Below are 58,013 nucleotides of genomic sequence, written 5' to 3'. Positions count from 1 at the left end.
AGGACAATACATATGAATTAAAACAACTGTAGACAGTGGAGAATTTTAACCTTTTAGAAGGACGGAGATGGAAATTCTGTGCAATGAACATTGACTCTGAATCCTGTGAGAGAAATAAATAAATGACAAATTTGAGTGACGTTTTACATCAAGACTCCTGACAGTTACTCTTATAAGAAAAAAGGTCAACATTTAAAATAGGCAGAATACATTTGTGTCATGCTTATGTTCATAGCTTTGTTTATTGGACATAATCAATCGTTTTAGCAACACTAGAGGGCAGCAGAGAGTACAAGTTGCTTTGCGTGCAGGTGGAGAGACAGGACGAGCTAATGAGATCACCTGTGCAGGTGAAGCTTCTGTCTACAGAGCATGACTACAGCCAAGGTAATGTTAAACTCTTCTGTTAAATTGTTCTCATTTGGAGAGAATATCTAAGGATTATGGACATAAACTTGTAGTGTGACTGCAGTTCACACTTTTAATGATGTCGTCATGAAGTAGAAAAATGATTAATGACATACATGACCTTAATAATTAAGTCAGATCTACTGTATGTTCATGTGTTGTAAATCTAAAACGTACCGAGAAAGTAGAATTCTAGTGTTTCTGATCCCATCATGCAGGGAATAGCAGGTTTGATATAAATGTACATGAATTGATTCATTAAAGATATTATTACATTTGTCTCTTTTAACATTAAGACTTCATCACAAAGTATCATTTCTGGAGATGATTTGACTTCAATGTTGACAACAGTTTATACTGAGTGGATCTAGTATAACACTGACAGACCCGGCTGCAGAAAAACATTTAAGGGGGGGCATTACATTTTTTCAGGGGGGCAAACTTTTCAACCTAAAAACGTATTGGCTTCAGGCTGAACAATGGCTCTGGGACGACTCGCACAGTGCAGAGAAATAATTCTCCCATTACTAAAAAGTGATGCTTGATCCCAAAATCTAAACAAAAACAACCAACAAGAAAGTTTAGTGCTGTGTCCATGTATTAAACTAAAGCACCACAGCTTCACTTCTACTAAAACATAAGCACTGAAGTCAACCTGAACACTGGATTGAACATCAAATAAGTTTTCATCTCATTGAACAAAATCATGGTAGGTGTGATGTGTGATCTGTTTGATACTTGATGAAGCCCAGTTGCTGAAAAGGATGTTTTTTAAAGGTCACCAAATGACCAACATGACAATACAGGATCATGCAGGACCAGATGACCGGCGCTGCCATGGCAATGCCCCCCGACCCCAACAAAGCTTTCAAGGTGAGATCGTGGGCAGTTTGATGATTGGATGGTGTCACGTGACCTCTGCTCTCCCGTGTTGCGTCAGAGCGAGTGGGAGGCTCTGGAGATCGTGGAACACAAGTGGGCGCTGGAGAACGTGGAGGACGAGCTGATGTCCAAAGACCTGCAGTTCGGAGCCTTTTTCAGCCAAGACATGAAAGCCACCGTCTTCTGAGATCAACTCAAGAACCTCCAGAGAACGACCTTCGACGCCGCCGTCGTGCCTTATGAACGTCTAGATGTGAAAGTGTGTGTATTTTAAAAAAAAAGTGTCAAATCAGTTTTAAACCCTCGAAACATCCGTGATTGTGTGGAAATGATGTCGATGTGACACTGGTTTGATCAAGAATGTGTTTTCAATCATCACTTCATATTTTTCCCTTACTTTTAGTCATCAAAACGTGCAAATAAAAGTGGTTATAATAAAAGAATGCAGTGATTTTCTCAGTTACAATGAGAGAAAAATAAATGAATGAATTTGTCTAATTCAAAATTGAATTTGATTGGATGAATGTTGGTAGTTCAGTGGGCGGAGCCTACGAGTCTAAATATATATAATAAAGACATTTCTAACTGCAATAAAAAAGAACGTAAAATAATTGTATTAAAACTTTTTTTTATATATTTAGGTATAGTTCGACATACATTATGAATTTGACATATTTCTATATATAATAAAATATATATTATATACATTTCGTACTCAAAGTACTGTTAGCAGTGTGAGATATAATGAACATGTAGAATCATTCATGTCATGATTTTTTATCTCAATGTTTTTGTTGTATTTAATTGAACAGGTTTGTTTGAAATAAAAGGAGGAATATCACAGTGCAAATGTATCCATGACTGAACTATTTTCAATAAACGTACTTGGGGGAAAAAAAAAGAAAGTTTCTTGTTCCTTCATCAGCGACGACTGCATCAGCTGGTTCAGCGTCTGCAGTAACTTCTGCAGCACGTTATACATTATTCATGTTTGCATTTATTTGTGGAATTAAGAAGATAAATGTTTAGTAAATATTTCAGGATTTAATAACTGACCACTTTTATATTCACCTTTGTTTCAATGAACACTAGAGGACATGAGAGCGTCTTCTTTTCGATGCGTCAATTCAATGCTGAAAATTTGACTTCACTTCAACTTCAGTGTCACATGAGTCTTATAACTTAGTTTCTGTGGCAACAGCTCAGCCTTCGTGGTCCAGTGGTTACAGTGATTGATCTTTTTTAAGATCCGTGACCTCTTATGACCTGGGTTCAAGTCCACTTATTTCCTTCACCTTCATAGTTGACTTGTTATCTAGGACCTGAGTGAGTGTTCTCTTGTGATCCTGCAGGGGGCGGCACAAGCTGATCAAGTTGTATTATTTCAAGAATTCATCTTCATGTTAATGAAACTTTTGTTGACTTCTCTGTCTTCTATTATTATCACCATCATCTTCTTCCACAATTTATAGCTCAGTGACTAAGTTGCCGGCATTTTTGGATTTTGCAGGTTGCTGGTTCAATTCCCAGATATGTCCTCAACACTTTGAATCACTTTAGTCTACTCTTTGTAATGAGTTCAAGTACCAATTTGGCATCTTTGACTTCCTGTTCACTTCACTTTAACTTCCCATTTATTTCACTTTTTCACTTCAACTTCAGTGTCACCTGGTCTTATAAGTTAGCTTCTGTGGCAACAACTCAGCCTTCGTGGTCGAGTGGTAACACTTCTTGTCCTTTTTTTAAGATCCACGACCTCTTATGACTTGGGTTCAAATCCACTTATTTCCTTCACCTTCATGGTCGACCTGTTATCGAAGACCTGACAGGCTGTTCTCTTGTGATCCTGCAGGGGGCGACACAACCTGAACAAGTTTAATTATTTAATATTTCAATGATTGGTCTTCATTTTGATGACATTTCGTTGACTTCTCTGTCTTCTATTATTATTACCAATGGTTCTATCAAGAACTTCTAGCTCAGTGAGTTAATTTGCTGCAATTTTCAGTTCTGCAGGTTGTTGGTTCAAACCCCACTGACAATTTTAACTACACAAGTCTACATTTAAAGTGTAAAAGTGTTAATTCAGCAGTCATCATAGTATCTGCTCTGGTTGAGTGGTAAGAGCAGTTGTCATTGCTTCATTGTGAAGACCATGTGGTTGTGAGTTCAAATCCCACCAACCCTCCTTCTCATTTTTATCACTTCTGTCCAAACATTCAATATAAATATGTCCTAATCAAATGATTATTTGTGGACAGCCGTGGTTCGGTGGTCAGAGCAAAAGTCCCTGCTCAAGTGTGAAGTTGAAGGTTGTGAGTTCAAATCCCACCAACCCTCCTTCTCATTTTTATCACTTCTGTCCAAACATTCAATATAAATATGTCCTAATCAAATGATTATTTGTGGACAGCCGTGGTTCGGTGGTCAGAGCAAAAGTCCCTGCTCAAGTGTGAAGTCGAAGGTTGCGGGTTCAAAGCCCACTGTTCCACAAATCAGAGCGGAAACCCAAACATATGAACACTGATGTGTTTAAAGTGAGCTAAGCTGCGGCGTGACATTTGAGACATAAACGAAAGATGGTGGTCAAAAGAAAGATGGTGGACAAGGATGAAAAATGGTGGACAAGGACAAAAGAAAGATGGTGGACAAGGATAAAAGAAAGATGGTGGACAAGGATCAAAATTGAGAAGTGATTGACAGTCATGTGCAAGAAGCAAAATAAAAGATTTTTATTTTATGAAAAATTGATATTTTTCTTTTTTTCTCCAATTTTCATCCACCTTACTCAGCCCCACTCACCCTTGTACCAAGTCACTCCATCTTTTGTCCACTCTAGGACTTCATGCAAATGTCTGAACACATCATATGTTTGGGTTTCCGCTCTGATTTGTGGAACAGTGGGATTTGAACTCACAACCTTGGGGACTTCACACATGAGCAGGGACTTTTGCTCTATCCACTCAACCACCACTGTCCACAATTGATCATTTGATTAGGATATATTTATGTGGATAATTTCAACAGAAGTGATAAAACCAAATGAGAGATTGGTGGGATTTGATCCCACAACCTGAGGGAGTTGACACATGTGCAAGGACTTTTGGTTTAACCACTCAACCACCACTGTCCACAAATAATCATTTGATTAGGATATATTTATGTGGATAATTTCAACAGAAGTGATAAAACCAAATGACAGATTGGTGGGATTTGATCCCACAACCTCAGGGAGTTGACACATGTGAAGTGACTTTTGGTTTAACCACTCAACCACCACTGTCCACAAACAATGAATTGATTAGGATATATTTATGTTTAGCATTTGGACAGAAGTGATAAAATCAAATAACACATTGATGGGATTTGATCCCACAACCTGAGGGAGTTGACACATGTGAAGTGACTTTTGGTTTAACCACTCAACCACCACTGTCCACAAACAATGAATTGATTAGGATATATTTATGTTTAGCATTTGGACAGAAGTGATAAAATGAAATAACACATTGATGGGATTTGATCCCACAACCTGAGGGAGTTGACACATGTGAAGTGACTTTTGGTTTAACCACACAACCACCACTGTCCACAAATGATCATTTGATTAGGATATATTTATGTCCAACATTTGGACAGAAGTGATAAAATCAGAGATGTAGTCAGTGGGACTTGAACCCACAACCTACCAGATGGACTACCAGATTCTATCCCAGTGAGCTAATTCACTACACTTACAAATGTCTTAAAGCCCATTTATCTTTCTTAACGTCTCAATTGTCAATGACAATTTCAGTAAAATGTGGGAGTTGAACCTACAGGTGTTCTTCATCTCAACTCTGCAATACAGGTATTGATCCCAATGAGCTATTCAGCCACATATGAGAGTTTTCCATTCTAATATTTATCCAACTAACATAAACAGTGATGAGTATTAAAATGCAAGAGCTGGGATTTGAACCAATGACTCTGCAAGTGTTGAGCTGAGACTCCACCATTAGACCACAGGAGGACATGAGTTTGACAAGAGTTTTGCTCTTAATGAAGAGTAAAGACAAGGATTACTCTGAAAAAGAATCCCAACCATTAGTCGACATGAGGGTGAGTAGAAAAGGTGGGAAGAGTTCACACAGTTGGCTGTTACCTCAATTCAAATAGGAACGATACAGGGATGCTTATTGACAATAAGGTCATATCAAATGACTTTTAAACACATTTTAAAAAGACTTTATAGATAAAGGACAATACATATGAATTAAAACAACTGTAGACAGTGGAGAATTTTAACCTTTTAAAAGGACGGAGATGGAAATTCTGTGCAATGAACATTGACTCTGAATCCTGTGAGAGAAATAAATAAATGACAAATTTGAGTGACGTTTTACATCAAGACTCCTGACAGTTACTCTTATAAGAAAAAAGGTCAACATTTAAAATAGGCAGAATACATTTGATAGAATCAACATACAAGTGTCATGCTTATGTTCTTTTGTTTTATTTTGAAGGTGGTTTTCCGTTTTCATGTGTCCTGTGTTTTGAGTGACAGACGCTGGCAGGTGCGCGGCTGGGGATGATGGAGTGGCGGGTTCTTCCCATTGATAAGGAGCGTCTCTACCCGGAAGAACTCGCCAGAGTATTGCGTTTCCAGACCAGGTTGGCTGTCCTTTCGATCTCGCTCCTCGCCTTTGAATCACAACTGGATAATCCTTTGGATACTCCTGACGTTGTCAGCACTTTTATTTACTCAAGTGAGTCCTTTTGTCTTTTTGTTTTAGTTGCTGTTGGGACCCCGATCTCCAGAAGTGCCCTGCCTTCGCCCCGAGTGCCTGTTTTGTTTTTTTGTTCCTATTACGGACCGCTCTGGATCTATATAAGACTTTTTTTTCTGAATTTTTCCTCCGTGGATTATTTAGAAGATAGCTGGGAAGGGCGACAGGTCTTGATACCTTCACTTAAACTTAGCGTTACATTTACCGATGTCAATAAAATGAAAAGAGACTTTAATAAACCACAACATGTACCTCTGCTCCTTCCAGCTGGACACTCAACATCCTTATCCTTCAACAGTGGACACTGTGACGTCACTCCTTCAACATCCTTATCCTTGAGAGAAAAGATCATTTAATATCAGATGATTTTTGAGAATCTATCAGTGATAGTTTGGTAGATTCTTCCGCGTCTGACCGTTATAAACCTCCTTGTAGGTGGACAACGCATGCGCAAATGCGTCGTTGATTTCCAACCTCGTGTACTGTACTGACACTAATAGAATGTTTTTCCATCATATTTGTCCATCATGATGAGTGCCATGGATCATACATGAACACACATGTTTAATGATAAATATTTGTTACCAGAGAACAATTGTTTCAACTGTAATGAAGCATACATGTTTGATATTTACCAATTAGTGTTAAATATTAGCTATATTGATGTTTGAGATAAAATGGGGACCCTTGAAATAAAAAGAAAGACCCACACTGTTAAGTCTTTCTGTAGGTTTGTTTATTGGACATAATAAATCGTTTTAGCAACACTAGAGGGCAGCAGAGAGTACAAGTTGCTTTGCGTGCAGGTGGAGAGACAGGACGAGCTAATGAGATCACCTGTGCAGGTGAAGCTTCTGTCTACAGAGCATGACTACAGCCAAGGTAATGTTAAACTCTTCTGTTAAATTGTTCTCATTTGGAGAGAATATCTAAGGATTATGGACATAAACTTGCAGTGTGACTGCAGTTCACACTTTTAATGATGTCGTCATTAAGTAGAAAAATGATTAATGACATACATGACCTTAATAATTAAGTCAGATCTACTGTATGTCCATGTGTTGTAAATCTAAAACGTACCGAGAAAGTAGAATTCTAGTGTTTCTGATCCCATCATGCAGGGAATAGCAGGTTTGATATAAATGTACATGAATTGATTCATTAAAGATATTATTACATTTGTCTCTTTTAACATTAAGACTTCATCACAAAGTATCATTTCTGGAGATGATTTGACTTCAATGTTGACAACAGTTTATACTGAGTGGATCTAGTATAACACTGACAGACCCGGCTGCAGAAAAACATTTAAGGGGGGGCATTACATTTTTTCAGGGGGGCAAACTTTTCAACCTAAAAACGTATTGGCTTCAGGCTGAACAATGGCTCTGGGACGACTCGCACAGTGCAGAGAAATAATTCTCCCATTACTAAAAAGTGACGGTTGATTCCCAAAATGTAAAAAAACAACTAACAACCAACAAGAAAGTTTAGTGCTGTGTCCATGTATTAAACTAAAGCACCACAGCTTCACTTCTACTAAAACATAAGCACTGAAGTCAACCTGAACACTGGATTGAACATCAAATAAGTTTTCATCTCATTGAACAAAATCATGGTAGGTGTGATGTGTGATCTGTTTGATACTTGATGAAGCCCAGTTGCTGCACATTGGCGCACGCATTGACGCACATTCTTCTTCTGAGAGTTGTAACACAGCGTCTCTTAACTGTTGAGCATGGTCCCGTCGTCTCGCACCAACGTCCATCTCCTCACTTTCGCTCTTCACTTTCCCGTACATACCGGCGACGTTCGTTAGCAAAGTTCGTTGCTAATAACCGTTAGCTTCGCCTCAGGAGCAGGTCCGAAAAAGTCGCTTCTGACACCAATGTAACGTTTGGTCCTCCACACATGACCAGACGGTTGTCTTGCACAGATATTGTTTCTTTGTTCGCTGTACTCACAGAGAGGTTATTGTTTCGGCCACAACCAACGCCGCTCGTTCTTCACACCACTAGTTGAACGCGAACTCTCTCTAACAACAACTGCGCGTGCGCACAGACTCACCTTCTTAAAGTGCCCGCAACATTAATGAACAGAACAAACAGGATCGTTACAATATATATACAGTATATACACACACACACACACACACACACGTCTATACACATACACACACACACACACACACGTCTATACACATACACACATATACACACACACGTCTATACACATACACACATATATATATACACACACGTCTATACACATACACACATATACACACATATATATACACACACGTCTATACACATACACACATATACACACACACACGTCTATACACATACACACATATACACACATATATATACACACACGTCTATACACATACACACATATATAAACACACACACGTATATATATATACACACACACACACACACACACGTCTATACACATACACACATATACACACACACGTCTATACACATACACACATATATATACACACACGTCTATACACACACATATATACACACACACGTCTATACACATACACACATATATATACACACACGTCTATACACATACACACACATATATACACACACACGTCTATGCACATACACACATATATGTACACACATATAAACACACGTCTATACGCATTGACACACACACACGTATTGACGCACATTGACGCACATTGACACACACGTATTGACGCACATTGACACGCGCGCACGCATTGACGCACATTGACACGCACGGGCGCATTGACGCACATTGACACGCGCGCACGCATTGACACGCACGGGTCACCCAGTATTATACAGAGCACCCCCCGACGTCGGATTCAAACGACCCGGGTTACATTTGACGCGTCGCCCATCTCTTCGTTGCCTTGGTAACGTGACGTGTCGCTGTTTCATTTGGCTACCGTAATTCTACAACTATGAAGCTCATTTGAAATGTTTAATGTCAACAGTGTGATTCTAATCCTGATTGTGCTTAACGACCTCAAACCACTTTAAGGAGGTACAGAGTGAATATAAATCGGTAAAAATGCTTAATTTTAATTTTTTGGAGCTTGGATTGTTTACGCATCGCGGAAGTCAAGAAGCTCTCGCGGATTAAAACATGCTTAAAAGGTCCTGTAAAAGTGACTATATTGTATATTTTTAGGTGTTTCAACTCCATAATGTTGACATTGATTTATGAATGAGTAAAATAAAGTCTGTGCTATTTCGCTTGATCCTCTTTATAATCCGGTGCGCTTTTCTATGAAAATAGAAGCTTTCATTGAGATTGCGTTTATGGACATATGTTTTCTTTTTATTTAGCTGCGATTATGAGCGTCTACGTGACGTTTGTCAACATTAATCGCGATTCTGCAGGGGTGACGTCACACATGCTAATCAACTGATCCTGCAGCGGTGACGTCACACCACAGGAATACAATGAGATATTGTGCTTGTTTGTTTAAAAGCGCCATGAATACAATAGTAGATGCGTGCTTGTATAAAGACCGAGTTAAGTTTAGTTTAAATTTAGCGTCAGCTAAAAAGTTTTCAAATTGCCGCATACGCAACTTCCGGATGATGACGTCACACTTGTTGACAAAGATCGATCGCATTTTATCCTCACGTTTGTGCATAACTTGACGGAATCAGGTGCGCGTCACTCGTCTATTGAGGTAAGATATCATTATTGCTTTAAGACTCAGAAATAATGTTTCATTGCGTGTAATGTGACTTTCTGTGGTGCGTTAACACGAGAGCTAGTTCGCTAAAACTTCGCTTTTTTAATTATAATGTAACTCACACACGTATTTTGTTTGTTATTTTGAAGGACGAAAATATATTTATATTCCAATAAAAAGTTTGCTATATTGGTGGGTCATGGTAGGCGATTTATTTTATTAATATTCAAGATTCTTAGCTACGGCACCTTCAACACATTCAACGCTTGTTAACCATACAACAGCACGAACGTTTAATCGGCGTGTTAAATAACAGATGCGGTGAACTCTGAGCCGCTGAAGCATCTGAACACCACGCGATAACAAAATATAAAGTGCAACTTACTTTCAAAACAAAGTGAAACAGTACAATATAAAATACTATCGAAAATATACACTTGAATAAAGTTATAAAACAATGCTTCAAGTTTCACACAAAAACTTAAATAGCTGCTTCGACACAACATTCATTTACACACAGCAATATAAACAATAATATAAACGTATTGTTTAGGCTCACCTAGGAGTGATAAGCGAGTGTATTCAGTAAAATTGCAGGAGCGTTGGCACACTTTACAGCTTAATGTGGACAAAACTGAAACTCTGGTGATTGCTCCTGATGATAAGATTCCATGGTTGAGTCAGTACTTGGGTGACTTAGGTCAGTCTGTCAAACTGAGCCTGAGAAACCTGGGTGTTGTATTTGATAAAGACATGTCTCTTGTTCAACACTGCAGAAAACTGACCAGAAACTGTTTCCTTCAACTGAGAAAAATCTCTAAACTTAGGAAAATGTTGTCACAACATGATCTGGAGCTTGTAATCCATGCGTTTGTTTCTTCTCGTCTGGACTATTGTAACGGTTTGTTTTCATGTCTTAACAAGAAGGAGCTGTCTCGTCTGCAGTTGATTGAGAACTCTGCAGCGAGAATTCTGACCCGCTCAAGTAGAAGAACTCACATTTCTCCGATCCTTAAAACTCTTCACTGGCTTCCAGTTTCTTTCAGGATCAACTTTAAAATTCTGGTTCTTACTTTCAGAGCTATTCATGGTCAGGCTCATCCTTACATCACTGATCTGATCCAGCCTTACACCCCAGCTCGGTCTCTGAGGTCTGTGGATCAGAATCTACTGATGGTTCCACGCACACGGCTCAGGACCAGAGGAGAGAAATCTTTTCAGGCTGTTGCTCCTAAGCTTTGGAACAATCTTCCTCTCTCTTTGCGCTTGATGGAGTCTACTGACTCCTTTAAGAAACATCTTAAGACGTTTCTATTTGTTCAGGCTTTTCCTTGAATTTCTCGAACTTGTTGTTCTCGGTGTTGTCTTGATCTTTGAAGTATGTACTGTTTTGAGTATTGTTTTTGATTGTTAAAGCGCTTTGTGACCCTGGTCTCGAAAAGCGCTATATAAATAAATATTACTTACTTACTTATTTACTTACACGTGTCTCAGTCTCTGAGCCGCTGAAGCATCTGAACACCACGCGTCTCATCCGTGGAACGCAGGTAAAAAACAATGGCTGTCTTAAAGCGACAGTGTCTTAATGCGATACATGCATTGAAAAGTAATAAAACATAAAACACGAAAATAACAACTGGGTTTAATTATATACTTCCAGTGAAAATAATTGAAACATAAAACGACAAATAAACGGCTGGGTTACATTACTAAAAACTAAAGCCTGACAGAGGGGGAGTGGCGCGGGAATGAACTACCGTACTTACTGGCGCGCGCATGTACAGACAGCATATACATCTGTTGTTTTGAGCGAGCACCATAAACCGAATATACACAATAATCCATAGTGGTATTGGTTACAAGTGTCTACACGTGGTGTTCACTGCGCAGGTTAACTGTACCGCATTACAAGTAATAGAATGTAACTTAATGTTGGTGAACCACATAGCAATTCATCTACATTAGAAGTCTAAAAAGCGAATGGTAGTACAGTCACGGTGAATACAATTGTATAAATCGTTTAATTCATTTAAATATAAGTCAGCAGATGGAGAGACTTACCACAGTCTTTACCAATGGAAACATGGCGGTGGTCCATGAGGTCCAATTACTCTAGAAACTTCTGGATCATTTGAAATGGGCGGAGCATATTAAGATATTAACACTGAATATTGTTAAATTGACCCTTGACAGTGTTCATTCACTTTTTACACTGAATAAATAACACCTGGGTTTTAACTCTGGATATTGACAACAGCACTGCAGGGGGAGGAGCCACGTTTTACACCTGTTGTTGTTGTGTTACATCTGGAAGAGTTAAACCAGTCTATGAAATAGTTAAAATACATTAACACTTCCTTTTTGACACTTGGAAATTTACTGTGCACGAACGCACACATTAAACAAATGCGCACACCCACATAAAACAAACGCGCACGCACACATAAAACACACGCATGCGTACACGGACATGCACTGACAAACGCACACACACACGGTGACATGCACACATAAAACACACGCACGCACGCACACATAAAACAAACGCGGACGCACACATAAAAGAAACGCGCACGCACACCTAAAACACACGCATGCACACACAGACATGCACTGACACACGCCCACACACACGGTGACATGCACACATAAACACACGCACGCACGCACACATAAAACAAACGCGGACGCACACAAAACAAACGCGCACGCACACATTAAACACACGCATGCACACACAGACATGCACTGACACACGCACACACACACGGTGACATGCACACACAAAACACACACACGCACGCACACGCAGACACACACTGACACATGCGCACACACACCAGTGACATGCACACAAACGCATAACTACACATCACAAACAAACCTATATATTTTTTTTTTAATCTGCGCTGTTGTGAAAGTGTGTTTCCCCTCTGGGGATGAATAAAGCTTTTCTATTCTAAAAAAAATCCGCGTTTGTTTTATGTGTTCGTGCGTGCGTGTGTTTTATGTTTGCATGTCACCGTGTGTGTGTGCGTTTGTCAGTGCATGTCTATGTATGCATGCGTGTGTTTTATGTGTGCGTGCGCGTTTGTTTTGTGTGCGTCCGCGTTTGTTTTATGTGTGCATGTCACCGTGTGTGTGTGCGTGTGTCAGTGCATGTCTGTGTGTGCATGCGTGTGTTTTAGGTGTGCGTGCGCGTTTCTTTGATGTGTGCGTCCGCGTTTGTTTTATGTGTGCGTGCATGTGTTTTATGTGTGCATGTCACATGAAACAAATGCGCGCACGCACACATAAAACAAACGCGCACGCACACATAAAAAAAATGCGCGCGCGCACACATAAAACAAATGCGCGCGCGCGCACAAAACACACGGATGCATACACAGACATGCACTGACACACGCACACACACATGGTGACATGCACACATAAAACACACACACGCACGCACACGCAGACACACACTGACACATGCGCACACACACCAGTGACATGCACACAAACGCATAACTACACATCACAAACAAACCTATAAAATAAATAAAACAAACAAACCTATTTTGTTTTGTCAGTGCATGTCTGTGTATGCATGCGTGTGTTTTATGTGTGCCTGCGCGTTTGTTTATGTGGGTGTGCGCATTTGTTTTATGTGTGCGTGCGTGTGTTGTGTGCGTGTGCGTTTGTTTTACGTGTGCATTTGTTTTATGTGTGCAAGCGCATTTGTTGTATGTGTGCTCGTGCGCATTTGTGGGACCGCCCATGAAATACTGCTGGCCCCCCAACTTCCCTCATGACATGGGGGAGTGTGCGTGTGTCAGTGCATGTCTGTGTATGCATCCGTGTGTTTTGTGTGCGCGCGCGCGCATTTGTTTTATGTGTGCGTGCGCGCATTTGTTTTATGTGTGCATGCGCGCATTTGTTTTATGTGTGCATGCGCGCATTTGTTTTATGTGTGCGTGCGCGCATTTGTTTCATGTGACATGCACACATAAAACACACGCACGCACGCACACATAAAACAAACACGGACGCACACAAAACACACGCATGCACACACAGACATGCACTGACACACGCACACACACGGTGACATGCACACATAAAACACACACACGCACGCACACGCAGACACACACTGACACATGCGCACACACACCAATGACATGCACACAAACGCATAACTACAGATCACAAACAAACCTATAAAATCCGCGTTTGTTTTATGTGTGCGTGCGTGCGTGTGTTTTATGTTTGCATGTCACCGTGTGTGTGTGCGTTTGTCAGTGCATGTCTGTGTATGCATGCGTGTGTTTTATGTGTGCGTGCGCGTTTGTTTAATGTGGGTGTGCGCATTTGTTTAATGTGTGCGTGCGTGTGTTGTGTGCGTGTGCATTTGTTTTATCTGTGCGCGCGCATTTGTTTTGTGTGCTCTTGCGCATTTGTTTTGTGTGCGCGTGCGCATTTCTTTAATATGTGCGTGCGCGCATTTGTTTTATGTGTGCGTGCGCGCATTTGTTTTATGTGACGTGCGCGCATTTGTTTTATGTGTGCATGCGCGCATTTGCTTTATGTGTGCATGCGCGCATTTGTTTTATGTGTGCGTGCGCGCATTTGTTTTATGTGTGCGTGCGCGCATTTGTTTAATGTGTGCGTGCGCGCATTTGTTTTATGTGTGCATGCGCGCATTTGTTTTATTCATTTTATAGGTTTGTTTGTGATGTGTAGTTATGCGTTTGTGTGCATGTCACCGTGTGTGTGTGCGCGTTTCACTGACACACGCACACACACGGTGACATGCACACATAAAACACACACACGCACGCACACACACACTGACACATGTGCACACACACAAACGCATAACTACACATCACAAACAAACCTATAAAATAAATACGCACGCACACATAAAACAAATGCGCGCGCGCACTCATAAAACAAACGCGCGCACGCACACACAAAACAAATGGGCACGCGCACAAATAAAACAAACGCGCACGCACACACGGTGACATGCACACATAAAACACACACGCACGCACACGCACGCACACACTGACACATGCGCACTCACATCGTGTGTGACATGCACACAAACGCATAACCACACACGCCTTGACGCACATTGACACGCGCGCACGCATTGACGCACATTGACACGCACGCGCGCATTGACGCACATAGACACACACGCGCGCATTGACGCACATTGACATGCACGCGCGCATTGACGCACATTGACACGCGCGCAAGCATTGACGCACATTGACACACGCGCGCGCATTGACGCACATTGACACTCGCAAGCATTGACGCACGCACACGCATTGACACGCACGGGCGCATTGATGCACATTGACACGCACGCGCGCATTGACGCACATTGACACGCGCGCAAGCATTGACGCACATTGACACGCGCGCGCATATTGACACACGCACACGCATTGACACGCACGGGCGCATTGACGCACATTGACACGCACGCGCGCATTGACGCACATTGACACGCGCTCAAGCATTGACGCACATTGACACACGCGCGCATTGACACACATTGACACGCACGCGCGCATTGACGCACATTGACACGCGCAAGCATTGACGCACATTGACACACGCGCGCGCATTGACGCACATTGACACACGCGCACGCATTGACGCAAATTGACACACACACGCACTAACTCTTGCCTTAAGAAGTGACACTTGTCAGGGTGCAGCTTCAAACCCGCAGCAGCCACTCTGCTCAGCACTAGTCGTAGGGAGTGTGTGTGCGTGCGCGTTTGTTTTATGTGTGCGTGCGTGTGTTGTGTGCGTGTGCATTTGTTTTATCGGTGCGCGCGCATTTGTTTTGTGTGCATGCGCGCATTTGTTTTATGTGTGCATGCGCGCATTTGTTTTATGTGTGCGTGCGCGCATTTGTTTCATGTGACATGCACACATAAAACACACGCACGCACGCACACATAAAACAAACGCGGACGCACACAAAACACACGCATGCACACACAGACATGCACTGACACACGCACACACACGGTGACATGCACACATAAAACACACACACGCACGCACACGCAGACACACACTGACACATGCGCACACACACCAATGACATGCACACAAACGCATAACTACACATCACAAACAAACCTATAAAATCCGCGTTTGTTTTATGTGTGCGTGCGTGCGTGTGTTTTATGTTTGCATGTCACCGTGTGTGTGTGCGTTTGTCAGTGCATGTCTGTGTATGCATGCGTGTGTTTTATGTGTGCGTGCGCGTTTGTTTAATGTGGGTGTGCGCATTTGTTTAATGTGTGCATGCGTGTGTGTGTTGTGTGCGTGTGCATTTGTTTTATCTGTGCGCGCGCATTTGTTTTGTGTGCTCTTGCGCATTTGTTTTGTGTGCGCGTGCGCATTTCTTTAATGTGTGCGTGCGCGCATTTGTTTTATGGGTGCGTGCGCGCATTTGTTTTGTGTGCGTGCGCGCATTTTTTTTATGTGACATGCGCGCATTTGTTTTATGTGTGAGCGCGCGCATTTGTTTTATTAATTTTATAGGTTTGTTTGTGATGTGTAGTTATGCGTTTGTGTGCATGTCATTGGTGTGTGTGCGCATGTGTCAGTGTGTGTCTGCGTGTGCGTGCGTGTGTGTGTTTTATGTGTGCATGTCACCGTGTGTGTGCGTGTGTCAGTGAAACACGCACACACACGGTGACATGCACACATAAAACACACACACGCACGCACACACACACTGACACATGCGCACACACACCAGTGGCATGCACACAAACGCATAACTACACATCACAAACAAACCTATAAAATAAATACGCACGCGCACACATAAAACAAATGCGCGCGCACACATAAAACAAACGCGCGCACGCACACACAAAACAAATAGGCACGCGCACAAATAAAACAAACGCGCACGCACACACGGTGACATGCACACATAAAACACACACGCACGCACACGCACGCACACACTGACACATGCGCACACACACCGTGTGTGACATGCACACAAACGCATAACCACACACGCATGGACGCACATTGACACGCGCGCACGCATTGACGCACATTGACACGCACGCGCGCATTGACGCACATAGACACACACGCACGCATTGACGCACATTGACATGCACGCGCGCATTGACGCACATTGACACGCGCGCAAGCATTGACACACGCGCGCGCATTGACGCACATTGACACTCGCAAGCATTGACGCACGCACACGCATTGACACGCACGGGCGCATTGACGCACATTGACACGCGCGCAAGCATTGACGCACATTGACACGGGCGCGCATATTGACAAACGCACACGCATTGACACGCACGGGCGCATTGACGCACATTGACACGCGCGCAAGCATTGACGCACATTGACACACGCGCGCGCATTGACACACATTGACACGCGCGCAAGCATTGACGCACATTGACACGCGCGCAAGCATTGACGCACATTGACACACGCGCGCGCATTGACGCACATTGACACACGCGCACGCATTGACGCACATTGACACACACACGCACTAACTCTCGCCTTAAGAAGTGACACTTGTCAGGGTGCAGCTTCAAACCCGCAGCAGCCACTCTGCTCAGCACTAGTCGTAGGGAGTGTGTGTGCGTGCGCGTTTGTTTTATGTGTGCGTGCGTGTGTTGTGTGCGTGTGCATTAAAACACACATAAACACACGCACGCACGCACACATAAAACAAACGCGGACGCACACAAAACACACGCATGCACACACAGACATGCACTGACACACGCACACACACGGTGACATGCACACATAAAACACACACACGCACGCACACGCAGACACACACTGACACATGCGCACACACACCAATGACATGCACACAAACGCATAACTACACATCACAAACAAACCTATAAAATCCGTGTTTGTTTTATGTGTGCGTGCGTGCGTGTGTTTTATGTTTGCATGTCACCGTGTGTGTGTGCGTTTGTCAGTGCATGTCTGTGTATGCATGCGTGTGTTTTATGTGTGCGTGCGCGTTTGTTTTATGTGGGTGTGCGCATTTGTTTAATGTGTGCGTGCGTGTGTTGTGTGTTGACACGCGCAAGCATTGACGCACATTGACACACAACCGCGCGCATTGACGCACATTGACACGCGCGCAAGCATTGACGCACATTGACACTCGCAAGCATTGACGCACGCACACGCATTGACACGCACGGGCGCATTGACGCACATTGACACGCACGCGCGCATTGACGCACATTGACACGCGCAAGCATATTGACACACGCACACGCATTGACACGCACGCGCGCATTGACGCACATTGACACGCGCGCAAGCATTGACGCACATTGACACACGCGCAAGCATTGACACACATTGACACGCACATGACAATGGACGTGAGGTTCTGGTCTGCAGCCCACATCTCTGTATCGGATAGTCTGTCAAACATAAAAATGTAAACGGTTAGACTTTTATGATGCAATATACGAGGAACTAACTAAACATATACTGTACACACCTCCATGATGATTGCCTTTCTCAAGTGGCTTTGTATGTGCTGTTGGGTTTTGTCCATCTGTGCTGGTCTGAATTTGGTGACCTCACAAAAAGGGCAGTGAAAGAACAAGCAACACTGACGGCTGTGGAGTGAAGTACATCCTCAAACCTGGCTGATGTTTAACTGATCAGCCATTTATGAGATTAATGAAAGCTTTGACAGAAACTGTTTTCTATATCACAGACTAAGCTACACACACAGGCAAATGAAAACAGCCAGAAATATGTTATGTTCACTGAACACATCATTTATGAACACATTTTTCATGTTGTATAAAACTCAAACATTCTATTGAATGACTGAACAATCTACTTTAATATCCTCGTGTCCAATTAGTTCATATTCAACGTCTGCTATCTCTGGTCTGTTTATCTGGATTCTTGTCACGGGGGCAGCAGCTTCAGCAGAGAGGTCCATACTTTCTTCTCCCCAGTTACATCGTCCAGCTCTTTCTGGAGGACCCCCCTGTGTTTCCAGCCCAGTGGAGGAACATGCTTCTTCAGTGTGTTCTGGGTCTTCCCCGGGTTCTACCATCAGTGGAACATGTTCCACTTCATCGGACTTATTCTCAGATGAATAAATTGATCTAAGACAAGAAAAAAATAAGTCAGTTTAGATTTTAAAAAAAGCTCAAACTAATTGAAATTCTCACGGATGCTCCGTTGAATCCATACATTCATTCATTCCCACTGCCACCTCCTAATAAGAAATAATGATCGTTTCTCTGATGCACAAATACTGCAGTGCTGAAGATATTAAACCAAAATTGACATTCATTTTAATTGTACAAGTGATGACATTTGCAAAATTAATCAACATTACATTTAAACATTAAATCACTTTGATAAATGACTAAAAAACATTCTTACATACCTTCCTTCTTCTCTTGAACTCTTTTCCATCTGGTTAAGGAGAAAAATAATTCAAGGAAATGACTCCAGATAAACACAAATCAATATAATAATGTGATTTTTATGAATGCATTTGTTTTTTACCTCTTTTTCTTTTTTTATACCAATAAACTACAGAACATGTGATCAGTAGAACGATCACAGCAACAATAATTCCAGCGACTTCTCCTGGTGTCAAACCTTCTCGACATACAGAGTCAGAAGAAATAGTTCCTTCTCGTAGATATTTTTTTTTATTTTTTTTTTTAGAATCCCTTATTAGTCCCGCGAGGGGAAATTCAGCCATTCACACATACTGATGGGAGTAGGCATGCACACTTGCGCCAAGTTCACCATCAGGAGCAATCAGGGTGAAGTGTCTTGCTCAGGGACACAACGACACAAGCTTGTCTGGAGCTGGGATTGAACCTGCAACCTTTTGGACTGCAGGCAACCACTCTACCATCTGAGCTATGTCACCCCTGTAGATATGTTGAACATCTACAAAGACAAGTGGAGACAGTTTAGAAGAAAACATCTGGAGCAAACATTTGTGAAGCTTCACTCACTGTTTGTGATCCTGACATGACGTGAACGTTCCATTTGAAAATGTTCCTTCACTGCAGGTTCCACACTCAGTGTCTGTGGAGGACGTTCCTGTGAAGAACATTGTGTGTGTCTTATAGTTTCTGCACTCTTGCATTTCACATGTTGGATGTGAAACTCGCCTGCTCTGATGATGAACTGTCCTGGTTCACATGTGGAGTGTTGCTGTGCTGCCACACATGTGTCCACTGAGCCGTCCACACAGAAAAAACCCTCCAGAGGTTCACACTTGGTGTTTGCTGTGAAGGTACAGGATCTGATCTCTCTCAGTCCTGTTAGTCAATAACAAATTCTACATCACATCTACATACTGACCAACTCATCATTCTAGTGAAGAACAAACTTTACCTTCAGTACAGACGAGACACTTGAAACCATGTTTCTCTCGGTTCAATTTGTCCATGTAAGTTCCATCATCACAGACAGTGCAGGACGGAGATGGAAATTCTGTGCAATGAACATTGACTCTGAATCCTGTGAGAGAAATAAATAAATGACACATTTGAGTGACGTTTTACATCAAGACTCCTGACAGTTACTCTTATAAGAAAAAAGGTCAACATTTAAAATAGGCAGAATACATTTGATAGAATCAACATACAAGTGTCATGCTTATGTTCTTTTGTTTTATTTTGAAGGTGGTTTTCCGTTTTCATGTGTCCTGTGTTTTGAGTGACAGACGCTGGCAGGTGCGCGGCTGGGGATGATGGAGTGGCGGGTTCTTCCCATTGATAAGGAGCGTCTCTACCCGGAAGAACTCGCCAGAGTATTGCGTTTCCAGACCAGGTTGGCTGTCCTTTCGATCTCGCTCCTCGCCTTTGAATCACAACTGGATAATCCTTTGGATACTCCTGACGTTGTCAGCACTTTTATTTACTCAAGTGAGTCCTTTTGTCTTTTTGTTTTAGTTGCTGTTGGGACCCTGATCTCCAGAAGTGCCCTGCCTTCGCCCCGAGTGCCTGTTGTGTTTTTTTGTTCCTATTACAGACCGCTCTGGATTTATATAAGACTTTTTTTTCTGAATTTTTCCTCCGTGGATGTTTTGACTTCCGCATCTGGGTCTCCTGCCCTGATCGGTTCGTGACAATAAGAGTTCTGCCACTTTGATGTAGCTTGATATTCTGTACAATCAACTCTTACTTTGTGACCTGTTAGACAAAATAATAAATCACTAGTTTGACTAAGACTTCTGCCTGTTACCTAAAGTAGCAAAAACATTGTCAAAAGTGTTATAGTTGTCATAGTGTCATTGTTGTATGTCTGAACCTCAAACAAAGTCAAGGACCAAGACTGGATCTTACCTGGAAAACACTCTGGACAACATTCTTCTCCTTCATCTGTCCTCAACACATATTCATACCAGTGACAGGTGAGTGTGTTTACCTCCATTATAGTGGAGAGCAACTGTATAAACCAAACAATTATGAACCATCTTCATCAGTCTCACCATATTTAGAAAGTGAGAGTAGATGAGCACAATTTCATTTCAAGACGTCATATCTGGCAGATTCGTCTTTTTATCTGTGTTACTGTCAAGTTTTTTTTATACTTTATTAATGCTTGATGATATTGTCCGTAGGTTTTGCCCGTAGATCAACCATAGGTTTGAATTCCACCTTCTGTGACAAGGCCGTCAGACTTCCTTCGAGAGCTGGTCTACAGTGATCAGGACTTACCAAAGAGGGGTTCACTGAATAAACTTAAAAGAGAACCCATTTAAAATATGCAACAAAACAGTTAAAAAAACACAATCCATGTAAATATGTTGAAACATTGTTAGGGCAGTGACCACTTGTGATGGGACAATACGATACAATGTTGACACTGAGAAAAAAATGTCTTCTACTAAACATGCAAAGAATCAAACTTTGAAACAACTGCAGCAGCAACACGTATTGTTAACAAGTAGATAGTTGTTATCTCACCAGCATCAGCATCACCACTGTTCTCCACATCATCTTAAAACATTCCAGTCAGGTCCCAGGAGGAGAGATCCACCATCTACAATCTGAGGAAACAAAGGAGACAGTTTGATTGCAGAGCTACGACTGTATTCGCTTTTAGTTGAAAAATAATGTGAGGAGTCTGTATGTTTTTAGAATTGCTGATAGAATGCTTTGCGTGCAGGTGGAGAGACAGGACGAGCTAATGAGATCACCTGTGCAGGTGAAGCTTCTGTCTACAGAGCATGACTACAGCCAAGGTAATGTTAAACTCTTCTGTTAAATTGTTCTCATTTGGAGAGAATATCTAAGGATTATGGACATAAACTTGTAGTGTGACTGCAGTTCACACTTTTAATGATGTCGTCATTAAGTAGAAAAATGATTAATGACATACATGACCTTAATAATTAAGTCAGATCTACTGTATGTCCATGTGTTGTAAATCTAAAACGTACCGAGAAAGTAGAATTCTAGTGTTTCTGATCCCATCATGCAGGGAATAGCAGGTTTGATATAAATGTACATGAATTGATTCATTAAAGATATTATTACATTTGTCTCTTTTAACATTAAGACTTCATCACAAAGTATCATTTCTGGAGATGATTTGACTTCAATGTTGACAACAGTTTATACTGAGTGGATCTAGTATAACACTGACAGACCCGGCTGCAGAAAAACATTTAAGGGGGGGCATTACATTTTTTCAGGGGGGCAAACTTTTCAACCTAAAAACGTATTGGCTTCAGGCTGAACAATGGCTCTGGGACGACTCGCACAGTGCAGAGAAATAATTCTCCCATTACTAAAAAGTGATGCTTGATCCCAAAATCTAAACAAAAACAACCAACAAGAAAGTTTAGTGCTGTGTCCATGTATTAAACTAAAGCACCACAGCTTCACTTCTACTAAAACATAAGCACTGAAGTCAACCTGAACACTGGATTGAACATCAAATAAGTTTTCATCTCATTGAACAAAATCATGGTAGGTGTGATGTGTGATCTGTTTGATACTTGATGAAGCCCAGTTGCTGAAAAAGATGTTTTTTAAAGGTCACCAAATGACCAACATGACAATACAGGATCATGCAGGACCAGATGACCGGCGCTGCCATGGCGATGCCCCCCGACCCCAACAAAGCTTTCAAGGTGAGATCGTGGGCAGTTTGATGATTGGATGGTGTCACGTGACCTCTGCTCTCCCGTGTTGCGTCAGAGCGAGTGGGAGGCTCTGGAGATCGTGGAACACAAGTGGGCGCTGGAGATCGTGGAGGACGAGCTGATGTCCAAAGACCTGCAGTTCGGAGCCTTTTTCAGCCAAGACATGAAAGCCACCGTCTTCTGAGATCAACTCAAGAACCTCCAGAGAACGACCTTCGACGCCGCCGTCGTGCCTTATGAACGTCTAGATGTGAAAGTGTGTGTATTTAAAAAAAAAAGGGTCAAATCAGTTTTAAACCCTCGAAACATCCGTGATTGTGTGGAAATGATGTCGATGTGACACTGGTTTGATCAAGAATGTGTTTTCAATCATCACTTCATATTTTTCCCTTACTTTTAGTCATGAAAACGTGCAAATAAAAGTGGTTATAATAAAAGAATGCAGTGATTTTGTCAGTTACAATGAGAGAAAAATAAATGAATGAATTTGTCTAATTCAAAATTGAATTTGATTGGATGAATGTTGGTAGTTCAGTGGGCGGAGCCTACGAGTCTAAATATATATAATAAAGACAACATTTCTAACTGCAATAAAAAAGAACGTAAAATAATTTTATTAAAACTTTTTTTATATATTTGGGTATAGTTCGACATAAATTTGACATATTTCTATATATAATAAAATATATTATATACATTTCGTACTCAAAGTACTGTTAGCAGTGTGAGATATAATGAACATGTAGAATCATTCATGTCATGATTTTTTATCTCAATGTTTTTGTTGTATTTAATTGAACAGGTTTGTTTGAAATAAAAGGAGGAATATCACAGTGCAAATGTATCCATGACTGAACTATTTTCAATAAACGTACTTGGGGGGGAAAAAAAAAAGAAAGTTTCTTGTTCCTTCATCAGCGACGACTGCATCAGCTGGTTCAGCGTCTGCAGTAACTTCTGCAGCACGTTATACATTATTCATGTTTGCATTTATTTGTGGAATTAAGAAGATAAATGTGACTCACTGAGACCACAAAGTACAAACAGTTTAGTAAATATTTCAGGATTTAATAACTGACCACTTTTATATTCACCTTTGTTTCAATGAACACTAGAGGACATGAGAGCGTCTTCTTTTCGATGCGTCAATTCAATGCTGAAAATTTGACTTCGCTTCAACTTCAGTGTCATATGAGTCTTATAACTTAGTTTCTGTGGCAACAGCTCAGCCTTCGTGGTCCAGTGGTTACAGTGATTGATCTTTTTTAAGATCCGTGACCTCTTATGACCTGGGTTCAAGTCCACTTATTTCCTTCACCTTCATAGTTGACTTGTTATCTAGGACCTGAGTGAGTGTTCTCTTGTGATCCTGCAGGGGGCGGCACAAGCTGATCAAGTTGTATTATTTCAAGAATTCATCTTCATGTTAATGAAACTTTTGGTGACTTCTCTGTCTTCTATTATTATCACCATCATCTTCTTCCACAATTTATAGCTCAGTGACTAAGTTGCCTGCATTTTTGGATTTTGCAGGTTGCTGGTTCAATTCCCAGATATGTCCTCAACACTTTGAATCACTTTAGTCTACTCTTTGTAATGAGTTCAACTACCAATTTGGCATCTTTGACTTCCTGTTCACTTTAACTTTAACTTCCCATTTATTTCACTTTTTCACTTCAACTTCAGTGTCACCTGGTCTTATAAGTTAGCTTCTGTGGCAACAACTCAGCCTTCGTGGTCGAGTGGTAACACTTCTTGTCCTTTTTTTAAGATCCATGACCTCTTATGACTTGGGTTCAAATCCACTTATTTCCTTCACCTTCATGGTCGACCTGTTATCGAAGACCTGACAGGCTGTTCTCTTGTGATCCTGCAGGGGGCGACACAACCTGAACAAGTTTAATTATTTAATATTTCAATGATTGGTCTTCATTTTGATGACATTTCGTTGACTTCTCTGTCTTCTATTATTATTACCAATGGTTCTATCAAGAACTTCTAGCTCAGTGAGTTAGTTTGCTGCAATTTTCAGTTCTGCAGGTTGTTGGTTCAAACCCCACTGACACTTTTAACTACACAAGTCTACATTTAAAGTGTAAAAGTGTTAATTCAGCAGTCATCATAGTATCTGCTCTGGTTGAGTGGTAAGAGCAGTTGTCATTGCTTCATTGTGAAGACCATGTGGTTGTGAGTTCAAATCCCACCAACCTTCCTTCTCATTTTTATCACTTCTGTCCAAACATTCAATATAAATATGTCCTAATCAAATGATTATTTGTGGACAGCCGTGGTTCGGTGGTCAGAGCAAAAGTCCCTGCTCAAGTGTGAAGTCGAAGGTTGTGAGTTCAAATCCCACCAACCTTCCTTCTCATTTTTATCACTTCTGTCCAAACATTCAATATAAATATATCCTAATCAAATGATTATTTGTGGACAGCCGTGGTTCGGTGGTCAGAGCAAAAGTCCCTGCTCAAGTGTGAAGTCGAAGGTTGTGAGTTCAAAGCCCACTGTTCCACAAATCAGAGCGGAAACCCAAACATATGAACACTGATGTGTTTAAAGTGAGCTAAGCTGCGGCGAGACATAAACGAAAGATGGTGGTCAAAAGAAAGATGGTGGACAAGGATGAAAAATGGTGGACAAGGACAAAAGAAAGATGGTGGACAAGGATCAAAATTGAGAAGTGATTGACAGTCATGTGCAAGAAGCAAAATAAAAGATTTTTATTTTATGAAAAATTGATTTTTTTCTTTTTTTCTCCAATTTTCATCCACCTTACTCAGCCCCACTCACCCTTGTACCAAGTCACTCCATCTTTTGTCCACTCTAGGACTTCATGCAAATGTCTGAACACATCATATGTTTGGGTTTCCGCTCTGATTTGTGGAACAGTGGGATTTGAACTCACAACCTTGGGGACTTCACACATGAGCAGGGACTTTTGCTCTATCCGCTCAACCACCACTGTCCACAATTGATAATTTGATTAGGATATATTTATGTGGATAATTTCAACAGAAGTGATAAAACCAAATGACAGATTGGTGGGATTTGATCCCACAACCTCAGGGAGTTGACACATGTGCAGGGACTTTTGGTTTAACCACTCAACCACCACTGTCCACAAATAATCTTTTGATTAGGATATATTTATGTGTATAATTTCAACAGAAGTGATAAAACCAAATGACAGATTGGTGGGATTTGATCCCACAACCTCAGGGAGTTGACACATGTGAAGTGACTTTTGGTTTAACCACTCAACCACCACTGTCCACAAACAATTAATTGATTAGGATATATTTATGTTTAGCATTTGGACAGAAGTGATAAAATCAAATAACACATTGATGGGATTTGATCCCACAACCTGAGGGAGTCAACACATGTGAAGTGACTTTTGGTTTAACCACACAACCAGCACTGTCCACAAATGATCATTTGATTAGGACATATTTATGTCGAACATTTGGACAGAAGTGATAAAATCAGAGATGTAGTCAGTGGGACTTGAACCCACAACCTACCAGATGGAATACCAGATTCTATCCCAGTGAGCTAATTCTCCACACTTACAAATGTCTTAAAGCCCATTTATCTTTCTTAACGTCTCAATTGTCAATGACAATTTCAGTAAAATGTGGGAGTTGAACCTACAGCTGTTCTTGATCTCAACTCTGCAATACAGGTATTGATCCCAATGAGCTATTCAGCCACATATGAGAGTTTTCCATTCTAATATTTATCCAACTAACATAAACAGTGATGAGTATTAAAATGCAAGAGCTGGGATTTGAACCAATGACTCTGCAAGTGTTGAGCTGAGACTCCACCATTAGACCACAGGAGGACATGAGTTTGACAAGAGTTTTGCTCTTAATGAAGAGTAAAGACAAGGATTACTCTGAAAAAGAATCCCAACCATTAGTCGACATGAGGGTGAGTAGAAAAGGTGGGAAGAGTTCACACAGTTGGCTGTTACCTCAATTCAAATAGGAACGATACAGGGATGCTTATTGACAATAAGGTCATATCAAATGACTTTTAAACACATTTTAAAAAGACTTTATAGATAAAGGACAATACATATGAATTAAAACAACTGTAGACAGTGGAGAATTTTAACCTTTTAGAAGGACGGAGATGGAAATTCTGTGCAATGAACATTGACTCTGAATCCTGTGAGAGAAATAAATAAATGACAAATTTGAGTGACGTTTTACATCAAGACTCCCGACAGTTACTCTTATAAGAAAAAAGGTCAAAATTTAAAATAGGCAGAATACATTTGTGTCATGCTTATGTTCATAGCTTTGTTTATTGGACATAATAAATCGTTTTAGCAACACTAGAGGGCAGCAGAGAGTACAAGTTGCTTTGCGTGCAGGTGGAGAGACAGGACGAGCTAATGAGATCACCTGTGCAGGTGAAGCTTCTGTCTACAGAGCATGACTACAGCCAAGGTAATGTTAAACTCTTCTGTTAAATTGTTCTCATTTGGAGAGAATATCTAAGGATTATGGACATAAACTTGCACTGTGACTGCAGTTCACACTTTTAATGATGTCGTCATTAAGTAGAAAAATGATTAATGACATACATGACCTTAATAATTAAGTCAGATCTACTGTATGTTCATGTGTTGTAAATCTAAAACGTACCGAGAAAGTAGAATTCTAGTGTTTCTGATCCCATCATGCAGGGAATAGCAGGTTTGATATAAATGTACATGAATTGATTCATTAAAGATATTATTACATTTGTCTCTTTTAACATTAAGACTTCATCACAAAGTATCATTTCTGGAGATGATTTGACTTCAATGTTGACAACAGTTTATACTGAGTGGATCTAGTATAACACTGACAGACCCGGCTGCAGAAAAACATTTAAGGGGGGGCATTACATTTTTTCAGGGGGGCAAACTTTTCAACCTAAAAACGTATTGGCTTCAGGCTGAACAATGGCTCTGGGACGACTCGCACAGTGCAGAGAAATAATTCTCCCATTACTAAAAAGTGACGGTTGATCCCAAAATCTAAAAAAACAACTAACAAGAAAGTTTAGTGCTGTGTCCATGTATTAAACTAAAGCACCACAGCTTCACTTCTACTAAAACATAAGCACTGAAGTCAACCTGAACACTGGATTGAACATCAAATAAGTTTTCATCTCATTGAACAAAATCATGGTAGGTGTGATGTGTGATCTGTTTGATACTTGATGAAGCCCAGTTGCTGAAAAAGATGTTTTTTAAAGGTCACCAAATGACCAACATGACAATACAGGATCATGCAGGACCAGATGACCGGCGCTGCCATGGCGATGCCCCCCGACCCCAACAAAGCTTTCAAGGTGAGATCGTGGGCAGTTTGATGATTGGATGGTGTCACGTGACCTCTGCTCTCCCGTGTTGCGTCAGAGCGAGTGGGAGGCTCTGGAGATCGTGGAACACAAGTGGGCGCTGGAGAACGTGGAGGACGAGCTGATGTCCAAAGACCTGCAGTTCGGAGCCTTTTTCAGCCAAGACATGAAAGCCACCGTCTTCTGAGATCAACTCAAGAACCTCCAGAGAACGACCTTCGACGCCGCCGTCGTGCCTTATGAACGTCTAGATGTGAAAGTGTGTGTATTTAAAAAAAAAAGGGTCAAATCAGTTTTAAACCCTCGAAACATCCGTGATTGTGTGGAAATGATGTCGATGTGACACTGGTTTGATCAAGAATGTGTTTTCAATCATCACTTCATATTTTTCCCTTACTTTTAGTCATGAAAACGTGCAAATAAAAGTGGTTATAATAAAAGAATGCAGTGATTTTGTCAGTTACAATGAGAGAAAAATAAATGAATGAATTTGTCTAATTCAAAATTGAATTTGATTGGATGAATGTTGGTAGTTCAGTGGGCGGAGCCTACGAGTCTAAATATATATAATAAAGACAACATTTCTAACTGCAATAAAAAAGAACGTAAAATAATTTTATTAAAACTTTTTTTTATATATTTAGGTATAGTTCGACATACATTATGAATTTGACATATTTCTATATATAATAAAATATATATTATATACATTTCGTACTCAAAGTACTGTTAGCAGTGTGACATATAATGAACATGTAGAATCATTCATGTCATGATTTTTTATCTCAATGTTTTTGTTGTATTTAATTGAACAGGTTTGTTTGAAATAAAAGGAGGAATATCACAGTGCAAATGTATCCATGACTGAACTATTTTCAATAAACGTACTTGGGGGAAAAAAAAAGAAAGTTTCTTGTTCCTTCATCAGCGACGACTGCATCAGCTGGTTCAGCGTCTGCAGTAACTTCTGCAGCACGTTATACATTATTCATGTTTGCATTTATTTGTGGAATTAAGAAGATAAATGTTTAGTAAATATTTCAGGATTTAATAACTGACCACTTTTATATTCACCTTTGTTTCAATGAACACTAGAGGACATGAGAGCGTCTTCTTTTCGATGCGTCAATTCAATGCTGAAAATTTGACTTCACTTCAACTTCAGTGTCATATGAGTCTTATAACTTAGTTTCTGTGGCAACAGCTCAGCCTTCGTGGTCCAGTGGTTACAGTGATTGATCTTTTTTAAGATCCGTGACCTCTTATGACCTGGGTTCAAGTCCACTTATTTCCTTCACCTTCATAGTTGACTTGTTATCTAGGACCTGAGTGAGTGTTCTCTTGTGATCCTGCAGGGGGCGGCACAAGCTGATCAAGTTGTATTATTTCAAGAATTCATCTTCATGTTAATGAAACTTTTGTTGACTTCTCTGTCTTCTATTATTATCACCATCATCTTCTTCCACAATTTATAGCTCAGTGACTAAGTTGCCTGCATTTTTGGATTTTGCAGGTTGCTGGTTCAATTCCCAGATATGTCCTCAACACTTTGAATCACTTTAGTCTACTCTTTGTAATGAGTTCAACTACCAATTTGGCATCTTTGACTTCCTGTTCACTTCACTTTAACTTCCCATTTATTTCACTTTTTCACTTCAACTTCAGTGTCACCTGGTCTTATAAGTTAGCTTCTGTGGCAACAACTCAGCCTTCGTGGTCGAGTGGTAACACTTCTTGTCCTTTTTTTAAGATCCATGACCTCTTATGACTTGGGTTCAAATCCACTTATTTCCTTCACCTTCATGGTCGACCTGTTATCGAAGACCTGACAGGCTGTTCTCTTGTGATCCTGCAGGGGGCGACACAACCTGAACAAGTTTAATTATTTAATATTTCAATGATTGGTCTTCATTTTGATGACATTTCGTTGACTTCTCTGTCTTCTATTATTATTACCAATGGTTCTCTCAAGAACTTCTAGCTCAGTGAGTTAGTTTGCTGCAATTTTCAGTTCTGCAGGTTGTTGGTTCAAACCCCACTGACAATTTTAACTACACAAGTCTACATTTAAAGTGTAAAAGTGTTAATTCAGCAGTCATCATAGTATCTGCTCTGGTTGAGTGGTAAGAGCAGTTGTCATTGCTTCATTGTGAAGACCACATGGTTGTGAGTTCAAATCCCACCAACCTTCCTTCTCATTTTTATCACTTCTGTCCAAACATTCAATATAAATATATCCTAATCAAATGATTATTTGTGGACAGCCGTGGTTCGGTGGTCAGAGCAAAAGTCCCTGCTCAAGTGTGAAGTCGAAGGTTGTGAGTTCAAATCCCACCAACCTTCCTTCTCATTTTATCACTTCTGTCCAAACATTAAATATAAATATATCCTAATCAAATGATTATTTGTGGACAGCCGTGGTTCGGTGGTCAGAGCAAAAGTCCCTGCTCAAGTGTGAAGTCGAAGGTTGCGGGTTCAAAGCCCACTGTTCCACAAATCAGAGCGGAAACCCAAACATATGAACACTGATGTGTTTAAAGTGAGCTAAGCTGCGGCGAGACATAAACGAAAGATGGTGGTCAAAAGAAAGATGGTGGACAAGGATGAAAAATGGTGGACAAGGACAAAAGAAAGATGGTGGACAAGGATCAAAATTGAGAAGTGATTGACAGTCATGTGCAAGAAGCAAAGTAAAAGATTTTTATTTTATGAAAAATTGATATTTTTCTTTTTTATCTCCAATTTTCATCCATCATCCACCTTACTCAGCCCCACTCACCCTTGTACCAACTCACTCCGTCTTTTGTCCACTCTAGGACTTCATGCAAATGTCTGAACACATCATATGTTTGGGTTTCCGCTCTGATTTGTGGAACAGTGGGATTTGAACTCACAACCTTGGGGACTTCACACATGAGCAGGGACTTGTGCTCTATCCACTGAACCACCACTGTCCACAAATAATCATTTGATTAGGATATATTTATGTGGATAATTTCAACCGAAGTGATAAAACCAAATGAGAGATTGGTGGGATTTGATCCCACAACCTCAGGGAGTTGACACATGTGAAGTGACTTTTGGTTTAACCACTCAACCACCACTGTCCACAAATAATCATTTGATTAGGATATATTTATATTGAATGTTTGGATAGAAGTGATAAAAATGAGAAGGAAGGTTGGTGGGATTTGAACTCACAACCTACGACTTCACACTTGAGCAGGGACTGTTGCTCTGACCACCGAACCACGGCTGTCCACAAATAATCATTTGATTAGGATATATTTATATTTAATGTTTGGACAGAAGTGATAAAAATGAGAAGGAAGGTTGGTGGGATTTGAACTCACAACCACATGGTCTTCACAATGAAGCAATGACAACTGCTCTTACCACTCAACCAGAGCAGATACTATGATGACTGCTGAATTAACACTTTTACACTTTAAATGTAGACTTGTGTAGTTAAAAGTGTCAGTGGGGTTTGAACCAACAACCTGCGGAACTGAAAATTACAGCAAACTAACTCACTGAGCTAGAAGTTCTTGATAGAACCATTGGTAATAATAATAGAAGACAGAGAAGTCAACGAAATGTCATCAAAATGAAGACCAATCATTGAAATATTAAATAATTAAACTTGTTCAGGTTGTGTCGCCCCCTGCAGGATCACAAGAGAACAGCCTGTCAGGTCTTCGATAACAGGTCGACCATGAAGGTGAAGGAAATAAGTGGATTTGAACCCAAGTCATAAGAGGTCATGGATCTTAAAAAAAGGACAAGAAGTGTTACCACTCGACCACGAAGGCTGAGTTGTTGCCACAGAAGCTAACTTATAAGACCAGGTGACACTGAAGTTGAAGTGAAAAAGTGAAATAAATGGGAAGTTAAAGTGAAGTGAACAGGAAGTCAAAGATGCCAAATTGGTAGTTGAACTCATTACAAAGAGTAGACTAAAGTGATTCAAAGTGTTGAGGACATATCTGGGAATTGAACCAGCAACCTGCAAAATCCAAAAATGCAGGCAACTTAGTCACTGAGCTATAAATTGTGGAAGAAGATGATGGTGATAATAATAGAAGACAGAGAAGTCAACAAAAGTTTCATTAACATGAAGATGAATTCTTGAAATAATACAACTTGATCAGCTTGTGCCGCCCCCTGCAGGATCACAAGAGAACACTCACTCAGGTCCTAGATAACAAGTCAACTATGAAGGTGAAGGAAATAAGTGGACTTGAACCCAGGTCATAAGAGGTCACGGATCTTAAAAAAGATCAATCACTGTAACCACTGGACCACGAAGGCTGAGCTGTTGCCACAGAAACTAAGTTATAAGACTCATATGACACTGAAGTTGAAGTGAAGTCAAATTTTCAGCATTGAATTGACGCATCGAAAAGAAGACGCTCTCATGTCCTCTAGTGTTCATTGAAACAAAGGTGAATATAAAAGTGGTCAGTTATTAAATCCTGAAATATTTACTAAACTGTTTGTACTTTGTGGTCTCAGTGAGTCACATTTATCTTCTTAATTCCACAAATAAACGCAAACATGAATAATGTATAACGTGCTGCAGAAGTTACTGCAGACGCTGAACCAGCTGATGCAGTCGTCGCTGATGAAGGAACAAGAAACTTTCTTTTTTCTTTCCCCCCCAAGTACGTTTATTGAAAATAGTTCAGTCATGGATACATTTGCACTGTGATATTCCTCCTTTTATTTCAAACAAACCTGTTCAATTAAATACAACAAAAACATTGAGATAAAAAATCATGACATGAATGATTCTACATGTTCATTATATCTCACGAAATGTATATAATATTTTATTATATATAGAAATATGTCAAATTCATAATGTATGTCGAACTATACCTAAATATATAAAAAAAAGTTTTAATAAAATTTTATGTTATTTTTTATTGCAGTTAGAAATGTTGTCTTTATTATATATATTTAGACTCGTAGGCTCCGCCCACTGAACTACCAACATTCATCCAATCAAATTCAATTTTGAATTAGACAAATTCATTCATTTTTCTCTCATTGTAACTGACAAAATCACTGCATTCTTTTATTATAACCACTTTTATTTGCACGTTTTCATGACTAAAAGTAAGGGAAAAATATGAAGTGATGATTGAAAACACATTCTTGATCAAACCAGTGTCACATCGACATCATTTCCACACAATCACGGATGTTTCGAGGGTTTAAAACTGATTTGACCCTTTTTTTTTTTAAATACACACACTTTCACATCTAGACGTTCATAAGGCACGACGGCGGCGTCGAAGGTCGTTCTCTGGAGGTTCTTGAGTTGATCTCAGAAGACGGTGGCTTTCATGTCTTGGCTGAAAAAGGCTCCGAACTGCAGGTCTTTGGACATCAGCTCGTCCTCCACGTTCTCCAGCGCCCACTTGTGTTCCACGATCTCCAGAGCCTCCCACTCGCTCTGACGCAACACGGGAGAGCAGAGGTCACGTGACACCATCCAATCATCAAACTGCCCACGATCTCACCTTGAAAGCTTTGTTGGGGTCGGGGGGCATCGCCATGGCAGCGCCGGTCATCTGGTCCTGCATGATCCTGTATTGTCATGTTGGTCATTTGGTGACCTTTAAAAAACATCTTTTTCAGCAACTGGGCTTCATCAAGTATCAAACAGATCACACATCACACCTACCATGATTTTGTTCAATGAGATGAAAACTTATTTGATGTTCAATCCAGTGTTCAGGTTGACTTCAGTGCTTATGTTTTAGTAGAAGTGAAGCTGTGGTGCTTTAGTTTAATACATGGACACAGCACTAAACTTTCTTGTTGGTTGTTTTTTTACATTTTGGGATCAAGCATCACTTTTTAGTAATGGGAGAATTATTTCTCTGCACTGTGCGAGTCGTCCCAGAGCCATTGTTCAGCCTGAAGCCAATACGTTTTTAGGTTGAAAAGTTTGCCCCCCTGAAAAAATGTAATGCCCCCCCTTAAATGTTTTTCTGCAGCCGGGTCTGTCAGTGTTATACTAGATCCACTCAGTATAAACTGTTGTCAACATTGAAGTCAAATCATCTCCAGAAATGATACTTTGTGATGAAGTCTTAATGTTAAAAGAGACAAATGTAATAATATCTTTAATGAATCAATTCATGTACATTTATATCAAACCTGCTATTCCCTGCACGATGGGATCAGAAACACTAGAATTCTACTTTCTCGGTACGTTTTAGATTTACAACACATGGACATACAGTAGATCTGACTTAATTATTAAGGTCATGTATGTCATTAATCATTTTTCTACTTCATGACGACATCATTAAAAGTGTGAACTGCAGTCACACTGCAAGTTTATGCCCATAATCCTTAGATATTCTCTCCAAATGAGAACAATTTAACAGAAGAGTTTAACATTACCTTGGCTGTAGTCATGCTCTGTAGACAGAAGCTTCACCTGCACAGGTGATCTCATTAGCTCGTCCTGTCTCTCCACCTGCACGCAAAGCAACTTGTACTCTCTGCTGCCCTCTAGTGTTGCTAAAACGATTTATTATGTCCAATAAACAAAGCTATGAACATAAGCATGACACAAATGTATTCTGCCTATTTTAAATGTTGACCTTTTTTCTTATAAGAGTAACTGTCAGGAGTCTTGATGTAAAACGTCACTCAAATTTGTCATTTATTTATTTCTCTCACAGGATTCAGAGTCAATGTTCATTGCACAGAATTTCCATCTCCGTCCTTCTAAAAGGTTAAAATTCTCCACTGTCTACAGTTGTTTTAATTCATATGTATTGTCCTTTATCTATAAAGTCTTTTTAAAATGTGTTTAAAAGTCATTTGATATGACCTTATTGTCAATAAGCATCCCTGTATCGTTCCTATTTGAATTGAGGTAACAGCCAACTGTGTGAACTCTTCCCACCTTTTCTACTCACCCTCATGTCTACTAATGGTTGGGATTCTTTTTCAGAGTAATCCTTGTCTTTACTCTTCATTAAGAGCAAAACTCTTGTCAAACTCATGTCCTCCTGTGGTCTAATGGTGGAGTCTCAGCTCAACACTTGCAGAGTCATTGGTTCAAATCCCAGCTCTTGCATTTTAATACTCATCACTGTTTATGTTAGTTGGATAAATATTAGAATGGAAAACTCTCATATGTGGCTGAATAGCTCATTGGGATCAATACCTGTATTGCAGAGTTGAGATCAAGAACAGCTGTAGGTTCAACTCCCACATTTTACTGAAATTGTCATTGACAATTGAGACGTTAAGAAAGATAAATGGGCTTTAAGACATTTGTAAGTGTGGTGAATTAGCTCACTGGGATAGAATCTGGTAGTCCATCTGGTAGGTTGTGGGTTCAAGTCCCACTGACTACATCTCTGATTTTATCACTTCTGTCCAAATGTTCGACATAAATATGTCCTAATCAAATGATCATTTGTGGACAGTGCTGGTTGTGTGGTTAAACCAAAAGTCACTTCACATGTGTTGACTCCCTCAGGTTGTGGGATCAAATCCCATCAATGTATTATTTGATTTTATCACTTCTGTCCAAATGCTAAACATAAATATATCCTAATCAATTAATTGTTTGTGGACAGTGGTGGTTGAGTGGTTAAACCAAAAGTCACTTCACATGTGTCAACTCCCTGAGGTTGTGGGATCAAATCCCACCAATCTGTCATTTGGTTTTATCACTTCTGTTGAAATTATCCACATAAATATATCCTAATCAAATGATTATTTGTGGACAGTGGTGGTTGAGTGGTTAAACCAAAAGTCCCTGCACATGTGTCAACTCCCTGAGGTTGTGGGATCAAATCCCACCAATCTGTCATTTGGTTTTATCACTTCTGTTGAAATTATCCACATAAATATATCCTAATCAAATTATCAATTGTGGACAGTGGTGGTTCAGTGGATAGAGCAAAAGTCCCTGCTCATGTGTGAAGTCCCCAAGGTTGTGAGTTCAAATCCCACTGTTCCACAAATCAGAGCGGAATCCCAAACATATGATGTGTTCAGACATTTGCATGAAGTCCTAGAGTGGACAAAAGATGGAGTGACTTGGTACAAGGGTGAGTGGGGCTGAGTAAGGTGGATGATGGATGAAAATTGGAGAAAAAAAAGAAAAATATCAATTTTTCATAAAATAAAAATCTTTTATTTTGCTTCTTGCACATGACTGTCAATCACTTCTCACTTTTCATCCTTGTCCACCATCTTTCGTTTATGTCACGCCGCAGCTTAGCTCACTTTAAACACATCAGTGTTCATATGTTTGGGTTTCCGCTCTGATTTGTGGAACAGTGGGCTTTGAACCCGCAACCTTCGACTTCACACTTGAGCAGGGACTTTTGCTCTGACCACCGAACCACGGCTGTCCACAAATAATCATTTGATTAGGATATATTTATATTGAATGTTTGGACAGAAGTGATAAAAATGAGAAGGAAGGTTGGTGGGATTTGAACTCACAACCTTCAACTTCACACTTGAGCAGGGACTTTTGCTCTGACCACCGAACCACGGCTGTCCACAAATAATCATTTGATTAGGATATATTTATATTTAATGTTTGGACAGAAGTGATAAAAATGAGAAGGAAGGTTGGTGGGATTTGAACTCACAACCACGTGGTCTTCACAATGAAGCAATGACAACTGCTCTTACCACTCAACCAGAGCAGATACTATGATGACTGCTGAATTAACACTTTTACACTTTAAATGTAGACTTGTGTAGTTAAAAGTGTCAGTGGGGTTTGAACCAACAACCTGCAGAACTGAAAATTGCAGCAAACTAACTCACTGAGCTAGAAGTTCTTGATAGAACCATTGGTAATAATAATAGAAGACAGAGAAGTCAACGAAATGTCATCAAAATGAAGACCAATCATTGAAATATTAAATAATTAAACTTGTTCAGGTTGTGCCGCCCCCTGCAGGATCACAAGAGAACAGCCTGTCAGGTCTTCGATAACAGGTCGACCATGAAGGTGAAGGAAATAAGTGGATTTGAACCCAAGTCATAAGAGGTCATGGATCTTAAAAAAAGGACAAGAAGTGTTACCACTCGACCACGAAGGCTGAGTTGTTGCCACAGAAGCTAACTTATAAGACCAGGTGACACTGAAGTTGAAGTGAAAAAGTGAAATAAATGGGAAGTTAAAGTGAAGTGAACAGGAAGTCAAAGATGCCAAATTGGTAGTTGAACTCATTACAAAGAGTAGACTAAAGTGATTCAAAGTGTTGAGGACATATCTGGGAATTGAACCAGCAACCTGCAAAATCCAAAAATGCAGGCAACTTAGTCACTGAGCTATAAATTGTGGAAGAAGATGATGGTGATAATAATAGAAGACAGAGAAGTCAACAAAAGTTTCATTAACATGAAGATGAATTCTTGAAATAATACAACTTGATCAGCTTGTGCCGCCCCCTGCAGGATCACAAGAGAACACTCACTCAGGTCCTAGATAACAAGTCAACTATGAAGGTGAAGGAAATAAGTGGACTTGAACCCAGGTCATAAGAGGTCACGGATCTTAAAAAAGATCAATCACTGTAACCACTGGACCACGAAGGCTGAGCTGTTGCCACAGAAACTAAGTTATAAGACTCATATGACACTGAAGTTGAAGTGAAGTCAAATTTTCAGCATTGAATTGACGCATCGAAAAGAAGACGCTCTCATGTCCTCTAGTGTTCATTGAAACAAAGGTGAATATAAAAGTGGTCAGTTATTAAATCCTGAAATATTTACTAAACTGTTTGTACTTTGTGGTCTCAGTGAGTCACATTTATCTTCTTAATTCCACAAATAAATGCAAACATGAATAATGTATAACGTGCTGCAGAAGTTACTGCAGACGCTGAACCAGCTGATGCAGTCGTCGCTGATGAAGGAACAAGAAACTTTCTTTTTTTTTCCCCCCCAAGTACGTTTATTGAAAATAGTTCAGTCATGGATACATTTGCACTGTGATATTCCTCCTTTTATTTCAAACAAACCTGTTCAATTAAATACAACAAAAACATTGAGATAAAAAATCATGACATGAATGATTCTACATGTTCATTATATCTCACGAAATGTATATAATATTTTATTATATATAGAAATATGTCAAATTCATAATGTATGTCGAACTATACCTAAATATATAAAAAAAAGTTTTAATAAAATTTTATGTTATTTTTTATTGCAGTTAGAAATGTTGTCTTTATTATATATATTTAGACTCGTAGGCTCCGCCCACTGAACTACCAACATTCATCCAATCAAATTCAATTTTGAATTAGACCAATTCATTCATTTATTTTTCTCTCATTGTAACTGACAAAATCACTGCATTCTTTTATTATAACCACTTTTATTTGCACGTTTTCATGACTAAAAGTAAGGGAAAAATATGAAGTGATGATTGAAAACACATTCTTGATCAAACCAGTGTCACATCGACATCATTTCCACACAATCACGGATGTTTCGAGGGTTTAAAACTGATTTGACACTTTTTTTTTTAAATACACACACTTTCACATCTAGACGTTCATAAGGCACGACGGCGGCGTCGAAGGTCAGTCTCTGGAGGTTCTTGAGTTGATCTCAGAAGACGGTGGCTTTCATGTCTTGGCTGAAAAAGGCTCCGAACTACAGGTCTTTGGACATCAGCTCGTCCTCCACGTTCTCCAGCGCCCACTTGTGTTCCACGATCTCCAGAGCCTCCCACTCGCTCTGACGCAACACGGGAGAGCAGAGGTCACGTGACACCATCCAATCATCAAACTGCCCACGATCTCACCTTGAAAGCTTTGTTGGGGTCGGGGGGCATCGCCATGGCAGCGCCGGTCATCTGGTCCTGCATGATCCTGTATTGTCATGTTGGTCATTTGGTGACCTTTAAAAAACATCTTTTTCAGCAACTGGGCTTCATCAAGTATCAAACAGATCACACATCACACCTACCATGATTTTGTTCAATGAGATGAAAACTTATTTGATGTTCAATCCAGTGTTCAGGTTGACTTCAGTGCTTATGTTTTAGTAGAAGTGAAGCTGTGGTGCTTTAGTTTAATACATGGACACAGCACTAAACTTTCTTGTTGGTTGTTTTTTTACATTTTGGGATCAAGCGTCACTTTTTAGTAATGGGAGAATTATTTCTCTGCACTGTGCGAGTCGTCCCAGAGCCATTGTTCAGCCTGAAGCCAATACGTTTTTAGGTTGAAAAGTTTGCCCCCCTGAAAAAATGTAATGCCCCCCCTTAAATGTTTTTCTGCAGCCGGGTCTGTCAGTGTTATACTAGATCCACTCAGTATAAACTGTTGTCAACATTGAAGTCAAATCATCTCCAGAAATGATACTTTGTGATGAAGTCTTAATGTTAAAAGAGACAAATGTAATAATATCTTTAATGAATCAATTCATGTACATTTATATCAAACCTGCTATTCCCTGCATGATGGGATCAGAAACACTAGAATTCTACTTTCTCGGTACGTTTTAGATTTACAACACATGAACATACAGTAGATCTGACTTAATTATTAAGGTCATGTATGTCATTAATCATTTTTCTACTTAATGACGACATCATTAAAAGTGGTAACTGCAGTCACACTACAAGTTTATGTCCATAATCCTTAGATATTCTCTCCAAATGAGAACAATTTAACAGAAGAGTTTAACATTACCTTGGCTGTAGTCATGCTCTGTAGACAGAAGCTTCACCTGCACAGGTGATCTCATTAGCTCGTCCTGTCTCTCCACCTGCACGCAAAGCAACTTGTACTCTCTGCTGCCCTCTAGTGTTGCTAAAACGATTTATTATGTCCAATAAACAAAGCTACAGAAAGACTTAACAGTGTGGGTCTTGCTTTTTTTTTCAAGGGTCCCCATTTTGTCTCAAACATCAATTTAGCTATTATTTAACACTAATTGGTAAATATCAAACATTTATGCTTCATTACAGTTGAAACAATTGTTCTCTGGTAACAAATATTTATCATTAAACATGTGTGTTCATGTATGATCCATGGCACTCATCATGATGGACAAATATGATGGAAAAACATTCTATTAGTGTCAGTACAGTACACGAGGTTGGAAATCAACGACGCATTTGCGCATGCGTTGTCCACCTACAAGGAGGTTTATAACGGTCAGACGCGGAAGAATCTACGAAACTATCACTGATAGATTCTCAAAAATCATCTGATATTAAATGATCTTTTCTCTCAAGGATAAGGATGTTGAAGGAGTGACGTCACAGTGTCCACTGTTGAAGGATAAGGATGTTGAGTGTCCAGCTGGAAGGAGCAGAGGTACATGTTGTTGTTTATTAAAGTCTCTTTTCATTTTATTGACATCGGTAAATGTAACGCTAAGTTTAAGTGAAGGTATCAAGACCTGTGGCCCTTCCCAGCTATCTTCTAAATAAATAAGATATAAACTAGATTTATGCTTCATTTATCTCCGTTGGTTTTACTGTAGTAATGATAGATTTAAACTCTACAGCAAAAACGGGCGTGTCACTACCGTAATACTGTGTATAGAAGCGCTTCAAACGTTAAGCGGGGAGAAGAACCCCATGTTTACAAGTTAAATCTTCTAGGCCAAATCACAAATACAACACCATTTTATACCATACCAAGATTATTAACAGAACGTGAATCAATGCAAATATAGTTTATCAGTGTGAAGAATTCTAAAAACATACAGACTCCTCACATTATTTTTCAACTAAAAGCGAATACAGTCGTAGCTCTGCAATCAAACTGTCCTTTGTTTCCTCAGATTGTAGATGGTGGATCTCTCCTCCTGGGACCTGACTGGAATGTTTTAAGATGATGTGGAGAACAGTGGTGATGCTGATGCTGGTGAGATAACAACTATCTACTTGTTAACAATACGTGTTGCTGCTGCAGTTGTTTCAAAGTTTGATTCTTTGCATGTTTAGTAGAAGACATTTTTTTCTCAGTGTCAACATTGTATCGTATTGTCCCATCACAAGTGGTCACTGCCCTAACAATGTTTCAACATATTTACATGGATTGTGTTTTTTTAACTGTTTTGTTGCATATTTTAAATGGGTTCTCTTTTAAGTTTATTCAGTGAACCCCTCTTTGGTAAGTCCTGATCACTGTAGACCAGCTCTCGAAGGAAGTCTGACGGCCTTGTCACAGAAGGTGGAATTCAAACCTATGGTTGATCTACGGGCAAAACCTACGGACAATATCATCAAGCATTAATAAAGTATAAAAAAAACTTGACAGTAACACAGATAAAAAGACGAATCTGCCAGATATGACGTCTTGAAATGAAATTGTGCTCATCTACTCTCACTTTCTAAATATGGTGAGACTGATGAAGATGGTTCATAATTGTTTGGTTTATACAGTTGCTCTCCACTATAATGGAGGTAAACACACTCACCTGTCACTGGTATGAATATGTGTTGAGGACAGATGAAGGAGAAGAATGTTGTCCAGAGTGTTTTCCAGGTAAGATCCAGTCTTGGTCCTTGACTTTGTTTGAGGTTCAGACATACAACAATGACACTATGACAACTATAACACTTTTGACAATGTTTTTGCTACTTTAGGTAACAGGCAGAAGTCTTAGTCAAACTAGTGATTTATTATTTTGTCTAACAGGTCACAAAGTAAGAGTTGATTGTACAGAATATCAAGCTACATCAAAGTGGCAGAACTCTTATTGTCACGAACCGATCAGGGCAGGAGACCCAGATGCGGAAGTCAAAACATCCACGGAGGAAAAATTCAGAAAAAAAAGTCTTATATAAATCCAGAGCGGTCCGTAATAGGAACAAAAAAACACAACAGGCACTCGGGGCGAAGGCAGGGCACTTCTGGAGATCGGGGTCCCAACAGCAACTAAAACAAAAAGACAAAAGGACTCACTTGAGTAAATAAAAGTGCTGACAACGTCAGGAGTATCCAAAGGATTATCCAGTTGTGATTCAAAGGCGAGGAGCGAGATCGAAAGGACAGCCAACCTGGTCTGGAAACGCAATACTCTGGCGAGTTCTTCCGGGTAGAGACGCTCCTTATCAATGGGAAGAACCCGCCACTCCATCATCCCCAGCCGCGCACCTGCCAGCGTCTGTCACTCAAAACACAGGACACATAAAAACGGAAAACCACCTTCAAAATAAAACAAAAGAACATAAGCATGACACTTGTATGTTGATTCTATCAAATGTATTCTGCCTATTTTAAATTTTGACCTTTTTTCTGATAAGAGTAACTGTCAGGAGTCTTGATGTAAAACGTCACTCAAATGTGTCATTTATTTATTTCTCTCACAGGATTCAGAGTCAATGTTCATTGCACAGAATTTCCATCTCCGTCCTTCTAAAAGGTTAAAATTCTCCACTGTCTACAGTTGTTTTAATTCATATGTATTGTCCTTTATCTATAAAGTCTTTTTAAAATGTGTTTAAAAGTCATTTGATATGACCTTATTGTCAATAAGCATCCCTGTGTCGTTCCTATTTGAATTGAGGTAACAGCCAACTGTGTGAACTCTTCCCACCTTTTCTACTCACCCTCATGTCGACTAATGGTTGGGATTCTTTTTCAGAGTAATCCTTGTCTTTACTCTTCATTAAGAGCAAAACTCTTGTCAAACTCATGTCCTCCTGTGGTCTAATGGTGGAGTCTCAGCTCAACACTTGCAGAGTCATTGGTTCAAATCCCAGCTCTTGCATTTTAATACTCATCACTGTTTATGTTAGTTGGATAAATATTAGAATGGAAAACTCTCATATGTGGCTGAATAGCTCATTGGGATCAATACCTGTATTGCAGAGTTGAGATGAAGAACAGCTGTAGGTTCAACTCCCACATTTTACTGAAATTGTCATTGACAATTGAGACGTTTAGAAAGATAAATGGGCTTTAAGACATTTTTAAGCGTGGTGAATTAGCTCACTGGGATAGAATCTGGTAGTCCATCTGGTAGGTTGTGGGTTCAAGTCCCACTGACTACATCTCTGATTTTATCACTTCTGTCCAAATGTTGGACATAAATATATCCTAATCAAATGATCATTTGTGGACAGTGGTGGTTGTGTGGTTAAACCAAAAGTCACTTCACATGTGTCAACTCCCTCAGGTTGTGGGATCAAATCCCATCAATGTGTTATTTGATTTTATCACTTCTGTCCAAATGCTAAACATAAATATATCCTAATCAATTAATTGTTTGTGGACAGTGGTGGTTGAGTGGTTAAACCAAAAGTCACTTCACATGTGTCAACTCCCTGAGGTTGTGGGATCAAATCCCACCAATCTGTCATTTGGTTTTATCACTTCTGTTGAAATTATCCACATAAATATATCCTAATCAAATGATTGTTTGTGGACAGTGGTGGTTGAGTGGTTAAACCAAAAGTCACTTCACATGTGTCAACTCCCTGAGGTTGTGGGATCAAATCCCACCAATCTGTCATTTGGTTTTATCACTTCTGTTGAAATTATCCACATAAATATATCCTAATCAAATGATCAATTGTGGACAGTGGTGGTTGAGTGGTTAAACCAAAAGTCACTTCACATGTGTCAACTCCCTCAGGTTGTGGGATCAAATCCCATCAATGTGTTATTTGATTTTATCACTTCTGTCCAAATGCTAAACATAAATATATCCTGATCAATTAATTGTTTGTGGACAGTGGTGGTTGAGTGGTTAAAGCAAAAGTCACTTCACATGTGTCAACTCCCTGAGGTTGTGGGATCAAATCCCACCAATCTGTCATTTGGTTTTATCACTTCTGTTGAAATTATCCACATAAATATATCCTAATCAAATGATTGTTTGTGGACAGTGGTGGTTGAGTGGTTAAACCAAAAGTCACTTCACATGTGTCAACTCCCTGAGGTTGTGGGATCAAATCCCACCAATCTGTCATTTGGTTTTATCACTTCTGTTGAAATTATCCACATAAATATATCCTAATCAAATGATCAATTGTGGACAGTGGTGGTTGAGTGGTTAAACCAAAAGTCACTTCACATGTGTCAACTCCCTGAGGTTGTGGGATCAAATCCCACCAATCTGTCATTTGGTTTTATCACTTCTGTTGAAATTATCCACATAAATATATCCTAATCAAATGATTATTTGTGGACAGTGGTGGTTGAGTGGATAGAGCAAAAGTCCCTGCTCATGTGTGAAGTCCCCAAGGTTGTGAGTTCAAATCCCACTGTTCCACAAATCAGAGCGGAAACCCAAACATATGATGTGTTCAGACATTTGCATGAAGTCCTAGAGTGGACAAAAGACGGAGTGACTTGGTACAAGGGTGAGTGGGGCTGAGTAAGGTGGATGATGGATGAAAATTGGAGAAAAAAAAAAGAAAAATATCAATTTTTCATAAAATAAAAATCTTTTATTTTGCTTCTTGCACATGACTGTCAATCACTTCTCACTTTTGATCCTTGTCCACCATCTTTCTTTTGTCCTTGTCCACCATTTTTCATCCTTGTCCACCATCTTTCTTTTGACCACCATCTTTCGTTTATGTCACGCCGCAGCTTAGCTCACTTTAAACACATCAGTGTTCATATGTTTGGGTTTCCGCTCTGATTTGTGGAACAGTGGGATTTGAACTCGCAACCTTCGGCTTCACACTTGAGCAGGGAATTTTGCTCTGACCACCGAACCACGGCTGTCCACAAATAATCATTTGATTAGGATATATTTATATTGAATGTTTGGACAGAAGTGATAAAAATGAGAAGGAAGGTTGGTGGGATTTGAACTCACAACCTTCGACTTCACACTTGAGCAGGGACTTTTGCTCTGACCACCGAACCACGGCTGTCCACAAATAATCATTTGATTAGGATATATTTATATTGAATGTTTGGACAGAAGTGATAAAAATGAGAAGGAAGGTTGGTGGGATTTGAACTCACAACCATGTGGTCTTCACAATGAAGCAATGACAACTGCTCTTACCACTTAACCAGAGCAGATATTATGATGACTGCTGAATTAACACTTTTACACTTTAAATGTAGACTTGTGTAGTTAAAAGTGTCAGTGGGGTTTGAACCAACAACCTGCAGAACTGAAAATTGCAGCAAACTAACTCACTGAGCTAGAAGTTCTTGATAGAACCATTGGTAATAATAATAGAAGACAGAGAAGTCAACGAAATGTCATCAAAATGAAGACCAATCATTGAAATATTAAATAATTAAACTTGTTCAGGTTGTGTCGCCCCCTGCAGGATCACAAGAGAACAGCATGTCAGGTCTTCGCTAACAGGTCGACCATGAAGGTGAAGGAAATAAGTGGATTTGAACCCAAGTCATAAGAGGTCATGGATCTTAAAAAAAGGACAAGAAGTGTTACCACTCGACCACGAAGGCTGAGTTGTTGCCACAGAAGCTAACGTATAAGACCAGGTGACACTGAAGTTGAAGTGAAAAAGTGAAATAAATGGGAAGTTAAAGTGAAGTGAACAGGAAGTCAAAGATGCCAAATTGGTAGTTGAACTCATTACAAAGAGTAGACTAAAGTGATTCAAAGTGTTGAGGACATATCTGGGAATTGAACCAGCAACCTGCAAAATCCAAAAATGCAGGCAACTTAGTCACTGAGCTATAAATTGTGGAAGAAGATGATGGTGATAATAATAGAAGACAGAGAAGTCAACAAAAGTTTCATTAACATGAAGATGAATTCTTGAAATAATACAACTTGATCAGCTTGTGCCGCCCCCTGCAGGATCACAAGAGAACACTCACTCAGGTCCTAGATAACAAGTCAACTATGAAGGTGAAGGAAATAAGTGGACTTGAACCCAGGTCATAAGAGGTCACGGATCTTAAAAAAGATCAATCACTGTAACCACTGGACCACGAAGGCTGAGCTGTTGCCACAGAAACTAAGTTATAAGACTCATATGACACTGAAGTTGAAGTGAAGTCAAATTTTCAGCATTGAATTGACGCATCGAAAAGAAGACGCTCTCATGTCCTCTAGTGTTCATTGAAACAAAGGTGAATATAAAAGTGGTCAGTTATTAAATCCTGAAATATTTACTAAACTGTTTGTACTTTGTGGTCTCAGTGAGTCACATTTATCTTCTTAATTCCACAAATAAACGCAAACATGAATAATGTATAACGTGCTGCAGAAGTTACTGCAGACGCTGAACCAGCTGATGCAGTCGTCGCTGATGAAGGAACAAGAAACTTTCCTTTTTTTTCCCCCAAGTACGTTTATTGAAAATAGTTCAGTCATGGATACATTTGCACTGTGATATTCCTCCTTTTATTTCAAACAAACCTGTTCAATTAAATACAACAAAAACATTGAGATAAAAAATCATGACATGAATGATTCTACATGTTCATTATATCTCACGAAATGTATATAATATTTTATTATATATAAAAATATGTCAAATTCATAATGTATGTCGAACTATACCTAAATATATAAAAAAAAGTTTTAATAAAATTTTATGTTATTTTTTATTGCAGTTAGAAATGTTGTCTTTATTATATATATTTAGACTCGTAGGCTCCGCCCACTGAACTACCAACATTCATCCAATCAAATTCAATTTTGAATTAGACAAATTCATTCATTTATTTTTCTCTCATTGTAACTGACAAAATCACTGCATTCTTTTATTATAACCACTTTTATTTGCACGTTTTCATGACTAAAAGTAAGGGAAAAATATGAAGTGATGATTGAAAACACATTCTTGATCAAACCAGTGTCACATCGACATCATTTCCACACAATCACGGATGTTTCGAGGGTTTAAAACTGATTTGACACTTTTTTTTTTAAATACACACACTTTCACATCTAGACGTTCATAAGGCACGACGGCGGCGTCGAAGGTCGTTCTCTGGAGGTTCTTGAGTTGATCTCAGAAGACGGTGGCTTTCATGTCTTGGCTGAAAAAGGCTCCGAACTGCAGGTCTTTGGACATCAGCTCGTCCTCCACGTTCTCCAGCGCCCACTTGTGTTCCACGATCTCCAGAGCCTCCCACTCGCTCTGACGCAACACGGGAGAGCAGAGGTCACGTGACACCATCCAATCATCAAACTGCCCACGATCTCACCTTGAAAGCTTTGTTGGGGTCGGGGGGCATCGCCATGGCAGCGCCGGTCATCTGGTCCTGCATGATCCTGTATTGTCATGTTGGTCATTTGGTGACCTTTAAAAAACATCTTTTTCAGCAACTGGGCTTCATCAAGTATCAAACAGATCACACATCACACCTACCATGATTTTGTTCAATGAGATGAAAACTTATTTGATGTTCAATCCAGTGTTCAGGTTGACTTCAGTGCTTATGTTTTAGTAGAAGTGAAGCTGTGGTGCTTTAGTTTAATACATGGACACAACACTAAACTTTCTTGTTAGTTGTTTTTTTAGATTTTGGGATCAACCGTCACTTTTTAGTAATGGGAGAATTATTTCTCTGTACTGTGCGAGTCGTCCCAGAGCCATTGTTCAGCCTGAAGCCAATACGTTTTTAGGTTGAAAAGTTTGCCCCCCTGAAAAAATGTAATGCCCCCCCTTAAATGTTTTTCTGCAGCCGGGTCTGTCAGTGTTATACTAGATCCACTCAGTATAAACTGTTGTCAACATTGAAGTCAAATCATCTCCAGAAATGATACTTTGTGATGAAGTCTTAATGTTAAAAGAGACAAATGTAATAATATCTTTAATGAATCAATTCATGTACATTTATATCAAACCTGCTATTCCCTGCATGATGGGATCAGAAACACTAGAATTCTACTTTCTCGGTACGTTTTAGATTTACAACACATGAACATACAGTAGATCTGACTTAATTATTAAGGTCATGTATGTCATTAATCATTTTTCTACTTCATGACGACATCATTAAAAGTGTGAACTGCAGTCACACTGCAAGTTTATGCCCATAATCCTTAGATATTCTCTCCAAATGAGAACAATTTAACAGAAGAGTTTAACATTACCTTGGCTGTAGTCATGCTCTGTAGACAGAAGCTTCACCTGCACAGGTGATCTCATTAGCTCGTCCTGTCTCTCCACCTGCACGCAAAGCAACTTGTACTCTCTGCTGCCCTCTAGTGTTGCTAAAACGATTTATTATGTCCAATAAACAAAGCTATGAACATAAGCATGACACAAATGTATTCTGCCTATTTTAAATTTTGACCTTTTTTCTTATAAGAGTAACTGTCAGGAGTCTTGATGTAAAACGTCACTCAAATGTGTCATTTATTTATTTCTCTCACAGGATTCAGAGTCAATGTTCATTGCACAGAATTTCCATCTCCGTCCTTCTAAAAGGTTAAAATTCTCCACTGTCTACAGTTGTTTTAATTCATATGTATTGTCCTTTATCTATAAAGTCTTTTTAAAATGTGTTTAAAAGTCATTTGATATGACCTTATTGTCAATAAGCATCCCTGTATCGTTCCTATTTGAATTGAGGTAACAGCCAACTGTGTGAACTCTTCCCACCTTTTCTACTCACCCTCATGTCGACTAATGGTTGGGATTCTTTTTCAGAGTAATCCTTGTCTTTACTCTTCATTAAGAGCAAAACTCCTGTCAAACTCATGTCCTCCTGTGGTCTAATGGTGGAGTCTCAGCTCAACACTTGCAGAGTCATTGGTTCAAATCCCAGCTCTTGCATTTTAATACTCATCACTGTTTATGTTAGTTGGATAAATATTAGAATGGAAAACTCTCATATGTGGCTGAATAGCTCATTGGGATCAATACCTGTATTGCAGAGTTGAGATCAAGAACAGCTGTAGGTTCAACTCCCACATTTTACTGAAATTGTCATTGACAATTGAGACGTTAAGAAAGATAAATGGGCTTTAAGACATTTGTAAGTGTGGTGAATTAGCTCACTGGGATAGAATCTGGTAGTCCATCTGGTAGGTTGTGGGTTCAAGTCCCACTGACTACATCTCTGATTTTATCACTTCTGTCCAAATGTTCGACATAAATATGTCCTAATCAAATGATCATTTGTGGACAGTGCTGGTTGTGTGGTTAAACCAAAAGTCACTTCACATGTGTTGACTCCCTCAGGTTGTGGGATCAAATCCCATCAATGTGTTATTTGATTTTATCACTTCTGTCCAAATGCTAAACATAAATATATCCTAATCAATTAATTGTTTGTGGACAGTGGTGGTTGAGTGGTTAAACCAAAAGTCACTTCACATGTGTCAACTCCCTGAGGTTGTGGGATCAAATCCCACCAATCTCTCATTTGGTTTTATCACTTCTGTTGAAATTATCCACATAAATATATCCTAATCAAATGATTATTTGTGGACAGTGGTGGTTGAGTGGTTAAACCAAAAGTCACTTCACATGTGTCAACTCCCTGAGGTTGTGGGATCAAATCCCACCAATCTCTCATTTGGTTTTATCACTTCTGTTGAAATTATCCACATAAATATATCCTAATCAAATGATTATTTGTGGACAGTGGTGGTTCAGTGGATAGAGCAAAAGTCCCTGCTCATGTGTGAAGTCCCCAAGGTTGTGAGTTCAAATCCCACTGTTCCACAAATCAGAGTGGAAACCCAAACATATGATGTGTTCAGACATTTGCATGAAGTCCTAGAGTGGACAAAAGACGGAGTGAGTTGGTACAAGGGTGAGTGGGGCTGAGTAAGATGGATGAAAATTGGAGAAAAAAAAGAAAAATATCAATTTTTCATACAATAAAAATCTTTTATTTTGCTTCTTGCACATGACTGTCAATCACTTCTCACTTTTGATCCTTGTCCACCATCTTTCTTTTGTCCTTGTCCACCATTTTTCATCCTTGTCCACCATCTTTCTTTTGACCACCATCTTTCGTTTATGTCTCGCCGCAGCTTAGCTCACTTTAAACACATCAGTGTTCATATGTTTGGGTTTCCGCTCTGATTTGTGGAACAGTGGGCTTTGAACCCGCAACCTTCGACTTCACACTTGAGCAGGGACTTTTGCTCTGACCACCGAACCACGGCTGTCCACAAATAATAATTTGATTAGGATATATTTATATTGAATGTTTGGACAGAAGTGATAAAAATGAGAAGGAAGGTTGGTGGGATTTGAACTCACAACCTTCAACTTCACACTTGAGCAGGCACTTTTGCTCTGACCACCGAACCACGGCTGTCCACAAATAATCATTTGATTAGGATATATTTATATTGAATGTTTGGACAGAAGTGATAAAAATGAGAAGGAAGGTTGGTGGGATTTGAACTCACAACCACGTGGTCTTCACAATGAAGCAATGACAACTGCTCTTACCACTCAACCAGAGCAGATACTATGATGACTGCTGAATTAACACTTTTACACTTTAAATGTAGACTTGTGTAGTTAAAAGTGTCAGTGGGGTTTGAACCAACAACCTGCAGAACTGAAAATTGCAGCAAACTAACTCACTGAGCTAGAAGTTCTTGATAGAACCATTGGTAATAATAATAGAAGACAGAGAAGTCAACGAAATGTCATCAAAATGAAGACCAATCATTGAAATATTAAATAATTCAACTTGTTCAGGTTGTGCCGCCCCCTGCAGGATCACAAGAGAACAGCCTGTCAGGTCTTCGATAACAGGTCGACCATGAAGGTGAAGGAAATAAGTGGATTTGAACCCAAGTCATAAGAGGTCATGGATCTTAAAAAAAGGACAAGAAGTGTTACCACTCGACCACGAAGGCTGAGTTGTTGCCACAGAAGCTAACTTATAAGACCAGGTGACACTGAAGTTGAAGTGAAAAAGTGAAATAAATGGGAAGTTAAAGTGAACAGGAAGTCAAAGATGCCAAATTGGTAGTTGAACTCATTACAAAGAGTAGACTAAAGTGATTCAAAGTGTTGAGGACATATCTGGGAATTGAACCAGCAACCTGCAAAATCCAAAAATGCAGGCAACTTAGTCACTGAGCTATAAATTGTGGAAGAAGATGATGGTGATAATAATAGAAGACAGAGAAGTCAACAAAAGTTTCATTAACATGAAGATGAATTCTTGAAATAATACAACTTGATCAGCTTTTGCCGCCCCCTGCAGGATCACAAGAGAACACTCACTCAGGTCCTAGATAACAAGTCAACTATGAAGGTGAAGGAAATAAGTGGACTTGAACCCAGGTCATAAGAGGTCACGGATCTTAAAAAAGATCAATCACTGTAACCACTGGACCACGAAGGCTGAGCTGTTGCCACAGAAACTAAGTTATAAGACTCATATGACACTGAAGTTGAAGTGAAGTCAAATTTTCAGCATTGAATTGACGCATCGAAAAGAAGACGCTCTCATGTCCTCTAGTGTTCATTGAAACAAAGGTGAATATAAAAGTGGTCAGTTATTAAATCCTGAAATATTTACTAAACTGTTTGTACTTTGTGGTCTCAGTGAGTCACATTTATCTTCTTAATTCCACAAATAAACGCAAACATGAATAATCTATAACGTGCTGCAGAAGTTACTGCAGACGCTGAACCAGCTGATGCAGTCGTCGCTGATGAAGGAACAAGAAACTTTCTTTTTTTTTCCCCCCAAGTACGTTTATTGAAAATAGTTCAGTCATGGATACATTTGCACTGTGATATTCCTCCTTTTATTTCAAACAAACCTGTTCAATTAAATACAACAAAAACATTGAGATAAAAAATCATGACATGAATGATTCTACATGTTCATTATATCTCACGAAATGTATATAATATTTTATTATATATAGAAATATGTCAAATTCATAATGTATGTCGAACTATACCTAAATATATAAAAAAAAGTTTTAATACAATTATTTTACGTTCTTTTTTATTGCAGTTAGAAATGTTGTCTTTATTATATATATTTAGACTCGTAGGCTCCGCCCACTGAACTACCAACATTCATCCAATCAAATTCAAATTTGAATTAGACCAATTCATTCATTTATTTTTCTCTCATTGTAACTGACAAAATCACTGCATTCTTTTATTATAACCACTTTTATTTGCATGTTTTCATGACTAAAAGTAAGGGAAAAATATGAAGTGATGATTGAAAACACATTCTTGATCAAACCAGTGTCACATCGACATCATTTCCACACAATCACGGATGTTTCGAGGGTTTAAAACTGATTTGACACTTTTTTTTTAAAATACACACACTTTCACATCTAGACGTTCATAAGGCACGACGGCGGCGTCGAAGGTCGTTCTCTGGAGGTTCTTGAGTTGATCTCAGAAGACGGTGGCTTTCATGTCTTGGCTGAAAAAGGCTCCGAACTGCAGGTCTTTGGACATCAGCTCGTCCTCCACGTTCTCCAGCGCCCACTTGTGTTCCACGATCTCCAGAGCCTCCCACTCGCTCTGACGCAACACGGGAGAGCAGAGGTCACGTGACACCATCCAATCATCAAACTGCCCACGATCTCACCTTGAAAGCTTTGTTGGGGTCGGGGGGCATCGCCATGGCAGCGCCGGTCATCTGGTCCTGCATGATCCTGTATTGTCATGTTGGTCATTTGGTGACCTTTAAAAAACATCTTTTTCAGCAACTGGGCTTCATCAAGTATCAAACAGATCACACATCACACCTACCATGATTTTGTTCAATGAGATGAAAACTTATTTGATGTTCAATCCAGTGTTCAGGTTGACTTCAGTGCTTATGTTTTAGTAGAAGTGAAGCTGTGGTGCTTTAGTTTAATACATGGACACAGCACTAAACTTTCTTGTTGGTTGTTTTTTTACATTTTGGGATCAAGCATCACTTTTTAGTAATGGGAGAATTATTTCTCTGCACTGTGCGAGTCGTCCCAGAGCCATTGTTCAGCCTGAAGCCAATACGTTTTTAGGTTGAAAAGTTTGCCCCCCTGAAAAAATGTAATGCCCCCCCTTAAATGTTTTTCTGCAGCCGGGTCTGTCAGTGTTATACTAGATCCACTCAGTATAAACTGTTGTCAACATTGAAGTCAAATCATCTCCAGAAATGATACTTTGTGATGAAGTCTTAATGTTAAAAGAGACAAATGTAATAATATCTTTAATGAATCAATTCATGTACATTTATATCAAACCTGCTATTCCCTGCATGATGGGATCAGAAACACTAGAATTCTACTTTCTCGGTACGTTTTAGATTTACAACATATGAACATACAGTAGATCTGACTTAATTATTAAGGTCATGTATGTCATTAATCATTTTTCTACTTCATGACGACATCATTAAAAGTGTGAACTGCAGTCACACTGCAAGTTTATGTCCATAATCCTTAGATATTCTCTCCAAATGAGAACAATTTAACAGAAGAGTTTAACATTACCTTGGCTGTAGTCATGCTCTGTAGACAGAAGCTTCACCTGCACAGGTGATCTCATTAGCTCGTCCTGTCTCTCCACCTGCACGCAAAGCAACTTGTACTCTCTGCTGCCCTCTAGTGTTGCTAAAACGATTTATTATGTCCAATAAACAAAGCTATGAACATAAGCATGACACAAATGTATTCTGCCTATTTTAAATTTTGACCTTTTTTCTTATAAGAGTAACTGTCAGGAGTCTTGATGTAAAACGTCAATCAAATTTGTCATTTATTTATTTCTCTCACAGGATTCAGAGTCAATGTTCATTGCACAGAATTTCCATCTCCGTCCTTCTAAAAGGTTAAAATTCTCCACTGTCTACAGTTGTTTTAATTCATATGTATTGTCCTTTATCTATAAAGTCTTTTTAAAATGTGTTTAAAAGTCATTTGATATGACCTTATTGTCAATAAGCATCCCTGTATCGTTCCTATTTGAATTGAGGTAACAGCCAACTGTGTGAACTCTTCCCACCTTTTCTACTCACCCTCATGTCGACTAATGGTTGGGATTCTTTTTCAGAGTAATCCTTGTCTTTACTCTTCATTAAGAGCAAAACTCTTGTCAAACTCATGTCCTCCTGTGGTCTAATGGTGGAGTCTCAGCTCAACACTTGCAGAGTCATTGGTTCAAATCCCAGCTCTTGCATTTTAATACTCATCACTGTTTATGTTAGTTGGATAAATATTAGAATGGAAAACTCTCATATGTGGCTGAATAGCTCATTGGGATCAATACCTGTATTGCAGAGCTGAGATGAAGAACAGCTGTAGGTTCAAGTCCCACATTTTACTGAAATTGTCACTGACAATTGAGACGTTTAGAAAGATAAATGGGCTTTAAGACATTTGTAAGTGTGGTGAATTAGCTCACTGGGATAGAATCTGGTAGTCCATCTGGTAGGTTGTGGGTTCAAGTCCCACTGACTACATCTCTGATTTTATCACTTCTGTCCAAATGTTGGACATACATATATCCTAATCAAATGATCATTTGTGGACAGTGGTGGTTGAGTGGTTAAACCAAAAGTCACTTCACATGTGTCAACTCCCTCAGGTTGTGGGATCAAATCCCATCAATGTGTTATTTGATTTTATCACTTCTGTCCAAATGCTAAACATAAATATATCCTAATCAATTCATTGTTTGTGGACAGTGGTGGTTGAGTGGTTAAACCAAAAGTCACTTCACATGTGTCAACTCCCTGAGGTTGTGGGATCAAATCCCACCAATCTGTCATTTGGTTTTATCACTTCTGTTGAAATTATACACATAAATATATCCTAATCAAATGATTATTTGTGGACAGTGGTGGTTGAGTGGTTAAACCAAAAGTCCCTGCACATGTGTCAACTCCCTGAGGTTGTGGGATCAAATCCCACCAATCTGTCATTTGGTTTTATCACTTCTGTTGAAATTATACACATAAATATATCCTAATCAAATGATTATTTGTGGACAGTGGTGGTTGAGTGGATAGAGCAAAAGTCCCTGCTCATGTGTGAAGTCCCCAAGGTTGTGAGTTCAAATCCCACTGTTCCACAAATCAGAGCGGAATCCCAAACATATGTGTTCAGACATTTGCATGAAGTCCTAGAGTGGACAAAAGATGGAGTGACTTGGTACAAGGGTGAGTGGGGCTGAGTAAGGTGGATGATGGATGAAAATTGGAGAAAAAAAAGAAAAATATCAATTTTTCATAAAATAAAAATCTTTTATTTTGCTTCTTGCACATGACTGTCAATCACTTCTCACTTCTCACTTTTGATCCTTGTCCACCATCTTTCTTTTGTCCTTGTCCACCATTTTTCATCCTTGTCCACCATCTTTCTTTTGACCACCATCTTTCGTTTATGTCACGCCGCAGCTTAGCTCACTTTAAACACATCAGTGTTCATATGTTTGGGTTTCCGCTCTGATTTGTGGAACAGTGGGCTTTGAACCCGCAACCTTCGACTTCACACTTGAGCAGGGACTTTTGCTCTGACCACCGAACCACGGCTGTCCACAAATAATCATTTGATTAGGATATATTTATATTGAATGTTTGGACAGAAGTGATAAAAATGAGAAGGAAGGTTGGTGGGATTTGAACTCACAACCTTCAACTTCACACTTGAGCAGGGACTTTTGCTCTGACCACCGAACCACGGCTGTCCACAAATAATCATTTGATTAGGATATATTTATATTGAATGTTTGGACAGAAGTGATAAAAATGAGAAGGAAGGTTGGTGGGATTTGAACTCACAACCACGTGGTCTTCACAATGAAGCAATGACACCTGCTCTTACCACTCAACCAGAGCAGATACTATGATGACTGCTGAATTAACACTTTTACACTTTAAATGTAGACTTGTGTAGTTAAAAGTGTCAGTGGGGTTTGAACCAACAACCTGCAGAACTGAAAATTGCAGCAAACTAACTCACTGAGCTAGAAGTTCTTGATAGAACCATTGGTAATAATAATAGAAGACAGAGAAGTCAACGAAATGTCATCAAAATGAAGACCAATCATTGAAATATTAAATAATTAAACTTGTTCAGGTTGTGTCGCCCCCTGCAGGATCACAAGAGAACAGCCTGTCAGGTCTTCGATAACAGGTCGACCATGAAGGTGAAGGAAATAAGTGGATTTGAACCCAAGTCATAAGAGGTCATGGATCTTAAAAAAAGGACAAGAAGTGTTACCACTCGACCACGAAGGCTGAGTTGTTGCCACAGAAGCTAACTTATAAGACCAGGTGACACTGAAGTTGAAGTGAAAAAGTGAAATAAATGGGAAGTTAAAGTGAAGTGAACAGGAAGTCAAAGATGCCAAATTGGTAGTTGAACTCATTACAAAGAGTAGACTAAAGTGATTCAAAGTGTTGAGGACATATCTGGGAATTGAACCAGCAACCTGCAAAATCCAAAAATGCAGGCAACTTAGTCACTGAGCTATAAATTGTGGAAGAAGATGATGGTGATAATAATAGAAGACAGAGAAGTCAAAAAAAGTTTCATTAACATGAAGATGAATTCTTGAAATAATACAACTTGATCAGCTTGTGCCGCCCCCTGCAGGATCACAAGAGAACACTCACTCAGGTCCTAGATAACAAGTCAACTATGAAGGTGAAGGAAATAAGTGGACTTGAACCCAGGTCATAAGAGGTCACGGATCTTAAAAAAGATCAATCACTGTAACCACTGGACCACGAAGGCTGAGCTGTTGCCACAGAAACTAAGTTATAAGACTCATATGACACTGAAGTTGAAGTGAAGTCAAATTTTCAGCATTGAATTGACGCATCGAAAAGAAGACGCTCTCATGTCCTCTAGTGTTCATTGAAACAAAGGTGAATATAAAAGTGGTCAGTTATTAAATCCTGAAATATTTACTAAACTGTTTGTACTTTGTGGTCTCAGTGAGTCACATTTATCTTCTTAATTCCACAAATAAATGCAAACATGAATAATGTATAACGTGCTGCAGAAGTTACTGCAGACGCTGAACCAGCTGATGCAGTCGTCGCTGATGAAGAAACTTTCTTTTTTTTCCCCCAAGTACGTTTATTGAAAATAGTTCAGTCATGGATACATTTGCACTGTGATATTCCTCCTTTTATTTCAAACAAACCTGTTCAATTAAATACAACAAAAACATTGAGATAAAAAATCATGACATGAATGATTCTACATGTTCATTATATCTCACACTGCTAACAGTACTTTGAGTACGAAATGTATATAATATATATTTTATTATATATAGAAATATGTCAAATTCATAATGTATGTCGAACTATACCTAAATATATAAAAAAAAGTTTTAATAAAATTTTATGTTATTTTTTATTGCAGTTAGAAATGTTGTCTTTATTATATATATTTAGACTCGTAGGCTCCGCCCACTGAACTACCAACATTCATCCAATCAAATTCAATTTTGAATTAGACAAATTCATTCATTTATTTTTCTCTCATTGTAACTGACAAAATCACTGCATTCTTTTATTATAACCACTTTTATTTGCACGTTTTCATGACTAAAAGTAAGGGAAAAATATGAAGTGATGATTGAAAACACATTCTTGATCAAACCAGTGTCACATCGACATCATTTCCACACAATCACGGATGTTTCGAGGGTTTAAAACTGATTTGACCCTTTTTTTTTTAAATACACACACTTTCACATCTAGACGTTCATAAGGCACGACGGCGGCGTCGAAGGTCGTTCTCTGGAGGTTCTTGAGTTGATCTCAGAAGACGGTGGCTTTCATGTCTTGGC

General features: G+C 39.5%; 6 long non-coding RNA genes across 7 annotated transcripts; 3 read left to right on the top strand and 3 right to left on the bottom strand.

Annotated features, from left to right (window-relative positions):
* The first annotated feature begins 9,679 nt into the window (after positions 1-9,679).
* Positions 9,680-21,431, top strand: LOC148058933 (uncharacterized). The gene is made up of 3 exons (XR_015709389.1): positions 9,680-9,759; positions 20,534-20,640; positions 20,763-21,431. It is a non-coding gene; the product is annotated as an uncharacterized LOC148058933 (long non-coding RNA).
* On the bottom strand, positions 19,982-21,865 carry LOC148058932 (uncharacterized). The gene is made up of 3 exons (XR_015709481.1): positions 21,780-21,865; positions 20,203-20,328; positions 19,982-20,126 (listed from the first exon to the last, which is right to left on the bottom strand). It is a non-coding gene; the product is annotated as an uncharacterized LOC148058932 (long non-coding RNA).
* A 127-nt stretch (positions 21,866-21,992) lies between these two features.
* LOC148058931 (uncharacterized) lies at positions 21,993-23,082 on the top strand. The gene is made up of 3 exons (XR_015709484.1): positions 21,993-22,057; positions 22,856-22,951; positions 23,019-23,082. It is a non-coding gene; the product is annotated as an uncharacterized LOC148058931 (long non-coding RNA).
* Positions 23,083-27,319: 4,237 nt separating this feature from the next.
* Positions 27,320-29,039, top strand: LOC148058930 (uncharacterized). Its single transcript, XR_015709439.1, has 3 exons — positions 27,320-27,426; positions 28,223-28,318; positions 28,386-29,039. It is a non-coding gene; the product is annotated as an uncharacterized LOC148058930 (long non-coding RNA).
* Positions 29,040-33,402: 4,363 nt separating this feature from the next.
* On the bottom strand, positions 33,403-34,845 carry LOC148058929 (uncharacterized). Of its 2 annotated transcripts, XR_015709450.1 has the most exons (3): positions 34,748-34,845; positions 33,856-33,951; positions 33,403-33,788 (listed from the first exon to the last, which is right to left on the bottom strand). It is a non-coding gene; the product is annotated as an uncharacterized LOC148058929 (long non-coding RNA). The 2 variants fall into 2 exon arrangements; XR_015709449.1 differs by lacking the exon at positions 34,748-34,845 and having other exon boundaries at positions 33,856-34,049.
* Positions 34,846-46,948: 12,103 nt separating this feature from the next.
* Positions 46,949-47,705, bottom strand: LOC148058928 (uncharacterized). The gene is made up of 3 exons (XR_015709447.1): positions 47,628-47,705; positions 47,464-47,559; positions 46,949-47,396 (listed from the first exon to the last, which is right to left on the bottom strand). It is a non-coding gene; the product is annotated as an uncharacterized LOC148058928 (long non-coding RNA).
* Positions 47,706-58,013: the final 10,308 nt, after the last annotated feature.

Source organism: Callionymus lyra, chromosome 19, assembly GCF_982586985.1.
Source record: "Callionymus lyra chromosome 19, fCalLyr1.hap1.1, whole genome shotgun sequence".
Classification (NCBI taxonomy): domain Eukaryota; kingdom Metazoa; phylum Chordata; class Actinopteri; order Syngnathiformes; family Callionymidae; genus Callionymus; species Callionymus lyra.
Note: the sequence above shows the minus strand (reverse complement) of the source record. Positions and strands in the feature narration are given on the sequence as shown.